At 50.2% G+C, this 69,347-nt stretch overlaps 7 protein-coding genes and 2 long non-coding RNA genes across 10 annotated transcripts in view; 4 read left to right on the forward strand and 5 right to left on the reverse strand.

The window, feature by feature from the left end:
• Positions 1–886: 886 nt before the first annotated feature.
• Positions 887–2,086, reverse strand: LOC146759151 (olfactory receptor 14C36-like). The gene has a single exon (XM_085510258.1). The coding sequence runs from the start codon at positions 2,078–2,080 to the stop codon at positions 1,115–1,117; it is 966 nt and encodes a 321-aa protein (XP_085366384.1). The 5' UTR covers positions 2,081–2,086; the 3' UTR covers positions 887–1,114.
• Positions 2,087–13,545: 11,459 nt separating this feature from the next.
• LOC146759152 (uncharacterized) lies at positions 13,546–15,838 on the forward strand. Its single transcript, XM_085510585.1, has one exon. The coding sequence runs from the start codon at positions 13,632–13,634 to the stop codon at positions 14,358–14,360; it is 729 nt and encodes a 242-aa protein (XP_085366711.1). The 5' UTR covers positions 13,546–13,631; the 3' UTR covers positions 14,361–15,838.
• A 2,820-nt stretch (positions 15,839–18,658) lies between these two features.
• Positions 18,659–21,781, forward strand: LOC146759153 (uncharacterized). 2 transcript variants are annotated; one of them, XR_014932387.1, is made up of 3 exons: positions 18,659–18,781; positions 18,887–20,368; positions 20,564–21,781. It is a non-coding gene; the product is annotated as an uncharacterized LOC146759153 (long non-coding RNA). The 2 variants fall into 2 exon arrangements; XR_014932388.1 differs by lacking the exon at positions 18,659–18,781 and having other exon boundaries at positions 19,453–19,694; positions 20,215–20,368; positions 20,564–21,465.
• Positions 21,782–29,569: 7,788 nt separating this feature from the next.
• Positions 29,570–30,532, forward strand: LOC146759154 (olfactory receptor 4M1-like). Its single transcript, XM_085509910.1, has one exon. The coding sequence runs from the start codon at positions 29,570–29,572 to the stop codon at positions 30,530–30,532; it is 963 nt and encodes a 320-aa protein (XP_085366036.1).
• A 3,981-nt stretch (positions 30,533–34,513) lies between these two features.
• Positions 34,514–38,056, reverse strand: LOC107307264 (olfactory receptor 10AG1-like). The gene has a single exon (XM_015850757.3). The coding sequence runs from the start codon at positions 36,370–36,372 to the stop codon at positions 35,443–35,445; it is 930 nt and encodes a 309-aa protein (XP_015706243.2). The 5' UTR covers positions 36,373–38,056; the 3' UTR covers positions 34,514–35,442.
• A 657-nt stretch (positions 38,057–38,713) lies between these two features.
• On the reverse strand, positions 38,714–41,254 carry LOC146759155 (uncharacterized). The gene is made up of 5 exons (XR_014932268.1): positions 40,958–41,254; positions 40,448–40,852; positions 40,044–40,137; positions 39,370–39,523; positions 38,714–39,174 (listed from the first exon to the last, which is right to left on the reverse strand). It is a non-coding gene; the product is annotated as an uncharacterized LOC146759155 (long non-coding RNA).
• Positions 41,255–44,785: 3,531 nt separating this feature from the next.
• LOC146759156 (uncharacterized) lies at positions 44,786–46,612 on the reverse strand. The gene has a single exon (XM_085510586.1). It carries the CDS (start codon positions 46,138–46,140, stop codon positions 45,412–45,414), a length of 729 nt encoding a protein of 242 aa, XP_085366712.1. The 5' UTR covers positions 46,141–46,612; the 3' UTR covers positions 44,786–45,411.
• An 11,072-nt stretch (positions 46,613–57,684) lies between these two features.
• LOC146759157 (olfactory receptor 14C36-like) lies at positions 57,685–58,697 on the forward strand. The gene has a single exon (XM_085510259.1). It carries the CDS (start codon positions 57,691–57,693, stop codon positions 58,654–58,656), a length of 966 nt encoding a protein of 321 aa, XP_085366385.1. The 5' UTR covers positions 57,685–57,690; the 3' UTR covers positions 58,657–58,697.
• Positions 58,698–59,189: 492 nt separating this feature from the next.
• The window catches only part of LOC146759158 (olfactory receptor 1f45-like), a 12,526-nt gene continuing 2,368 nt past the window's right edge, over positions 59,190–69,347 (reverse strand). Inside the window, exons 2-5 of the mRNA XM_085509911.1 lie at positions 62,766–62,895; positions 62,631–62,704; positions 60,788–60,843; positions 59,190–59,305 (exon numbers count right to left, since the gene is read on the reverse strand). Coding sequence (XP_085366037.1) covers positions 59,190–59,305; positions 60,788–60,843; positions 62,631–62,704; positions 62,766–62,895 — 376 coding nt within the window. The remainder of the gene's footprint in view (positions 59,306–60,787; positions 60,844–62,630; positions 62,705–62,765; positions 62,896–69,347) is intronic.

The raw sequence follows: 69,347 nt of genomic DNA on the forward strand, positions 1-69,347 counted from the left end.
GCTGTGAGCTGCTCCCTGAGGAGATCCTTTGCTTCTGCATGGAATGTGAACCTTCCAACCAACTTCCCATTACGTGTTGCTGCCATATGACAGATGACAGCAGAGGGGCAGTCTGACAGAATGCCTTCTGACATGGATGTGCACATGAAGCAAATGTGCGCCATTGAATTCCTCCAAGAAGAAAAAGGTTGCACTCGTTAACATTCAGCAATGTTTGCTGAATGCCTCTGGAGACCAAACTGTGTCTGTGAGCAGAGTGCATCAGTGGGAGGTGTTTTTCAGCAGTGGTAACAGTGGACCACCTTCTCTGGTGCAGATACTTACGAGCAGGGCATGTAGGCTCACTTTCCTTAGCTTCAGACTCCCATCTCTGTTCTCCAGGCTTCTCCTGACCACCTCATGTCAGTCATCTCATTATTGGCAGCTTTCTACCTACATCCCTATGCTCTGGAATTTCTCCTGTAGGACCTATCAGAGCTTTGTGCACAGTTCCTCTTCCACAGAACATCCTGGAGGCTGTGACCACCTCTGTGTACAAAATGGAAGAAGCCCTGAAGGAAGCTTGGAAACTTCTGACATGATAACAAACATTCAAGAACTTTTCCAGTGAAGGGTCTAACAGGGAATGAGGAAGAAGGGATCTGACAACCAATGTACAAACCAGCTGCTGCTGCTGGACACTCAGAGGCACCGTCAGATGTGAGCCTGAAAACACAGACCCCAGCCAGAAGCGCAGGGATGGCCCATCATTTGTTGATCTGTTGGAGGATGAAGTCATTGCACAGTCTGATGAACAGCTGTGTGCTTCCTGCTGGACTGTGGGTTTCTGAGAACATCTGACCCCAACAGCCCCAGAAATGTCTCACCTGAAGGAGGACAGTCAGAGTGACTGCATGACCTTTATTATGTTATGGTTCACAGAGAGCATGTTTCGCTATATACAGCATGTCTGGGCTACACTACAAAGGTACAAGATGAACAGGAATTGATTTCAGAAATGACTTTGTAATGAAAAGCATTACAATACAATTTTTAAAAGAATAAGAATAAATTATACATATAAAATGGCACAAAATAAACAATAAAAGAGAGCTTGATTCATTAAAAAGCTGCATTACAAGTCATGAATTTTAAAAGATGGGCAGTTCAATGCTATTGAAACACATTTGGTTATCACTTTCCTCACTGCATCCTTGACCTCCTGGCTCCTCATACTGTAGATGAGGGGGTTCACTACTGGAGGCATCACTGAGTAAAGAAATGCCACCATCAAATCCATGGATGGGGAGGAGAATGAGGGGGGCTTCAGGTAGGCAAAAAAGGCAGTGCTGAGAAATAGGGAGACCACAGCCAGGTGAGGGAGGCACGTGGAGAAGGCTTTGTGCCGTCCCTGCTCAGAGGGCATCCTCAGGACAGCAAGGAAGATCTGCACATAGGACACCACTATGAAAACAAAGCACCCAAAGCATAAACTGATAATAAAAATGAGAAACACAACTTCCCTGATGTAGGAGCCTGAGCAGGAGAGCTTGAGGATCTGGGGGATTTCACAGAAAAACTGGTTCACAACATTGCCTTGGCAGAGAGGCAGTGAAAACGTAATGGCAGTGTGCAGCAGGGAATTGAGAACCCCAGTGCCCCAGGCAGCTGCTGCCATGGTGGCACAAGCTCTGCTGTCCATTAAGGTCCCGTAGTGCAGGGGCTTGCAGATGGCAACATAGCGGTCATAGGACATGATGGTGAGAAGGGAATACTCTGCTGAGATGAAGAAGACTACGAAAAAGACCTGTGCAGCACATCCTGCATTGGAGATGGCCCTGGTGTCCCAGAGGGCATTGGCCATGGCTTTGGGGAGAGTGGTGGAGATGCTGCCCAGGTTGAGGAAGGCCAGGTTGAGGAGGAAGAAGTACATGGGGGTGTGCAGGCGGCGGTCGCAGGCTACGGCTGTGCTGATGAGGCCGTTGCCCAGGAGGGCAGCCAGGTAGATGCCCAGGAAGAGCCAGAAGTGCAGGAGCTGCAGCTGCCGCGTGTCTGCCAATGGCAGCAGGAGGAACTCACTGATGGAGCTGCTGTTGGGCATCTGCTGTTGTTGGGCTTGGAGTCCTGCTCAGAGTGCAGAAAATAATGACAAGTCCAGACCACTCTCAGACACACTCCTCCTGCTATACTATAATAATTTTCCTTTCCCTTTGGAAAATGATCATTAAACTCCAGAATTTGAAGTTATTTTCATGAATATGAACCATCCCTTAAAGAGTAGAATATTAGGGAGCTCTTCATTTCTTCTCATTTCCTAATCATATCCCATCCTCCTGGATATTTTCCTCTTTGCTGCAGCTGCTCCTTGAGACCCCAACCCCAGCATCTGTGCATGTCAAATCGTCTCAGAGAAATCAGCCTGTTTACAGGACAAGTGAACTATTAATGTCTGCAGAAATCAACTATCACTGAAACTGACTGCATCCTTTTAGGAATGAGAGGCTGAAAGCACAACTTGTGTGACTATCCACAAAATAACCAGTGCATGGGGAGTTCCCGAAACTGGGGAGTCTCAGAGCCGTGTTCAAAGTTGACAGCCCCTTTTAGATTTCTGCCCCCTAATCCTCTTCCCTTCACTCAGAGCAGGAAATGGAAAATCTCTGCCTTGGTTCTCCTCCTGCAAAGCACCCCTACAAACAACCTGTTGTGCAGTGGAGCTGTGATCCCCCCTGCCCCAGGCAGCAGCTGTGGCAGCACAAGCCCTGCCGGGGGGCTCCTTCCCCCCACACATCTCCCCGCAGCGCCCTGGGCAGCTCCCCGGGCAGGCTGAGTGCTGAGCCTGGCAGGCGGCAGAGTCCCATACCCGGCACACAGCCCCTGGGGCACAGCAGGGACCCTGCTTTGCAGGACAGCCCTGGGCACCCGCCTGCAGCCCCGGCTGCACAGCCTGCAGCTGTGCTGGGACACGCAGCACTCAGGGCTGTGCTCTGACACTGCAGCACGGAAACCCTCAGTTAAAGCAGAAGGCTTTTTCCACAGTAAAGAAACATGCAGAGCCTGCAGCCAGACCTGCTACGGGATGTCCCGGCTTTGGTTAACCCTCTATGAAAAGCAGCTGCATAGGCTGCAGTGAGACTTACCTTGTCATGGTCTGTGTGCAATGCTCCTGCAGTGAGCTCACAGCCTGTTCACACGGTTCACATCCTGTAAGCTCTCTCCCCTTTCTCTCCTCTCCTTCTGTCACCTGCAGGCTGTGCTGTGCACAAGAGCTGCTCCTAGGCACAGCTGTCTCTCTGCAGCGCTGCCCACTTTTATGAGCTCCCCGTGTCCCAAGGAGCCCGGCCCAGCTCAGCAGCAGAGAATGTCATGTTTATCTTTCCCACTTGTCTCCCCTGAGATGTCCCTGTATCTTCTTGGCCATCAGCTCCTGAAAGACAACAGCATCATGACTGTGCTTTGAAATCTGATGAATTAACCACCAGATGTCCAGTGGTCAGTGACTAATTCCAGACTTAGAGGAGACCTACCAGAGATCATTTGATGAAACAAAAAGGGCACACAGACAAGGGCAGAGAGGGGTGGACTTCCCCTGTGCAGGGCAGTGATCCAGCTGAAGCATTGCAGGCATCTCATCCCTAAAGATAAACGCTTGGGCTGAAATGAGATTCTGCTCCCCATGGACACATAGGAGCTGAGATTCTTCTGGTTCTGATCTGATGTGCACAAGGGGTTGCCTGCATGTGAGCTCCTGCTCTGAGTCCTTGGTCCTTCAGCAGGGAGGCAGTTGCTCACACACAGACACTGGGTGATGCCCAAGGTGCCTGGGCTGCTCCTGGATGTGTGCCAGTGCTTGTAAACTGTGTGGGATATCCTTGAGATAGACACCTCCTTCCTGAGCATCAGCTGCGGGCCAGAAAGGGGATAGAGGTATTCTTGGCCATTCTAAATGACAACAGAACCCAGGTGAGTTTACCACCCATCTCCACAAAGCATGCAGCGTTACACAGCTGACTAAATGGATGAGCTCACAAAAGAAGACTCATATCTTTCTCTGCTATCCATCTGCTGCATATTCTGGAGCTCAAGGCAATACAAAGCTAACACACATCTTTATTCTTTGACAGACAAAACCTCAGTTTTCTATGGGCTCTCAGCTGAATGGCATCAGAAGCAGCCTAGTGTTATGTTAGTTCTTTTCCACCACACTCACATACAGCTGCAAATGCAGCACAGGGCCTTCAGGAAAGCCATGCCCGAGGAGTGTCCTTGCTGGTATGTCAACTCCAAGACCCATAATGGGTCTAATGTCTGTGTGCCACCCTCTGCACACTGATACCATAGATGAGCTCTCCGGTCAGGCTATGTCCAATGATGCTTTCCAATTAGGATGTTTACTTCTGTGGTTTTGCACTAATGCAAACACCTACACACAATAAGCTAGAAATCTTGGTAGAGCTGCAGGCCTGAGATCTTGTTTGGACCACAGGAACACGGTCAAATGGCATCCACAACTGCTCTGTAGCACAAGGGGAATACAGAGTCTTTAGGATGGATGGGCGAGGATACAAGGAAGGGCAACTGACCTCTGTGAGAGTGCACTGAGCTCTGCCTGGGGATGGACGAGCAGCCAGGTCAGAGACAATGGAAATGGCAAACAGAGGAGACCAACAGTGCCTGTTTCTGTCTTCCTGATCAGAGAGAGCAAGTGGAAGGTGCCCTCTGCAGACAGACGGAAGCCTGATGTTGTCAGGCCCTTGCCCCATTTGGTGGCCTTTGTCACTCCATTATCTGCTGCAGGGACAGCACAGCAGGGCATGTGCCATCCAGCAGATCCCTGGAGAGCACAGATGGCAGCTTCTTGACCAAGCCACGGAGGAACCAAAGAGGAGAGGTGCTCTCCTGGATCTCATACTCTCCGGCATGGAAGGTCTGCTGGGAATAGTGAAGGTCAAAGGGGCATCAGGCCATGCGCAAGATGCAAATGGATCTCTTCTTTCTTTCTTATTTATTTATTTATTTATTTATTTTGAGGCCGTATGCTTAAAAGATATTCATTAATGTCAATAAAACGGAAACAAATAATTGTAGACAAAGATCAAAGTCAATTAAAATGTGTTAACCATACTCAACATGAGAAATTCTCATGAGTCCTGATCCATTTTAAGGTGTGAATATGTGTCTTTGATGAGATTTTGTTTCTTTCTGGTTTTTGTTTGTTTGTTTGTTTGTTTGTTTTGTTTTGTTTTTGTTTTTCTTGAAACTATGATGTTTTCCAGAACCGTGTTTGCAGAACACAGATGCCTTCATGATCAGGGACACAGACAGTGGTGCCAGTGCCAATCAATGCCCTGTGACTAAAGCTTGGCATCTACCACTGCTCTTCCCTGCTGCCTATTTGATGTCCCTCATCCTCCAGGTGTCTCCAGCTTTCCTAAATAAATGGCCATGGTTATGGGCATGTTTTCAGCAGGCCATCTGTACACATGCTCCTGCCACTGCCCTCCAGATTTCCCCATCCCTTGCTTTTTCTTCAGTCAGATACCTCCCAGTTATATGGCTGATTTCTGACTTTCAGGGGGATTACTCAAATTTGCTCCATCTCTCCAAAGTGCTGTAGACTGTGTTGTCAACTCCTTCACTGGGATTCAATCTATCCCTTCCTATCTATTCCTTTTCTTTCCCTTTTTTTTTTTTTTTTCTTTTTCTTCTTTTCCTTTTTTTTTTTCTCCTCCTTTTTCTCTTTCTCTTTGTTTTAAAGCACGAAGTCTGAAAGATGTTCATTAATGTCAATAAAAGTGAAAAAAAGAGTTGAAGACAAAGATAGAAATCAATGAGAATGTGATCATCCTTCTCAACATGTGAAATAGTCAGGAGTCCTGTTCAATTATCAATTGATACCTCCCAAATACTTGCCTGATCTATCCCAGGGAGATTACTGGAATTTGCTCCATTCCTCAAAAGTCTGATGGACTCTGTTGACAACTCCTTCACTGTGATTCAATCTATCCCATCCTATTTGTGTCTATCTCATTTCTTGTACAAATATTCCCTGTGGAAGACAAACCTCAATAGAAGCAGGTTGGATATGGCATGCAGATGATCACTGTGTTTTACTGTTCATTCAATTGCATCACATTTCCCTCCATTTGCTGGCCAAAATAAAAGAGAAAACTTTCCTTTTCCATGTGCAGCTGGTTCTCTGTGGAAAGCCAGTGGACGTTGGTGCAAAGAAGGTTTAACACTGAGGCAGGTGACGGCAGAGGAGAAGAGTGATGTGAGGAAAAGTGATGCAAGTCCCATGGGGTCACTGTGAGTTGCAATGGAGTGGGGAGGTAGACAAGGGCCTTTGTTCACACATAGGAACAGAATAGAACTCACTGGGGACATCCTGGATTGATATTAGTCGCACAGTGCTTCTTTAATGTCTTGATTAAACCCAACTATAAATAGACAATAAATGTCTGCTGGATTCTTCCTGTTTAAGTTCTCTCCACTTACCTCTCCATTTTGCTGAAAAGTTCTGAAAACCTGAAGAGGATGACAGGAGGGCACAAGACACAGGAGGGCTCTTTAAGTTGCAATCAGCCCCAGGGGGCATTTGCTGCTGAGTCCATCAACCTCCAGTGCAGAGAGAAGACTGCACAAAGTGCTCAACAAGACAAAGTCAGAAGTAACAGTGAAGTTTCTTGGAGTATTAATGGGCCCACTGAGGGCCATTAACAAGCAAGCTTCCCAAGGGACTTGTTAGAGAAGATAATTGGAAGCCATGACTACAGGCAGGCAAAGGCACTGGCATGGTGGCTCTGATGCTAAGAAACCCCTCCTTTGCCTTACGATGCCAAGTCCTGATCCCCAGACCCTTGGCAGGGAGATTCTGTCCCTCATGTTGGCTCAGGGACCTTCCTGGGGAAGTGGGATGGAGGTCTGTATGATGTTAAATGGAAGATGGGGACAGAAGATCCCAGGCTCTGCATGGGGTGCAAGGATGCTGTGAAGTTCATGTCCCATGTGTGCCCTGTGTTTCATTGCAGGATGTGGGATGTGAGAAGGGCTCAGTCTGAACAAGCAGTCAATCCCACTGAAACTCTGAACTTCTGATCTCTCAGTTACAGTGCCCTCCCGTGCACACCCTCACATAGTTTGGCGTCCTTTATGTTCTGCGGTGCCCAGAAGTGCACTCAGTGCTCCAGGTGAGGTTGCAGCAGTGCAGAGAAGAGAGGGATGGTCCTTTCCCTCACCCACCTAGTAATAACTTGTTTCCTGTGTTCCAGGGGACTGTTGGCCTTCCTGGCTGCCTGGGCACCCTGCTGACTCACATTCAATATGCTGCTGACCAGGACCCCCAATCCTTTCCAGTCGGACTTCTCTCCAGTGTCCCATATCCAGTCAGTGTGTATGTCCAGGGTTGCCCTTGCCCAGGTGCACAATCAGGCGCTTGTTCTTGTTATGCTTTATGCACCAACTGGGACTCACTTCTCTCTGCAAGTCCTCTCCACCCTCGGTGGAGGCAACAGCTCCTCCTAAACTGGTATCATCAGCAAACTTGCTCAGTATGTCTTCTAGTCCTTGTCATGGTTTTGTCATCTTTGCTATTGGTATTCCGCATCATAACATCATGTGGAGCACAGAGAAGAACTACACCTCCCAGAGGATCTCACGGTCAGAGAGGGAAGCACGTCACGAAAGTGACGCTAGCTCTCTCTCTCTCTCACTGCCTGGCAGCAAGTGTGAAACCTCTCTCTTTCTCTTTTATTTTACTTGATTTATTAGCCTCAATTTCAATTAAATTGTAATTAGTTAAATAAGTTTTCCTCCTTAGATTGTTGCTGCTTCTCTGTTTGTTTCCCTGAGCCCAGCTCCCATCTCTCTACCCCTTTCCCTTATTCCCTTCCCATTTGTCAGCGGTTTGTCCCATGGGCCTACTGCCCCCCTGTCATGGACAGAGACTGATCTAGATAACGCCGTGACACCATGCAGTGTTCTCAAAGGTGATTCAGTGTCTCAAGAACTTTCCACTTGAACATTTCCAAACCAGCTCAAATGCTGAGAGATAGAAATGCTGGTTTGGAAGTTCAAGAACTGTGACGGTCTGCTGAACTTGTCACAGGGCAGTGTGTAGGATACCCCACAGTAAGAACCATCAAGGGTAATCCCACAAACACACACATCTCTTACCAACACTCAGACAATTTCCAACAGCCACGTTTTGGATGCTGCTCCTGGACTGACGTGACACTGAACAGCGTCAGTGCAAAGGGCTTTACGAAGCGTTTCTTTTCTGAGCACACCTAACAGATATCAGGTGGGTCCCTTGGCTCATTTCCCAGTTGGCTGGCAATTTGGAAGCACCGTGGAGGAGTTCCATGCAAATCATCACCAGTTTGACCAAAGGGGTGACAGAAGGGCTCAGAAGGGATGGTGTCACTGTGCAGGGAGCACCAGAAAGACAGGATGAGCTGAAAACACCCTGAGCCCAATGGTGGAGTTGAGCAGATCCAAGGACTGATATCAAATCACAACCCACAACCACAACAAATCAAGACAAAACACTATTACAAACAGAACATGTGACACAGAGGTATATTCAGTATTCCGGCACGGTCACATCTTCAGTATTTCTGTCACGAAACACAAATGGGTAAAGGCAGCTCTCAGCCATTCTGTGTTCAATCAAGGTCCCACGGGGATCTTCTGTGAAATAAAACAAGACCCCAACTTGCCCTTTGGGGGATTTGTTCATATGGTTAAAATGAGGGAATAATCTAGCAAGTGTTAATTTTATATTCCTTTTTGGGGGTGTCCTTAACCTTCCAAGGGTATTTGTTAAGGGATTTCATTAAGGTTAGGGAAGCTGGCCTCAGGTTGGCTGGATCAATCCACACAGGCTGGCCAGGGAGAGAAGTGTTTCCCTGGCTTCTCGGCAACTGGATGGTGTCTCACAGGGGCAAATGGCAAGGGTGGTGGGTGAGGCCTTGGGACAGAAGGTGTTAAATCGAGGATCTTCTCCTTTTGTTGTATGCTTTCTGATACATCCACCTTTCACTGCCCTCCCCCCACCTTGGGCTGGAGGGGGGCGAAGGCAGCAGCTTTCCTTGAGCTTTTTGAGCTTTTGTTCTGGTCACCAATTAACTGATTTCTCTAACCTGACTGTGGGTAATCCCTCCATCAAATCTCGTGGAATGCCCTCTTGACAGCCCAGTGTCCAGAGACAATTATGTTTATATTTCACCTACCTGCTCTTAGTGCAAATGAAACCTCTCCAGCCCCACTGAGCTTTGGGCTGGGTGGCACAGGGGCAAGGCTGACTGCTGCAAACCTCACTCCCCTCGGCTCAGATTAACTGGTGGAAGAAATCACCGGCCTGTATTTTCTCCCACAGTTAATTAACTCTCGGGCAACCTCCACCCATGTCCATACTTTGTATCCTGACTGCAGATTTTTGGACATTATAGTTCCTTCTAACACTGCCCGGGTTCTTTCTCCCTGGGACACAGCCTGTATCTTCCCTGGCAGTTGTATGCCTATGGGTTTCAGTGATTCTGGAAGCCCCCTGATGAAAGGAGTCATCCTCTCAGGATCAACGGGTGATTCACTGTATGGCTGCAGCTTTCTATCATGCATCATTTGGAGGCAGGCAGCCTTTTGAACGCTCCCTACTACCTGATCAACAGCAGCATCAGGCAGTACGGCTTTGTCTGCAGATCATCACCTGCCTCATCTCTTCAACCACAGCAGTGTCTCTCAGGGGAGTCAGAAACAGACACACTGCTCTCCAGATTCTCTGATCAAATCAGGAACAAATCATTATGCTATGATGAGCGAACCATGCTGTCTGTCAAGGAGATGTCAACATCTCCCTTTCCCACCCTTCCCTTCCCTGCACACAAAGCAGCAAGCTGCTGCCCATCAGAGGGTTTGTTTTGCCAGCAGAAGGTGACTGCAGTCATCTGAAGGCTTTGTTGGTTGTTGGAGGGCTCCACTGGTTGTCAGAGATGTTCAGTGACCATCAGAAGGCTCCATTGATCAAGAGGGGATGTCACTGGTCATCAGAGGGCTTCATTGGTCATCGGGAGATTGGAGGTGTCCATGGGAGGGGATATGCAGACTTTGCTTTGGGTAATGGGGTTGGGGCACTGAGGCAAGAGGCCTAACGCAGACAAATGGCTGCAGTAAGAGAGGGGCTAAAAGGAGGGTGATGTGGTCACACTGTGTCCATGCAGAGCTGCATCAAAGGGTGAAGGGTTTGGGAGGAATTGTATGGAGAAGCTGAAAGAGAGCAGAGGAGCTCCATCCATTAGGACTTTGGAGCAGGTGATGAGAGAGGGTGGGGAAGCCCACAGGGGTGCAGGACATAGTGCGCATGGCATGGAGCTGGGGAAGCCTCCCAGCATGTTGAGGTGGCCACAGCCAAGCAGGAACAGATCCCAGCAGTCCCTGCTGAGCATGAGAACAAGGACACAGACACACAGCGTGTAGCTTTGCTGAGGGATTTATTGATCATCATGGGATGTCGCACAGCCACCAGGGAGGGGGGTGAAGGCAGAGCACGGAGGAGGGTTCTGCATCCTGAAGGAGCATCTGGTACAGAGCAGACGCATCTGAAGGATGAGCTCCAGCATGGCCGGCGCCAACAAGAAGCAACCTGGGATGAGCGAGAATGGCCCCATGGTGGGCCGTGCCTCTGGACCAACATTCAGTGATACTGAAGGTACACGTGCCCACAACCACCACGGAAGGGGTGCTGCAGCCAGTTTTGGGATGGAGATGACACTTTCCATCTGCCACCTCCCTCCTGCGCAGCAGTGGGAGGGGTGCCGGGAAGCGGCAGATGCAGAGTGTGACCTGCTTTTCCTTTCATCTCCAGAGCGAGTTGCCGTCTGGGATGCGGTGGCCGCCTTCATACGTGAGCAGCTGCTGGTGCACAAGGTACGTTTGTTGGCTGCCAGGTTCCTCCTCGCCCTGTCCGGCTCAGCCTGGACTTCCTCTGAGTCTTCCCCTGCTCGCACAGCAGGAAATTCACCCCGTGTTTCCCTGCTGAGATGCGTTTGGGAGGGAGGGCGAGGGGAAGGAGAGGGCTGTGCAGCCCCAAAGCCGTCACCACTGCCCTGGCTTCTGCCATTGAACAGCAGGAGGGGGCTCCTGAGCTCTGTCCCTGCACAGGACCAACTCCAGCTCTTCCTCCAGGCAGCCCATAACACAGCCGCCCTTTCTTCCTCCTCCACTCACAGGGGGTCTGGATTCCCACCTTCGGCTCCTTTGACATCATCTCCAAGGAGATCAAGATGGAGGACAGGACCGTGACCCTGTGCTGGCCCGTGTTTCACCTGGCCAGCAACCTCATAGCTGTGCACCACCTCAAGTCCTGCAGGGAGTCCCTGTCAGGTAGGAGGGGGGATTAAACCCTTGCTGTCTTTGTGGATGGGGCAAAGAGGGCCACCACTTCCCTTCTCTGAAGCAGACCTCCCTCTCGGAGGAGCAACGCTATCCAAATGCAGGGCCGTTCTGGATGATGTCCCTTAGAAGCAGTTCTAGGTGGAACAGCAACCGTATCATCAACACCGTCTGTGGTATTTTTTCAGCCTACAGGAAGATGGAGCCCCTGAAGTGCAGCCAGGTGGCCGCAGCTGCCTCTGTGAGCCAGCAGAGAGCACAGGCTTCTATCCGGAACACTGTGTCCCTGCTCTCCAGCTGCCTGCAGAATGGGAAGAAAGTTGCCGTTGTCCTGAAGGACGTCGGAGTGCTCCTCATTGATGGGCTGACCTTTGAAATGAAGTTCTATTACGACTTCATGGAGGAGCTGTCAGGGAAAGAGAACTTCAGGAGAGCCGTTTGCAAGGTGAGCCGTAGGTTTCTCCATAGCCCAGGCAGTACCATCAGCCTCACTCAGCCCGCACACGGCCCAACAGGACCTGGGCAGCTGCTTGAGCTGTGCAGGTGCTGCGGTGCTGGCAGCTCTCCCTGCCTCAGGCTCCTCGTGTCCCCAGTGCCTCAGCCATGACCAGGATGTCCCACAACCTCCCTGTTCCTCCCCTGCAGGCCCCCTCGCTGCTGAACATGGGGGTGTCCCGTGTGACACCGGTGGCTTCCCTGGTGTTCTCTGGCTGCCTTATCGTCTTACCCAAGTGAGTATTTTTCTGCTGCTTGATGCAGCTGCTCAGCTCTCATTCCATAGCACTTGTGCCTCGTGTCCATCAGTGTTCTGCCCAGAGGATGTGCCAGAGAATCACAGAACGACTGGAGCAGGAAGGAACCCGAAAAGGGCACCCGGTCCCATCACCCTGCGGGGAACAGGGACACCTACCTCCAGATGAGGTCGCTCTGAGCCTGGTTCAGCCAGGACTTGAATAACTGTCTGGGCACCCAGCACCTCTCTGGGCAAGACATCCCAGTGCCTCACCACCCTTCAGCCAAAACCTTCTTCCTCCCATCCAAAGCCAGTCTCCCATCTTTCTGCCTGAAACTGTTTCCCCTCCTCCTATCCCAAGTGACCCTGCTAACAGCTTTAGAAAGCCTTCATGCAGCATGAAAACGTGCCTGTGAGCAAACAAGCAGAGAGAGCAGCAAGGATTGCTGTTGCGCTGCATCACGCCGCTCACTGCCTCCTCCTCCTCACTTACAGGTTTCAAATGGAGTTGGTCCCCAAACCGCCGCCCCTGATACACCGCAAGTCCTCCGGGAACTTCTCTGGGGCAGGGAAACCAACTTTGCCAAATCTTTCCAAGGGCAAGAAAGGTAAAGTGGCTTCCAGCTCCTTTCCACGGCATGGGCAACCAACCGGAGGTGGGCAGTCCCTTGCTGACCATCAGCCCTGGGCTCTGATGCACATCAAACCTTCGTGACAGCTCAGCACGGCCTCTTCCCCTTAGGTTCTGGTTGGCCTGTCCAAAACAAAAGTGCTGGCTGTGATGTATCTCCATCCCTGGCTATGGCAGGAGGATGTGGGGATCTCAGGCCCTGCCCTCCCTCAGTGGAAGGACAGGGACCCCAAAAGTCACCATGCTACCTTATTGTCACCAGCCAGCTCCTCTTTCCCAAAGACAATGTCCATCCTGCAGCCCCAAAACAGAGCTGAACTGCAGAGAGGAGGAGTGGGGACAGAGATGGTTTAAGGGCGGGTTCTGGGAACAAGCCTGAGTGCTGCTTGTTAGCGATCTAAAGCCTTGACAGCAAATCTCCTCTTCCTTCCCAACTGCAGTGAGAATTGACAACACTCCAACCTTCATCAGACACCTGAGCACTGCAAGTCTCGATAGAGGGCAGCTGCGAAGGATAAGGAACGCACTGCAGAGGGAGAGCATTGCCAAAAGGTGAGGCTGGAGGCTGTGGGCTGGGCTGTGCATAGGGGTGACCCAACGAGAGCCCATTCCCTAATGCCAAAGGGTCGCTGCTTGTTTGTGGCCGCCTGAGTGTGCTGGGACAGGGATGCTAGGATCCCCCCAGTTCACAGGGCTGGCCCCTCTCCACATCACCAGAGAGCCCCGGGGCAGCCGGTCAGCTGTCTGTGGGGAAGGCTGCATTACAGCCCAGGGTCCTGGATTAGGCTGGTGGGATGCAGTCCCAAAGCCATCAGCCACTCAGGCAGACCCCTCCCGCTCTGTCCTTTCAGAGTTCTGCCACCCATCCGGGCAGCGCCTGAAGCCCCAGAGCAGCCGATGAGCTGCCAGCTGCAGGGCCAGGAAGGAACAGAGAGCCTAGAAGAGCTGGGCCAAACAAGACAGGTCAGGTTCCTCAGTGAAGAAGGAGGAGCAGGGGAAGCCCAGCGTGAGGGTGCGCTGCCCGAGCTGCCGGAAGCCAAGACTTCACACCACCACGGGGTCTTGAAGCGGACAACAGCTTGCAGCCAAGAGCCAACAACTTCCTCGAGGGCCGCATCCAGCCCGTCCACGGAGACCCCATGCAGACCATCCAGGCTGGGGCTTCTGGCCCACGACTCAATGACAATTAACATGGAGAGGCTTAGGAAGATCAGGGAAGAGCGGGAACAAGCCCAGGAAATGGCAGCATCATCATCTTGTGGTGAGACCTGCCTGCCCGAGGAGCCCTCCATCAACAGATATGGACTGCTGCCACCCATAAGGAAAGAAACAGGGTCTCCCACAGAGGAGATGGCATCAGCACCATCTCGTGTCAATCCCAGCCTGCCTGAGGAGCCCTCTGTTGTCAGATCTGGGTTGCTGCCACCCATAAAGGAAGGAACGGGGTCTCCCACCGAAGAGATGGCGGCAGCAGCATCTCGTGCTGAGTCCAGCCCACCCAGGGACTCTGCCACCATCAGACCCAGATTGCTGCCTCCCATAAGGAACGAAACGGGGTCTCCCAGGAGTCAGTCTCCAAAGACCAAAGCCCCACCCCGCAGGAAGGGAACACCCAACCCACGCTGATGCGGGCATGGGGTGCCCAGGATAGACAGAACTCCACTGGAGGCTGCTAAACAGCTGCTGAATCCCATTAGTGCCATTGAGACCCATTTGTGTCATTCCTGCATGCCATCTCCTTGCAGAAAATCAAAGGAACAAGGAGAGAGAGTGAGGACTCTTCCGAGACACCTTGCCTCTGGGAGATGCTTAGGAACAAAACCCTACAGCTGGAAGTGTTCCAGGCAAGGGATAAAGACTGTCATGGCTTGCTAATTTTTGCTATTGCTCATTAACATCACAACATCGTACTTAATATACGTAAAAATAACATACATATACTTAATATACGTATACTTAATATACACACAAATATACTTAACATACATATACTTAATATACACACCAATAAACAATCAAAACACATTACGCGCTTTGGTCTGTATACATATATATAGACAGAGTTACCGACTGCTCTCCCCCAGCATCAAATTCCCTTGTGGTACACACTGAACATCCCCATCTTTCTGCAGCACCCACCGAGTGCACCCAGCTCCCTGGGCAAAAGCAGTTCCACCCAGAGGTTTGCCCTTTCCAGAGGCTGGAAGGACCCAAACTGCTTTTCCCAACACGATCTTTACATGCACTGCAGGGACCTTGTCTCCCTCTACAGTATGCAGGGGGTTGGATTGGCTAGGACAGTCACGATTGACAGATCCTCTAGTATTGACCAACCAAGTGGCTTCTGCCCAATGCTTCTCCCAGTGCTTCAGTGTTCCACCACCCTTTGCTTTCAACATAGCTGTCAACAACCCATTGTATCATCCAATCTTACCAGAAGCTGGTGCATGGTAGGGGATACGATAATCCCACTCAGTGGTTTGGGTGGTAGCATGGGGTACTGCGTCTGTTTCAAGTCACCCAGTGGCTGCCTCCACCATGGTAAGCACATAACACCATTGCGAGATCGTGGCAAGGTGATATCATCGACCTGCCACACCTCCCCATATTTATCCTTTTGCCATCGTCCTTCCCCCCAGAGAGGGTTCATCCTCTTGGCTTATTTAATCATGGCACATGTTTTACAGTCACGAATCACCTGCACAATAGTGTCCATAGTTAAGCACACTCCTGGGTCTCTACCCCACTTGCATGTTGCATCTCTTCCTTGATGGCCTGAGGTCTCTCATTGGCTCATCGAGCTAGAAATAATTCACCCGTGTTCTGCCAGTCCAAGTCTATTTGAACCACCTCAAATCTTGCAGCTCCATCTACCTGATGTGAAGGATGAGAGAAGGGCCCCACAGTGAGGGAGAGAAAGAAACTGTCACAGAAACTGGGACAGGGGAGTGAAAAGATAGTCCGGTAAAAGAAGAATGGGGAGTGCAGACACTGGGTCTGGAATAACAAGGGGGATGAAGGCCATAAAGATAAGGATGCAACAGCCCGAGAACAGTGAGGTGACTGGATGCCACAGGGCAAACTGGAACCAGTCTGGGGGGTGCCCCTCCTGCAGGGTCAAGCTTTCATCCCACCACCACCCCCACGACTCACCACGCGTGCACAAGGGGGGAGGGACTGCATGCTAATGGGGTCTCAGGAATGTCATGAATATGTATCCCAATTCCTGCCAGCTACTGAAGATGTATTAGTTCAGCCTACATCTGTAGCACACTTTCTTCTAATGGGGTGCAAGTGAGGTGCAGCCATCTCCCTTGCACCAAGGTGTGTGAGCATTGCTCATTAAACATACCTGCTTTACAGCTACTTGGTGCTGATCAAGTTTGATTCCACAAGTCAGTCTGCTGGTCCTTGCATACAGACAAGCACAGGAGGAGGGTAGAGGGGAGTACCGTGCTGCCTGCCTGCTGCGTGCCGACCTTCTCACACAGCGAGGCAGTCCAGCCTTGTTGGAGGCCCTGGCTTTGTTGTTTGTGAAAACTGTCTTCTTCTGCTGGGAGTCTCCTATCCTAACAGAACAGCCTTACAATAAGCTTTTCTAGTCCGTAATACTCTTTCTGTTCTGTTTGGCACATTTAAAAATGATTGCAGTTTGGCAAGGAAGAATTGATCCCATAATTCAGCAACTGTATTTCTAAAACATGCTGCTAATTGCCCTGTTCAAACTCTAATGCAGAAAAAAACATTGCATTCCCACCACAGCCCCACAGGCCAGCACTGGCCCTGGGACATAAAAACATGTCTGGAGGGACGGGCACCAGCCCTGGGGTGGAAAACCACAACAAGAGAGGCTGACACCGGCCATGGGGCTTAAATCCACAGCCAGACAGGCCGGCACCAGCTTCAGGCCCTAAAGCCACAGCCACAGTCAGAAAGGCCAGCACCGTCCCCAGGGCACAAAGGATGTCAGCGGGTGCCATGTTTTGTGCACACAGGAGTTCAGTCCCACACCTTTAATTCAGACACGCTTCCGTGTCAGACAGCAGTTGGTCAGAGTGCCCCTCTGCTGCCATCTGTCGCATGGCAACCACGTGGAACAGAGATTTCAGAAACACACACATCTCTGTCCTGGACTTATCTGGATCAATCTGCCCATGCCAGGGGTAGGGGAGGAGGGGCAGTAGGGCCGTGGGGCCCCCGGCCCACGACAAATGGGAAGGGAAAAGGGAAAGGGGTAGGGAGATGGGAGACGGGCGCAAGGAAACAGAGAGCAGCAGCAACCATCTAAGGAGGAAAACTTATTTCACTAACTATGCTAAGGGAATGCAAGGTAACCCAGGCCCCACAGGCCGGACAACAGGCCTCTATCCTGACAAGGAGCCTCGGGATTGATGGGTTTTGGCTGGGCAGGGACCCCAGCCTGCAGGCTTTTGGCCCGCCAGTACCCCGCAGAGCAGACAGCTGGCTTTTAGCCTGGCAGGGCCCCCTAACCGCATGACCAGCTTCAGGTCTGGCAAGGTCCCCCCCAACTTTTTGGCTGGCTTTTGGCCTCAAAGGCCCAGCAGGTCAGTCAGCCATTTTGTCGCCTGGCAGCGCGCCCCGGGCAGGTTGTATGTTGGCCTGGTAGGATTCCCCAGGCAGCGCCGCCGGCTCCGATTGGCTGAGGCTCCGCGCGCGGGAGCGGCCGCCATCTTGTGTCTTGGGGCCTCCCGGCTCTCCCTTCGTTCGGCTGAAGCCGCTGCCGCAGCCCGGGTCACCTCACATGGCAGCGCCGCTGCAGCCGCTGCGCGCCGGAGCTGTCCGGGCAGCACCGAGACGGAACCGCGGCACGACGGGAGCGGGGCTGAGGACGGCGGAGCCGGAGGTGTGCGGGAGAACGGGGCCGGGCCGGGGCCGGGGAGAGGAAGCTGAGGTGGGCTGTGGGTGTAGGGAGCAGTGGGGGAGGAGTGGGGGGGATGGGGGAGTTGAGGGGGCTGTGGGGTAATGTGTGGCCGTGGGGGGGGCTGTAGGGAGCGTCCAGGGTAATGTGGGGCTGTAGGGGGCAGTGGGATGGATCTAGGGGTGAATAGTGGGGGAGATGGGGTTGTAGTGGGCTGTGTGGGGATCCCAAGGGATATGAGGAAATGGGTGGATGTGAGGGGAATGTGAGTTCTGCCGGTGGCTGTAGGGGGATCTGGGGATGTGAGTAGCTGAGGTGGGAATATAGAGATGTGTGAGGGGGCTGTTGGGAAAGATGTGGGGCTCTAGGGAGCTTTTGGGAAGCTCTAGAAGGATATAGAGCTGTGTGGGTTTTATTTGAGGATATGGGGCTGTAGGGTGCTAGGGGGACTGCAGGGGTAGATGTAGGTGTATATGGGGCTATGGGGAACTTGCTAGTGGGCATAGAAAGCTATGGGGTTCTAGAAAGTTGTCTGGGACTTTTGATGAGGTATAGGGGTATATGGGAGAGCGGGGGCTCTGGGGAGAGTATAGATGACTGTGGAGGGGATCCAGGGCTGATGCTGGGCTGTGGGGGGCTACAGGGGATCTTGGGGCTATAAAGAGCTGGGGTGCTATATAGGGCTGTGGGGAAGCTCTACGGTTCTAAACGTGGGCGTAGGGTGCTCTGGGTAGGCTATAGGAGGATTATGGGGGATATGTGTCTCTAGGGGGCTGTGGGTGGGCAGTAGGAGGATTGTAGTGGGATACAGGGCTGTTGGGGTTGTATGGGGCTATAGAGTAGATTATAGGGGCATGTGGGGCTAGAAGGCTCTCCCTTGCTTTCCCCTTCCCTTTCTCCCTCCCTTTTCCCCTTCCATGGCAGGGTGGGTGAAATGCTAGTCCTGAAATTTAAATCGGAATTAGAATTGTATTGTGCTAGAATATGACTGTTTTTAGGTCTTGGATCTGAACTGTGCTTTCTCCTGGGGCTTCAGGTCCAGGTGCTGTTTAATAATGAGTTTGGAGAAGGTTTCAGCATCCAGTCTCCTGCTCAGGAGGAAAGAAGGAGGTTTCTGGAGGACTTCCTGACGAGTGGAGCTGAAGCTCCCCTTCCAAGAAGGCAGCAGGTGAGGCCGTGGTGCATCTCAGCCTTTTCTCAGTGCAAGGTAGCAGCAATTCAGGCTGTGCTTTGCACTGATTCTCCAGCAGCACTTGTGCTTGTATCTGAGCAGCAGGGCCAGGAGGGAACAGAATACCAAGAAGAGCTGGGCCAAACAAGACGTGTCAGCTTCCTCGCTGAAGAAGGAGGAGCAGAGGAAGCCCAGCGTGAGGGTGGAGCTTGCAGCCAAGAGCCACCATCTTCCTCAAGGGCTGCACCCAACGATGCCCGACGCAGACCATCTGGCCTGCGACTTGGTGAAGCTTCTCTGGAAGAGGGTTCAGAAGATCAGGGAAGCGCGGGAACAAGCCAAGGAAATAGCAGCAGCACCATCTCGTGTCGAGCCCAGCCTGCCCGAGGAGCCCTCTGTTGTCAGATCTGCATCCAGTCTCCTGCTCAGGAGGAAAGAAGGAAGTTTCTGGAGGACTTCCTGATGAGTGGAGCTGCTGCCAAACCTCCCCTTCCAGCAAGGCAGCAGGTGAGGTCGTGGGGGTTATGGGGTAATATGGGCCTGTAGTGGGGTACAGGGTTATATAGGGTTATGCAGGTGGGGGTGAATATAGGGTAGTATGGGGCTGTAGGTTGCAGTGGGATGGGTATAGGATATAATTTAGGTATATAGGTATAATATAGGTATAGTACTCAGTCTTGGGGATATAGGGTTGTAGTGGGCTGTGGGGGGATACCAAAGGATATGAGGAAATGGGTGGCTGTGAGAGGAATATGGGACCTATCGGGGCCTGTAGGGGCATATGGGGTCTACAAATGGCGATTTTACGTTGTAAAGGACATCAGAAAAGCAATACTGTACAGGAAACAGGGAATAAGATGATGGATCATGTGGCAGAACAGGCAGTTGAAGAAGGCTTCAGTTCCAGACGGTAAGCTTAAGGTCTCTGAACCTGAGTCGAAACCTGTAAAATATTCTAGAGAGGACAGGAGTACAGTAATGATTTAGAAGGGAAGAGAGCAAGCTGACAGGTGGGTGCATGCCCAGATGGACACGTTGTTCTGCCCTGTAGTATTTTATGGAAATTGGTTGTAGGGGAAGGTAAGAGGATATATTGGGCAAACGGACCCTACAAAGCATGATCCCAGTACCAGGAACAGGGCACAAGTGGGCCTAATGGGAAAGGGAACCTTCCAGGGTAACAGTGGCAAACTGAGTTCTCAGAACTGCCAAGAAAACTCACCCCGTCTTTCCCTGCTGAGGTGCGTTTGGGACGGAGGGCGAAGGGAAGGAGAGGGCTGTGCAGCCCCAAAGCTGTCTCCGCTGCCCTGGCTTGTGCCTCTGAACAGCAGGAGGGGGCTCCTGAGCTCTGTCCCCGCACAGGACCAACTCCAGCTCTTCCTCCAGCCAGCCTGTAACGTGTCCGCCCTTTCTTCCTCCTCCACTCGCAGAGGATCTGGATTCCCACCTTCGGCTCCTTTGACATCACCTCCAAGGAGATCAAGACGGAGGAAAGGACCGTGACCCTGTGCTGGCCCGTGTTTCACCTGGCCAGCAACCTCATAGCTGTGCACCACCTCAAGTCCTGCAGGGAGTCCCTGTCAGGTAGGAGGGGGGATTAAACCCTTGCTGGCTTTGTGGATGGGGCAAAGAGGGCCACCACTTCCCTTCTCAGAAGCAGACTGTCTGAGGAGCCCGTCCAAAAACGGGGCCGTTCTAAGTGATGTCCCTTAGAAGCAGTTCTATGAAATTTGCTGTGGAACAGCAACCGTATCAGCACCGTCTGTGGTATTTTTTCAGCCCACAGGTAGGTGGAGCACCTGTAGTACAGCCAGGTATCCACAGCTACTTCTGTGAGCCGGCAGAGGGTGCAGACGTGCATCCAAAGCACTGTATTGCTGCTTCCCAGCTGCCTGCAGAATGGGGAGAACATCGCTGTGGTCCAGAAGGACGTCGGAGTGCTCCTCATTGATGGTCTGACCTTTGAAATGAAGTTGTATTACGACTTCCTCGAGAAGCTGTCTTCTGCCTGAGCAGCATCCAGCCAAAGCCATGGCTGAGGTGGAACCCAAGGCCAAGCAGGAGACCTGGGCCGAGTCAGGGCACTGAAACCCACCCCGTGGTCTTCAGCATGCTCGAAGGCCAGCCTGCCCTCAGTGTCCAAAGGGAGTAAGTGAGCACTGCAGCCACCGAGCTCCCGGTCACCAGATGACAGACGTCTAGGAGCGAGAAGCTCAGGCCAGCACAAGAAGAGCCTCAGACGCCAGCGGGCTCAGCATCTCATGGTGAGGCCAGCCTGCCCGAGGGGCCCACCGCCAGCACCTCTGGTGTGGTGCTGCTGGCACACAAGGGGCCCAGGAATGGGCAGTGGGAACCACCAAGGTGTAGGACTGGGCTCCTGCTCTGTCATGGCAGGCAGGAGGCTGCTGTGCCAGTGTAATAATGGGCAGCTGCCAGCTCTGGCCACATTGTCACCGCGTCACCGTGGTGACATCTGATACACGGCCACCCTGGAGGGGGTGAAGGCAGAGCACGGCAGTGGGTCCTGCATCCTGAAGGAGCATCTGGCACAGAGCAGGCGTATCTGAAGGGATGAGCTCTGGCATGGCCGGGGCCAACAAGTAGCAACCTGGGATGAGCCAGAATGGCCCCAGGCGGGCTGTGCCTCTGGTCTGATATGCAGTGATAACTGAAGGTGCACATGCCCACAGCCACCACGGGAGCGGTGCTGCAGCCCATCTTGGTGCTCAGCAGGAGAGGCCCTGCACGGGGACCACCTCGGGGCTGTCTGCGTGTGGGGCTGGGGATGGAGACGACACTTTCTATCTGCCACCTCCCTCCTGGGTGTTGTAGGCATTAGCAAGGATTCGGGATGTGACGTGGCAGTACCTTCCCTGTTGTGTCCTCTGCCCTGTGATGTATGTTGGGTGCATATTTCAGACGCTCTCAGGGGGTTGTAGATGAGGTGATGAAAGTATAAGACGCTAACTACCCCCAATAAACACCATTTTGCCATCTATCCTGAGTTATAGTGGCTTTGGTCCTGGTGGGGAACAGCGCTAGACTTTAGGGCAGGGGGTGGTTGAACCATGGAAGCACATGGCAACACCCGGCCCAAGGCAGTCGGGCTGCTGGGAAGTGGCAGATGCAGAGTGTGACCTGATGTTCCTCTGCCCTCCAGAGGCAGTTGCCATCTCGGATGTATTGGCCACCTACGTACGAGAGCAGCTGCTGGTGCACAAGGTGTGTTGGCTGTCGGGTTCCTCTCCCTGTCCAGCTCAGCCTACAGTTCCTCTGCGTCTTCCCCTGCACGCACAAGAGGAGACTCACCCCACATTTCCCTGCTGTGCATCCAGTGGGCTTTCCCTGCAATCTCCAACTACAACATCCCTCAGCCCTTCTCTGTCACATCCATTTCCCCTCCCTTCCCCCTTCGGACCTGGTTTAAAGCCCTTTAATCAATCAGTGCAGGAGCATTTCATATGGGGTCATAGAATAGGCAGACTGCCATTCTTGGGATGGCCGTTTTCCCAGGAGGGCGTGATGGGAGTGCTTTGTCCCATCCGGTTAAACCAACACTTGTGTCCACCCAGCAGAATGCTGTGCCCTCTGTGTCCCACTTGACCTCTGCATGGAGCTTACAATTGGCAGTGACGTGGCTGAGAAGCTCTGGGCATGGACTAAGGGATAAGGAAGTAAAGTGGGAGTCGACTATAAGCCACCCAGCCAGGAGAATGATACCAGTTAAGTATTCTTTTAGGAATAAAGGGGGTATGTCTGGAACAGCATCACTTGCCCTAGGCACTGAAGTCCATCAGTGCTGGTCACTTGTTAAGAGGCATCTCCTAAGGTTTATAGGAACTTCAAGTATGACTTGAGTTAGTAAAAACAATTAAAGGGGGTGATGAGATCACCAGTCCTGGATCCAGCACCAAGCCTGCTGATGGGGATGTTCCACATAGCATAGAGTGGAAGCAGCAACACCTAGAAGCAGGGCGAGCAGGAGAGGTAGGGCAAATCCAATCCCCCCCCAGCAACTAGTTGTAATATCAAAGGAAGCAGATCAGATACCATCAGCCTCTGGAACTGGAGTTGCCTTAATTCCTGGACACTGGGCTATATCCAAATCAAAGGAAGTCACACCAGGCCTTGTCCTGAAACCTGACCATTTCAGGGCTGTCATTCAGGACTCTTCCAGGAGTGGCTGATACATCAGTTTAATAAAGGGAAGAGACACCCAGCTTTTCCATATGAATCAACTGTCTCTCAGGGCATTGTTCCAGCTCACATGGACAGGCACTCATGTCTCATCCCATACACCAACCTATGGCTCAAATATTCTGTGGTTTCCCTCAATAATGGTGATCTGCACATAGCAGTTGGCAGACAAAAAGGAAGAAAGATGAGAAGGTCTACCATTAGAAATGGAAACCCACACCCCATATCCTAAGACTGATATTCACAAGCCATTTCCCCCACCCTCTTCATCCCAGTGATTTCAGCAGGGATGTGAAAATCAGTCCATCAAACAGTTTTCTCTGCATCACTGGAAAAAGCTCTCCAGTCTCTTAGGTGATTGCCTTTGTGTTTTGATGGGCCTCAGTTATGGTAGTGGTGGCATTGTGGATACTGATACAGCATTCTCTTTCAGCTCAGTTCAATGTCCCTCACACCCCATGTTCTTTTAACAGCAATATATCTAGAACCAGTTAGTTTTGCAAGGCCACCTTGGGTACTTGTTGAACCTGTATGTTTGACTCTCCAAAAACATGTTCTCTCCAGCTCCTTAGCACACGGACCTGCCAAGGTAGATTCTCCAGGGCAAGCTGGTGTCATCCAGGTGGGGTCTGATGATGAGTTTGGTCCCTGTCACGGGTTACCTTGATTTACCTATGCCCGTGACAGGGGACAGCCGCCCCATAGGGCCCCCCCGGCCCAGAAAGGAAGGGAAAAGGGGAATGGGAAAAAAATCAGCAGCAATCTAAGGAGGAAAACTTAGGAGGAAAAAATGATATCGGAATACAAGAGAACACAATATAATATAATATAATTGAGGCTAATAAATTGAACAAAACAGAGAGAGAGAGTCTCCGAAAACCGAGAAGCCTACTGTGACCTCTAGGCGGCACAGCTGGAATGCTTCCCACTCCCCAAGCATCTGAGAGAGAGACAACTCCAGCCTGGGAGAGAGATTATATGTGTCCTCCTCCTGTGATTTATCTCTGGCCGCGATGTCCTCTGGGATACGTAGTTCACCTCCGAGAGCTGAGTACTCAGGACGCCACCATTCCATGGAACAGGAGCATGAACCTTCCAATGATACATAGTGCACTTGATGTAGTGATGTAGAATATTGACAGCAATACCACAAAACCATGACAGTCCCCCAATCCCTATCTTGAAACCAATGCTCTTCAGCATCTTTATCAATGAGGCAGACAGCGTGATTCAGTGTTTACTGATGGTATCATGCTTAGCGGTGCAGCTAGTAGAAGGAAGGGATGCCACCCAAAAGGACCAGGCCAGGCTCCAAAATGTTGCCCACATAAACCAAATGAAGCTCAGTGAGAAGAGAGGACTGCAGTGCGATCTCACTGTAATTTTTCACTACTCAAATGACTGTATAAGCTTATAAGCCTTATCTCCCATCTCCTCTGGATCACTGGAAACAACCCCACAATGCAGGGAGGGATCATGGGCCCAGAGCTGATTAAATCACACGGAGCAGCAGCCTTGGTGTCTGTGGGCAATGCCTGTCCCTGCCCGGTGGGTCAGATTCTGGGGGAAAGAGAGAAAGGGAAAAACCAACCAACCAATCAACAGTTCACCAACAAAAACACATTGAGTTCATTTGACACGTCCTTGAAGCATGCGTCTTTGCCAGTGGACTAGTATCAGAACAAGCTTAGACCAGACATAAGAAGGAACTTTTTGTCTCAGTGTGGTCAGGCACTGGAATGGCTGCCCAGGGAGGTGGTGGAGTCATCATCCCTGGCAGTGTTCAAGAGGTGTCTGGATGAGGAGCTACAAGATATGGGTTAATGGTTTCCTCTAGCTACGGTAATGGGAGGATGGTTGGACTAGATGATCTTGTAGGTCCTTTCCAACCTTGTGATTCTATGATTCTATGAGAGGAAACAAACTGATGAGGATGATGGGTTTCCACATTTGAATGTGGAAGGTAGAGGCTGGGAGCTCATTTGCATATCAGAAGCATAAGTTATAATCCACTTAAGCAGATATTAACATGGGATCATAGAATCACAAGGTTGGAAAGGACCTAGAAGGCCATCCTGTCCAACCGTCCTTACATCACCATTAGTACCACTGAGCTACTGAACCATATCTCATAGTACCACATCCCAATGCCTTGAACACCAGCAGGGATGGTGACTCCAATGCCTCCCTGGGCAGGACATTACAGTGCCTGACCACTCCACATAAGCAAAAGATTTTCCTTATCACTGTATCACAGTCTCATGCGGGTTGGAAGGGACCTTAGAGATCATCGAGTCCAACCCCCGGGATTCGAGCCTCCTGTGTAGCAGAGCGGCACTTCTACCACTTGCGCCACAGGGGGGATTCGAACCCAGGCCTCCGGTGTTGCAAAGCGGCATTCCTACCACTGCCATCATTCCTACCACAGGCCACTTATATCTAATCTAAATCTCCCCTGGTGCAATCTGTAGCCATTTTCACTGGTCTTGTTTGTTGCCTGGTAGAAGAGGCCAAACACTTCCTCATCACAATCTCCCTAATAGAGTGCCATGGATCTTCTCTGACTCCTCCACACTGACCCATCTCAGCTCACTCAGCCACTCCTCATCAGACCCCACTGTGCTCCAGACTGGGGGTGATGTGTCCCGAGTGCAGCACCCAGTACTTGACCTGACTGAACTTCATCCCGAGGATTTCTCCTTCACTTTTACTGCAGGCAAACCTGAGTTGCAGTTGGGCTTTTGCCTTTCTAACTTCTTCCTTGCATCTCTCAGCAAATTCTTTGTAGTCTCCCCAAGCAGCCATCCTTTCTCAGAGGACATAGTCTTTTTTTTTCTCCTGGAGTCCCAACAAAAGCTCCTGGATCATCCACACCAGTGTCCTTCCCACCCGAGTTCACCTTATGGCACTCAGGAACAGCCTTTAAGATTTCCATTTTGAGGAATTGTCTGGGCTTCCCGGATCTCTTTACCCTTCAAGAATGACTCCCAAGAGACCCCTGCAAGAAGCATCCTGAACAGGTCAAAGCCCACCCTCTGGAAGTTCAAGAAAGCATTTTTCTAATCACCTTTCTGACATCTCCAAGAATAGAGATCTCTGCAATATCATGGACGCTCTGCCCAACCTTCACATCTACCAACAGTTGTTACCTGTTAGACAAGGGGTCAAGCAGGGTAACACCCCTGGTAGGCTCTCCATCTTGAAAGCATGAGTTGAATGGGACCTCAACATGGCACTTTGTATGATGAGACCATTGGAGATGGCTCCCTAACCCAAACGCTAACCCTAACCTTAATCGTAGCCCTAACCCTAACCCTAATGCAAATCCTAATCCCAACCCTAACTCTAACTTTAACTCTAACCCTAATAATTACCTCTGTGCGTAATTATTTCTCCTTACAATCTGATTCTAATGGCAAAACACAACTCCATCCCAAAGGCCACCCACCTCTCAGGGGCGGCCAGCCCTCACTGAGCCCCAGCTCTGAGTCATTAAGGCTGGAAAAGAACTCCAAACAATCCCCTCATCCAACCACCCATTGCCCACCAGCACTGCCCGCTGCCCCACATTGGTGGAACACCTCCAGGGACGGTGATTCCACCACTCCATGGGTGGGAGCCTCAACTGCAATGCAAAGGGGCTTTGATTTTCTTTCATTTTCTAACCAACTTTTCTTTACCCACAAATGCAATGCCCAGATGAGAATCATGTACGGCAAAATAAAAGATAATAATAAGTATTAATGAACAGTTGCTAACAAACAGCTGATGACTTTTATTAAGGCCCACAGGAATCAGAGCTGTCAGCACAGCTGTGTGCCATAATTATAAACCACTGCCACTGGAGCCAAACAAACACTGCAGTCTCAGTAGTCCCTTAAAGAGATAAAGAATCCCAAGAGAGCAGAATGGGAGGATATCTCCATCCTCTGCCACTCGGTGATCCGCCCCTATCAGTGGGGCAGTACCAGCTGTGGGCTGATACACACATGGAGGGAGATGTAGATGTGAGTAGGTCCATAGGTCAGCAGTCATCAACTCCATGCACAGCACTGCTGGATGCATGAGTGTGTGGGAGAGGAAGAGAGAGAAGGCTTCAGAGCAGGGTGATGGACTGCCCACAAAGGTCCTGAAAGAGAGGTATGTATTGAAGCTGATGATGTATGTCTGCATGGGGTGGGCTTCAGAAATGAAGTGAGCTCAGTGAGGAAGGAAAGTGCCTCAGGCTGTGCTGCTCTCCCAGCACAGGACAACAGTGTGAATAGATCACTTTGAGGTCCTTTCCAACCCATGTCATTCTATGATTCTATGATTCTGCAACCTATCAGTACCCTTTCAACCCAACCCAATCCAGCTGTTCCAAGGCTCTATGATCTTTAAGGACCCTTCCAACCCAACCTTTCTGTGGTTCTGTGATCCTTACGTACCCTTCCAACCCAGGCCATTCTGTGGTTCATTGATCTGTAAGGACCCTCCAACTGCAGCCCAAACATACTGCCCCAGCTCCAACACTATGGGTCTCTGTGGGTCTCTATGGGTTTCTGTGGGGTAATCAATTCCAGGAATCAACTCAGAGGCGCATGTAATGCAATTAATCCGCTTAAAGACAGAGTTGGGAGTCAGTGGGACATTCAGAGCAGAGCCCAACTGCATAAGTACAGCATTCGCTGTTGCCTAATTACCCTAATTATCCCATGATTAATTAAAGAAGGAGATGAGCTGAAGGTTGGACTCTGTGGTCTCAGTGCTATTTCCCCATCTTAATTATTCTGTGATTAAATAAAGGAGGTGATGGGCTGAAGATTGGGCTCGATGGTCTCAGTGCTCCTTCCCTACCTTAATTATCTTATGGTTAATTAAAGACTGTTTCAAGGCACAATGTGAGGTTTTTAAGGAGCGCTTTGCTCTCTCAGCTGGGCATATGGCTGATTACTGATGGATTAACTGGGTAGAGATATTTAGATAATTGTTTTTTCTTCACATCTCCAATGTTCTGATGGCCTCACTGAGGAACTGGGATGTGTTACAGGATTTCTGTGGGGAAAAGTGAAAGTCTGAATGCTATACCAGCACCCTCAGCTGCACTGAAAGATGGGGAGAATAGATTAGTGTAGAAAATACTCAAATTAATGCATTCCAGGGAAAACCCAGGATGGAATTCACCATTCCTTGGGATGGCTGCAGTGACACTATGGGCTACAATGGTGTTCCGGTGTTCCATTGCGAACTGCTTTGCAGCTGTCAGATGAGTGCACCCCACTGACTCACAACAGATGGGAGTGCTCCATAATTGGTTTCCTTTTCTAATGAGTGGATGTGATTTTAGGCCTGGAGGTCAATTTGGGTTCATTTGGGGACATTTGGGGGGCAATTTTGGAGAATTTGGAGACATTTGGGTTCAACTTGGATACAGTTTTTGGGTAATTTGGGATCAATTTTGGGGTAATTTTGGGCAATTTGGGGTCAATTTGTGAACAATTTGGGACATCAGAGGACGTTTTTGGTCAATTTGGGTCAATTTGGGGACAAGTTGTGTCCGTTTGGGAACAATTAGGTGTAATGGGCCAATTTTGGTATATTAAAGGACATCTTGAGTCAATTTGGATTTATTTATGACAACTTGGGGACATTAGAGGAAATTTTGGGTCAATATGGAGACAACTGGGGAAAAGTTTTGTCAATTTGGGGACATTTTGGTGGTAAATCAGGACAATTTGTGGACATTTGAGGACATTTGGGGGCAATTTTGGAGTAATTTTGGGCAATTTGGGGTCAACATTGATCGTTTTGGAGACATTAGAGGACATTCTGAATCAACTTAGGGACAATCTGGGGCCATTTCAGGACAATCTGGGGACAAAATGGTGGTTGTCATTGCCTGGAATGTGACACTGTCTTGGTTGTATCAGACCTCTCAGATTCCATCTCTGCCAACCTCAGCAAAGCAGACAGCTGTGTCATCAGACCTCCATGTGTTTTGCATTGTGCACAGAAAGTTAGAGCCTTCACCTTCCTCGTGTTGTCCACTGCATGGATGTTGAACTCAGTGCTGTGCTGTACAGCATTCAGGAAGAGAGATGCATTTGGTAGAGTTATCTGAAAGGGCTTCAGCTACAATGTTGTGCATCTGTTGGCTGATTCTACACATGGAGATGGAATTGCTGTAAGTCTCAGTGCTCCCATCACAAAAGCTGAGTGGATTTGTAAGGCTTGGGAGAAAAGGAATGGCATTGACCTCTGTGCAGCTGTTGGTGATGTAAGAAATTAGCTCAAACCACAAAGAGTAGCACTACAGGAGACTGCACTGATGGCCTACAACCTAGAATCAATTCTGGAGCCAGTTCCCAGAGAGAGAAAACATGGACCATCCCATCATGGGCTGACATTCAGCTCCCAATTGCAGTACAGAGCCCACCTTAGTGGGAATCTCTACTCCCAGCTTTCAAGTATTTCCCCATAAGGAGTTCCATCACCCCAAGCAATGCTTGTAGGATGTGCATAGTGTAAGTACAGCCCATGTTGCTGTAATATTGCAATATATTGCACTGGTTTATTTATTACTGTTTGTCAGTGCTCGCAAGAGTCCAAATGGAGCACGAGAACTCAACAACAGTCAGAGAGTTTGTTCTGCTGGGATTGTCCCACAGCCACGGAGTGCAGTCGGTTCTCTTCTCCTTCTTCCTGCTGTTCTACATGGCAGTTCTCCCAAGCAACGTCCTCATCATTCTCACAGTTTGGGGCGATTCCCAACTGGGATCACCCATGCACTTTTTCCTGGCCAATCTGGCATTCCTGGATATCTGCTACTGCTCTGTCACCCTACCCAAAATGCTGTCTGACTTATTCTCAAACCCAAAGACCATCTCCTACAACAGCTGCATAGCTCAGCTCTCGTTTCTTCACTTCCTGGGAGCAGTGGAAGCCTTCTTGCTCTTGGCCATGGCCTACGATCGCTACGTTGCCATTTTCAAACCCCTTTGCTACACCATGCTCATGAACAAGACTGTTTGCTGCACCCTGCTTGGAGCTTCGTGGGGCAGCGGCCTCATTCACGGCATCGTTCTATTTGCTCTCACTATCACTCTCCCGTTTTGCGGCCCCAACATCCTGGACAACTTCTTCTGTGACATCCGACAGCTGGCAAAGTTGGCCTGTGCCAACACTGACACAGTGGAACTGCTGATGTTCCTCAACAATGGCTGTATCATCATGGTGTGCTTTGTGCTCCTCCTCATCTCCTACACAGCCCTAGTATTGAAGCTCCGGGCATTCTCCTCTGAGGCCAAGAACAAAATCACCTCCACCTGCATTTCCCACATGGTTGTGGTTTTGGTCACCTTTGGCCCAGCAATTTATATCTACATCCTCCCCTTCCGGGCCGTTCCAATGGAAAAAGTCATTGCTCTTTTCCATACGGTCATCTTCCCTTTAATGAATCCCATGATCTACACGCTGTGCAACAAGGAGATCAGAAGCTCCATGGGTAGGTTTGTGCACAAATACTTGCTGTGGTGTGGACTTTTGACAAAGTATTTTGGAGTAAACAAATGAAGGTCGCAGTCATTATCCTTCAGGAAGTCTTCTATAAAATAAAGCCCTGTGGTGATACTGAAACCCATACAGAGTGATTCAGGGAAGAACCAACCCATACAAAGGAGTCGGCTGTGTGCTATGAAATTATCATTAAGGATCTATTAAACTTATTAGTAGTTATCTGGAGGATGTTGAGGGTTTATAGAGCCCTTCATGGAGTGCTGGCCCTGATTCATTGGTTCAAGACTTCAGTTTCCAGTTGGACACCCACTATTGGAGCTGCCTTCTTGTTGGGCTCCTTCATGACTCAGCCACTGCTTTCCCACTAGGCCTCACCCAATCAAGCCACCCCAATTCTGTTAGGCCCCACCCTCTCCCACAAGGCTACACCCATCCCTCAAAACCACGCCTATCTCTACAAGGCCCCACACCTCTTCCCAAAGCCCTGCCCCCTCCCATGAGTAAACACCCACCCCGATGAGGCAGGCACCCCCAATTGACCCTAACGGTCACCCCCAAATGACCCTGAAGTGTCCCTAAAGTTACCTCAATATGGCCCTAATGTGACCCCAAATTAATCCCAATGGTCCCCCAAAGTCCTCTTGAATCTGCAAGCAGCAGACAGCTGTTTAGTGAAAATGGGAGGCAATGCAAACACTACTTTACAGGACAATGCTGATATTCCTCCAACACTTCTTTCATTTTCACTTTGAGGAACAACAAAGCATAGTTACAATGTCCCCTGTGCTTGCCCTGCAGCCTGCTACTTTGTCTGCCTCTAATCACCCCAGTAATCCCATTTGTTTGGAAATATGTCTTCAGAAAGTGTGGTTTTCTTAACAGTGTCACTTCCTTGGGCAGCATCTACATGGAATGAACTCCAGATACTTCTGCCCACAAAGCCCTCCAGTAACACCCCAGATGGTGCTGCACCCAACAGCTCACAGTGCTCTCGGTTCTCATATAACACTGCATGCAGTACAGAACCAAGTACAGCTGTGATATGGGGTGTTTATATCGCACAGGCTGTGAACAATCTGTTCAAGTTTATGACCAATCTCATGGGAAATAGCTAATTAAGTATCTGTAGGATTTAGCATGTGAGCCTTCCCCTCCCACATATTGACCACTCTCCTGAGCTGGGTGTCCCCCACAAGCTCCCTGTGAGCACACACTGCATTCCAGCATTCACTCCTTAGTGAATTAAGCAGCACTGGCCTTATTGTTGATCCCTGATGGACACCACTACTTTGTTCTCACCTGCTTACCCTCACATCTCTGATAATTGCTTCTTGAAATTGGTCCAGGCAATATTCCATGCACTTTATCACTGCATTATTATTATTATTATTATTATTATTATTATTATTATTATTATTATTATTATTAGTGTTGTTGTTGTTGTTATTATTACTATTATTATTATAAATAGCCAGCCAGTTTGTTGGTAAGGCAGCTGTGGAAGGTGTTGCATCAATCATGAAATCATGGCATCACAGAATGGCCTGGGTTGGAAGAGATCACAAGGATCATGAAGCTCCAACCCCCCTGTGGCAATCAGGACCAAGAATCCACATTTAACACTAACCTGTCTGCCCAGGGCCCCATCCAACCTGGCCTTGAACACCTCCAGGTATGGATGGGGCATCCACAGCCTCTCTGGGCAGCTGTTCCAGCACCTCACCACTCTCAGAGAAAAGAACTTCCCCCTGACATGCAACCTCAGTCTTCCCTCTTCAACTTCAAACCATTTCACCTTGTGCTGCTGCTATCTACCCTTTCAAAGAGTTGAGTCCCCTCATGTTTTTAGGCTCACTTTAGGGACAGGAAGGCTGCAGGGTGGTCACCCTGCAGCCATCTTTTCTCCAGGTTGAACAAGTCAAGGCAAACGAGTCACAGTCTTTCCTTCATCCACAATCCCAGTCACCTCATAGAATCACAGAATTGCTCAGGTTGGAAAAGATCTTCAAGATCCTCAAGTCCGGCTGTAAACCAACTGTACTACCTTAACTCAAACAACCCTCTTCTAAACCATGTCGCCAAGCACCACATCCAAATGGATTCTACTGATGGATTTTCACCACAAATGACAGCATATTTTTCCAGACCAAGTCAGATAAATAAGAAAATTTCAGACTTCCTACTCAAAACTTCAGGTCCTTAGGAAGGGTGAATAGAGACAAATCAGAACTGGAGAGGAAAGGATTTGCTAAAGTCTCTTTGGATCCATTGTCCCCAGTGTAATTAGAAATAAGTATAGTGCACAGTGCCATTACATGTTTGCTTACATTGCTTCTAAATGGCAAAACTGACCAGGGTTCATTTTAAGATTTGCTTTTCAAACTAAGCACAGATGAAGCAGAAATCACTTATGTGGAAGGAGTCCTCCACTGACATAGCTCAGCAGAAGTGAACATCTGCCTTTTGGGTGTTCCCAACAAAAAAAACCACCATCCATTTACATATCTCCTGCTGCAAGCAGCTGCGGTTGTCTGAAGTACAGCTGAGAACAGCAGATCATCTCAGCTTCATTTTAAATTTCTTAAATGTGGACTGAAAGTTCTGGAGTTGTGCAAAGATGTAACTGGGAGTGAGCTGAAGAGAGCTGAACAGACTCCTTGACAGAACTTATCACTGTGAAGCCTTGGGAGTCTGCAATGCAAGACAAAGTCAAGGGATAAACAGAAGGTTCTTTTGTATGTACCGTTAATCTTTTCACAGTTGAGAAACCTTTCATCCTCTATCACTGTTGTTTGGGAGAATTTACGGGCAATTAGCTGATTAGAGGAATTTATTGTTTGTGAGTATATGAGGTGTATGTTGAACACTATGAAGGAGCTCTATTTTGATGCCACAGTAAACTGAGAGAGCTAACTGGATGGAGCACCAACAAATGCCAAAAACCTTCCCTTCCCTTCCCTTCCCTTCCCTTCCCTTCCCTTCCCTTCCCTTCCCTTCCCTTCCCTTCCCTTCCCTTCCCTTCCCTTCCCTTCCCTTCCCTTCCCTTCCCTTCCCTTCCCTTCCCTTCCCTTCATCCTTCCCTTCATCCTTCCCTTCCCTTCCCTTCCCTTCCCTTCCCTTCCCTTCCCTTCCCTTCCCTTCCCTTCCCTTCCCTTCCCTTCCCTTCCCTTCATCCTTCCCTTCATCCTTCCCTTCATCCTTCCCTTCCCTTCCCTTCCCTTCCCTTCCCTTCCCTTCCCTTCCCTTCCCTTCATCCTTCCCCTTCCCTTCCTTCCCTTCCCTTCCCTTCCCTTCCCTTCCCTTCCCTTCCCTTCCCTTCCCTTCCCTTCCCTTCCCTTCCCTTCCCTTCCCTTCCCTTCCCTTCCCTTCCCTTCCCTTCCCTTCCCTTCCCTTCCCCCTTCCCCCTTCCCCCTTCCCCCTTCCCCCTTCCCCCTTCCCCTTCCCCTTCCCCTTCCCCTTCCCTTCCCTTCCCTTCCCTTCCCTTCCCTTCCCTTCCCTTCCCTTCCCTTCCCTTCCCTTCCCTTCCCTTCCCTTCCCTTCCCTTCCCTTCCCTTCCCTTCCCTTCATCCTTCCCTTCATCCTTCTCTTCCCTTCTCTTCCCTTCATCCTTCCCTTCATCCTTCCCTTCATCCTTCCCCTTCCCCTTCCCCTTCCCCTTCCCCTTCCCCTTCCCCTTCCCCTTCCCCTTCCCCTTCCCTTCCCTTCCCTTCCCTTCCCTTCCCTTCCCTTCCCTTCCCTTCCCTTCCCTTCCCTTCCCTTCCCTTCCCTTCCCTTCCCTTCCCTTCCCTTCCCTTCATCCTTCCCTTCATCCTTCCCTTCCCTTCCCCTTCCCTTCCCCTTCCCTTCCCCTTCCCGTCCCCTTCCCTTCCCCTTCCCTTTTCCCATTCCCTTCCCTTTCTCTTCACTTTCTCTCCCCCTCCCAGAGGGATGAAGGAGGGACTAGAAAGACCACAACAAAGTAGAATTTGTGGGTTGAGGTACAAACAATTTTATTGAGGTAGAAAAAATAATTCAGGGGTGTGGGGGGGGGTTGGGGGGGGTGAGAATAATAAAATTCTGATGTTATTCTGATAATAATATTTGCATATTGACATATATACAAAAGAAGGTTTTTTTCCACATGATGTCATACAGAATGAAATACCCCTTTGGGTTGTTGAGCTCAGATCCTGGTGCCATACCCTCCCAAATCCTTCAGCCTCCGTGGCTGGAAGAACAACACATGAAGCTGAGGAACTGAAGTGGCACTGCTCAGCAGCATCAAAAACATCAAGGTGTTCCAGCACTGCTTTTCTCCTGAAGTCAAAGCATCCCAGCTGAGCCAAGGATGGTCCCCACCCCTCATTCCATATTGCTTACAGATTCAATACTTACCCATACATTCCAAATAACTGTCATCGTCTTTCCTGTTGCATTTTTTTATATACACACACAGATATCATTCCCGCAGACTACAGGCCATTCCTCTAAATTGGCAGTGGTGTTCATTGACTCCATGCCTTTGGCATCCATGTGTCATAGCCGTCATTCAGGGCAGGTAAGATGGAGTGTAGTGTTGGATTGTTGTGTGCTGGATCCAGCTGTGGTTCTGTGAGAAGTCCTTTAACCTACAGAATTCTGACTGGAATACCACTAATGAGGAATCATAGGAAGAGCAATCATAGGAAGGATAATATGCAGCATAATATGATAACTAAGAAAAAACTGAATGTAGAGACTTGAAAAAGTCAGGGAGAATGGATTCCTCATTTCCTGCCCTGTGATGATGTGACAGAGAATCCCCATGCATCCTTCTCTTATACTATATAAAATTTGATTCCTTCTGGAAGATGTGGTGGCTCGTGGGATAGTGCAGCAAATCTGGTGGTGCCTCATCTGGAGGTGTCTGAGCCAAAACTGGATGCCAACACACAAGCAGCCAAGTGCTCATTGCAACTATTGAGGCGTATTTCACCCACTCTGCATTATCACTTTCCCCACAGTAGTTTTCTCAGGGCGATCCTCACTTCCCTATTCCTCATGCCATAGATGACAGGGTTAAACATGGGGGTCAGAATCGTGTAAAACAGGGCAAGGTATTTGTCAGTGCCTGCAGAGTCCCTTGAGCTGTGTTTGAAGTACACGACCATGGCTGAGCCGTAAAAGAGAGTCAGCACTATGAGGTGTGAGGAGCAGGTGGAAAAGGCTTTGTGTCTGCTCGGAGCAGAGTGCATCTTCAGTACCGTCCTGATAATTCTAACGTAGGAAACAATGATCATGAAAAAGGGAAGGACAACAAATAGCAGGATGATAGCGTTCAGGGTCACACGGCTCCAGAAGGTATCTGCACAGGCCAGCTCCAACAGAGGGGGAACATCGCAGAAAAAATGATGGAGGTGATGGGATGCACAGAAGGGCAAGGTGAACACTTGGTAGGTCTGGCCCATTTGTATTGGTATGGCAACCATCCATGAGCCGACCACCAGTCTGACACAGAACCCACCATTCATCACCAGGCTGTAGCGCAGGGGGTCACATATGGCCACGTAGCGGTCGTAGGCCATGACAGCCAGCAGGAGGCACTCAGTGCTTCCTAGCAAAAACAGGAAGTACAGCTGGGCAGCACAGCCAAAGAAGGAGATCCAGACATCTCCTGTCAGGAAACACACCAGCATTTTGGGAAGAGTGGCTGATGTGTAGCAGATCTCCAAGAAGGACAAATTTCTCAGAAAGAAATACATGGGGCTGTGGAGACTCAAGTCCAGCGCTGTAACCAGCACAATCAGGCTGTTCCCAATGATAACTGTGACATAAACGAGCAGGAAGATGGTGAAGCACAATCCTGGCAGCCCAGGGGGATCAGAAAATCCAAGAAGAAATCCAGCAGTGTGATTCTTCAGGATATTTCTTTGGAGCATTTTCTCTGCATAAAACAACACCAACAACACTTTGTTAGAGAATGCCCATCCACAGCCATGTACAGCTCCAGCACAAAGCCTACAGACAACAGAGCAAAATGGACATCAGGATCAGGAGAACTTGACCAAAATCTGAATGCAGGTATGGAAACCTAATACAGTCCAGTGTAAATCTCCTTTTTTGGGCAGCAATCCTTGAAACCATCTGCAACACTGAGACCTCCCTAAGGAGCAGTTCAGGCCTTGAAGATGAGGGAAATGGCTCGTTAGGTCTTTCTGTACTGTAATGAGCCCCACAGCGTATGTGGTGTACATTAACTATGGGGACTGAGAGAAGACTGATGTAAGCAAATAATAGAGGTGCAGTCAAAATGCTGTCCAGAAATGTTAAGAGCTGTAACTGGTCCCTGTGAGGCCATTACCAAAGTCAGCTGTGTTAGAGCAGATTTTTGCCTACTGAAGCCCTTCTCCATTTCCTCCCCACTCCTGGATCAGACAGTGGCACTTCTGTACACAGTGGTTCCTCCAACACTGAACCCTATTATCTACAGCATGAGGAACAGGGAGATCAAGCACGCTCTCAGGAATGTGTTGCAATACGCACTATTCCAGCTTCCATAAAGTGCACATCTTCCTCATTGGATTCCCAGCGATGGTTTTTTACATTTTATGCATCTTCGATTGTTTGTGTGTGGTATAGCAATCTGCAAAAAGAATGTTATCGAACATACAAAAAAAAATTATTTCACTTCTTTCCAACATAATTTCTATATTCTCACTCCAAGAGGTCTTGTAAACATGGAACCAGATTCCCTGAATAGGTTAAGAGATAAATAAAATGCTTTCAAAGACGACTTTTCTGTAGCTCTTCTCTCTTCCTGCCTTATCTGGATCTGGGGGAGGTACAGCCACGGACAGCAGCACAAGGTGCTCTTTTCATTCCTGCTCTCGTTACACTGACACAGTGCTCTCAAGTCCTCGCATTTGTGCTGGCCTGAAGGTCTTGTGTGTCTCACAACAGTCCTGTTGCCTCTACAATAGCACTCTGGGTCAGCAGATAGTAGTTGGTCCATTGAAGCCAGCAAGGGTTTAATCTCCCTCCTACTTGGCAGGGATTCCTTGTCGGACTGGAGGTGGTGCATAGCTCTGTGGTTCCTGGCCAGCTGAAACACGGGCCAGCACAGAGTCATGGTCCCATCATCAGACCTGATGTCTTTGGAGACTGTGTCAAATGAGCCCAAGGTGGGAGTCCAGACACCCTGCGGGTGGAAGAGAAAGCACGGGCGGCAGGGTTACGGGCTGGCTGCAGGAAGAGCTGGAGTTGGTCCTGTGCAGAGACAGAGCTCAGCAGCCCCCACCTGCTCTTCAGAGGCACAAGGCAGGGCAGCGGAGAGGCTTTGGGAAGGAGCCGTGCAGCCTCCTCCCTCCCCTTGACCTCCCAAATGCAGCACAGCAGTCAGGGCAGAAGCAGCCTGATGGAACCCATAGGCTTCCTGAGGCTGGGCTCAGCCCTGAGCTGCAACCCTGCCTACCACAAGCATTCCTGCATTTGCAGGAAGCCCATGGGATGCACAGCAGGGAAATGTGGGGTGAGTCTCCTCTTGTGCGTGCAGGGGAAGACTCAGAGGAACTGTAGGCTGAGCTGGACAGGGAGAGGAACCCGACAGCCAACACACCTTGTGCACCAGCAGCTGCTCTCGTACGTAGGTGGCCACTACATCCGAGATGGCAACTGCCTCTGGAGGGCAGAGGAACATCAGGTCACACTCTGCATCTGCCACTTCCCAGCAGCCCGACTGCCTTGGGCCGGGTGTTGCCATGTGCTTCCATGCCCTAAAGTCCACCCCCTGCCCTAAAGTCTAGCGCTGTTCCCCACCAGGACCAAAGCCACTATAACTCAGAAGGATAGATGGCAAAATGGTGTTTATTGGGGGTAGTTAGCATCTTATATACTTTCATCACCTCATCTACAACCCCCTGAGAGCACGTCTGAAATATGCACCCAACATACATCACAGGGCAGAGGACACAACAGGGAAGGTACTGCCACGTCACATCCCGAATCCTTGCTAATGCCTACAACACCCAGGAGGGAGGTGGCAGATAGAAAGTCTCGTCTCCATCCCCAGCCCCACACGCAGACAGCCCCGAGGTGGTCCCCGTGCAGGGCCTCTCCTGCTGAGCACCAAGATGGGCTGCAGCACCGCTCCCGTGGTGGCTGTGGGCATGTGCACCTTCAGTTATCACTGCATATCAGACCAGAGGCACAGCCCGCCTGGGGCCGTTCTCGCTCATCCCTCGGGCAGGCTGGCCTCACCATGAGATGCTGAGCCTGCTGGCGTCTGAGGCTCTTCTTGTGCTGGCCTGAGCTTCTCGCTCCTAGACGTCTGTCATCTGGTGACCGGGAGCTCGGTGGCTGCAGTGCTCACTTACTCCCTTTGGACACTGAGGGCAGGCTGGCCTTCGAGCATGCTGAAGACCACGGGGTGGGTTTCAGTGCCCTGACTCGGCCCAGGTCTCCTGCTTGGCCTTGGGTTCCACCTCAGCCATGGCTTTGGCTGGATGCTGCTCAGGCAGAAGACAGCTTCTCGAGGAAGTCGTAATACAACTTCATTTCAAAGGTCAGACCATCAATGAGAAGCACTCCGACGTCCTTCTGGACCACAGCGATGTTCTCCCCATTCTGCAGGCAGCTGGGAAGCAGCAATACAGTGCTTTGGATGCACGTCTGCACCCTCTGCCGGCTCACAGAAGTAGCTGTGGATACCTGGCTGTACTACAGGTGCTCCACCTACCTGTGGGCTGAAAAAATACCACAGACGGTGCTGATACAGTTGCTGTTCCACAGCAAATTTCATAGAACTGCTTCTAAGGGACATCACTTAGAACGGCCCCGTTTTTGGACGGGCTCCTCAGACAGTCTGCTTCTGAGAAGGGAAGTGGTGGCCCTCTTTGCCCCATCCACAAAGCCAGCAAGGGTTTAATCCCCCCTCCTACCTGACAGGGACTCCCTGCAGGACTTGAGGTGGTGCACAGCTATGAGGTTGCTGGCCAGGTGAAACACGGGCCAGCACAGGGTCACGGTCCTTTCCTCCGTCTTGATCTCCTTGGAGGTGATGTCAAAGGAGCCGAAGGTGGGAATCCAGATCCTCTGCGAGTGGAGGAGGAAGAAAGGGCGGACACGTTACAGGCTGGCTGGAGGAAGAGCTGGAGTTGGTCCTGTGTGGGGACAGAGCTCAGGAGCCCCCTCCTGCTGTTCAGAGGCACAAGCCAGGGCAGCGGAGACAGCTTTGGGGCTGCACAGCCCTCTCCTTCCCTTCGCCCTCCTTCCCAAACGCACCTCAGCAGGGAAAGACGGGGTGAGTTTTCTTGGCAGTTCTGAGAACTCAGTTTGCCACTGTTACCCTGGAAGGTTCCCTTTCCCATTAGGCCCACCTGTGCCCTGTTCCTGGTACTGGGATCATGCTTTGTAGGGTCCGTTTGCCCAATATATCCTCTTACCTTCCCTTACAACCAATTTCCATAAAATACTAAAGGGCAGAACAACGTGTCCATCTGGGCATGCACCCACCTGTCAGCTTGCTCTCTTCCCTTCTAAATCATTATTGCACTCCTGTCCTCTCTAGAATATTTTAAAGGTTTTGACTCAGGTTCAGAGACCTTAAGCTTACCGTCTGGAACTGAAGCCTTCTTCAACTGCCTGTTCTGCCACATGATCCATCATCTTATTCCCTGTTTCCTGTACAGTATTGTCTTTCTGATGTCCTGTACAACATAAAATAGCCATTCGTAGACACCATATCCCCCTACCGCCCCCGATAGGCCCCATATTCCTCTCACAGCCACCCATTTCCTCATATCCTTTGGTATCCCCCCACAGCCCACTACATCCCTATATCCCCAAGACTGAGTACTATACCTATATTATACCTATGTACCTAAGTTATATCCTATACCCATCCCACTGCAACCTACAGCCCCATACTACCCTATATTCACCCCTCCCCTGCATAACCCCATATAACCCTGTACCCCTCTACAGCCCCATATTACCCCATAACCCCCACGACCTCACCTGCTGCCTTGCTGGAAGGGGAGGTTTGGCAGCAGCTCCACTCATCAGGAAGTCCTCCAGAAACTTCCTTCTTTCCTCCTGAGCAGGAGACTGGATGCAGATCTGACAACAGAGGGCTCCTCGGGCAGTCTGGGCTCGACACGAGATGGTGCTGCTGCTATTTCCTTGGCTTGTTCCCGCGCTTCCCTGATCTTCTGAACCCTCTTCCAGAGAAGCTTCACCAAGTCGCAGGCCAGATGGTCTGTGTCGGGTCTCCTTGGGTGCAGCCCTTGAGGAAGATGGTGGCTCTTGGCTGCAAGCTCCACCCTCACTCTGGGCTTCCTCTGCTCCTCCTTCTTCAGCGAGGAAGCTGACACGTCTTGTTTGGCCCAGCTCTTCTTGGTATTCCGTTCCCTCCTGGCCCTGCTGCTCAGATACAAGCACAAGTGCTGCTGGAGAATCAGTGCAAAGCACAGCCTGAATCGCTGCTACCTTGCACTGAGAAAAGGCTGAGATGCACCACGGCCTCACCTGCTGCCTTCTTGGAAGGGGAGCTTCAGCTCCACTCGTCAGGAAGTCCTCCAGAAACCTCCTTCTTTCCTCCTGAGCAGGAGACTGGATGCTGAAACCTTCTCCAAACTCATTATTAAACAGCACCTGGACCTGAAGCCCCAGGAGAAAGCACAGTTCAGATCCAAGACCAAAAAACAGTCATATTCTAGCACAATACAATTCTAATTCCGATTTAAATTTCAGGACTAGCATTTCACCCACCCTGCCATGGAAGGGGAAAAGGGAGGGAGAAAGGGAAGGGGAAAGCAAGGGAGAGCCTTCTAGCCCCACATGCCCCTATAATCTACTCTATAGCCCCATACAACCCCAACAGCCCTGTATCCCACTACAATCCTCCTACTGCCCACCCACAGCCCCCTAGAGACACATATCCCCCATAATCCTCCTATAGCCTACCCAGAGCACCCTACGCCCACGTTTAGAACCGTAGAGCTTCCCCACAGCCCTATATAGCACCCCAGCTCTTTATAGCCCCAAGATCCCCTGTAGCCCCCCACAGCCCAGCATCAGCCCTGGATCCCCTCCACAGTCATCTATACTCTCCCCAGAGCCCCCGCTCTCCCATATACCCCTATACCTCATCAAAAGTCCCAGACAACTTTCTAGAACCCCATAGCTTTCTATGCCCACTAGCAAGTTCCCCATAGCCCCATATACACCTACATCTACCCCTGCAGTCCCCCTAGCACCCTACAGCCCCATATCCTCAAATAAAACCCACACAGCTCTATATCCTTCTAGAGCTTCCCAAAAGCTCCCTAGAGCCCCACATCTTTCCCAACAGCCCCCTCACACATCTCTATATTCCCACCTCAGCTACTCACATCCCCAGATCCCCCTACAGCCATCGGCAGAACTCACATTCCCCTCACATCCACCCATTTCCTCATATCCCTTGGGATCCCCACACAGCCCACTACAACCCCATCTCCCCCACTATTCACCCCTAGATCCATCCCACTGCCCCCTACAGCCCCACATTACCCTGGACGCTCCCTACAGCCCCCCCACGGCCACACATTACCCCACAGCCCCCTCAACTCCCCCATCCCCCCCACTCCTCCCCCACTGCCCCCTACACCCACAGCCCACCTCAGCTTCCTCTCGCCGGCCCCGGCCCGGCCCCGTTCTCCCGCACACCTCCGGCGCCGCCGCCCTCAGCCCCGCTCCCGTCGTGCCGCGGTTCCGTCTCGGTGCTGCCCGGACAGCTCCGGCGCGCAGCGGCTGCAGCGGCGCTGCCATGTGAGGTGACCCGGGCTGCGGCAGCGGCTTCAGCCGAACGAAGGGAGAGCCGGGAGGCCCCGAGACACAAGATGGCGGCCGCTCCCGCGCGCGGAGCCTCAGCCAATCGGAGCCGGCGGCGCTGCCTGGGGAATCCTACCAGGCCAACATACAACCTGCCCGGGGCTCGCTGCCAGGCGACAAAATGGCTGACTGACCTGCTGGGCCTTTGAGGCCAAAAGCCAGCCAAAAAGTTGGGGGGGACCTTGCCAGACCTGAAGCTGGTCATGCGGTTAGGGGGCCCTGCCAGGCTAAAAGCCAGCTGTCTGCTCTGCGGGGTACTGGCAGGCCAAAAGCCTGCAGGCTGGGGTCCCTGCCCAGCCAAAACCCATCAATCCCGAGGCTCCTTGTCAGGATAGAGGCCTGTTGTCCGGCCTGTGGGGCCTGGGTTACCTTGCATTCCCTTAGCATAGTTAGTGAAATAAGTTTTCCTCCTTAGATGGTTGCTGCTGCTCTCTGTTTCCTTGCGCCCATCTCCCATCTCCCTACCCCTTTCCCTTTTCCCTTCCCATTTGTCGTGGGCCGGGGGCCCCACGGCCCTACTGCCCCTCCTCCCCTACCCCTGGCATGGGCAGATTGATCCAGATAAGTCCAGGACAGAGATGTGTGTGTTTCTGAAATCTCTGTTCCACGTGGTTGCCATGCGACAGATGGCAGCAGAGGGGCACTCTGACCAACTGCTGTCTGACACGGAAGCGTGTCTGAATTAAAGGTGTGGGACTGAACTCCTGTGTGCACAAAACATGGCACCCGCTGACATCCTTTGTGCCCTGGGGACGGTGCTGGCCTCTCTGACTGTGGCTGTGGCTTTAGGGCCTGAAGCTGGTGCCGGCCTGTCTGGCTGTGGATTTAAGCCCCATGGCCGGTGTCAGCCTCTCTTGTTGTGGTTTTCCACCCCAGGGCTGGTGCCCGTCCCTCCAGACATGTTTTTATGTCCCAGGGCCAGTGCTGGCCTGTGGGGCTGTGGTGGGAATGCAATGTTTTTTTCTGCATTAGAGTTTGAACAGGGCAATTAGCAGCATGTTTTAGAAATACAGTTGCTGAATTATGGGATCAATTCTTCCTTGCCAAACTGCAATCATTTTTAAATGTGCCAAACAGAACAGAAAGAGTATTACGGACTAGAAAAGCTTATTGTAAGGCTGTTCTGTTAGGATAGGAGACTCCCAGCAGAAGAAGACAGTTTTCACAAACAACAAAGCCAGGGCCTCCAACAAGGCTGGACTGCCTCGCTGTGTGAGAAGGTCGGCACGCAGCAGGCAGGTAGCACGGTACTCCCCTCTACCCTCCTCCTGTGCTTGTCTGTATGCAAGGACCAGCAGACTGACTTGTGGAATCAAACTTGATCAGCACCAAGTAGCTGTAAAGCAGGTATGTTTAATGAGCAATGCTCACACACCTTGGTGCAAGGGAGATGGCTGCACCTCACTTGCACCCCATTAGAAGAAAGTGTGCTACAGATGTAGGCTGAACTAATACATCTTCAGTAGCTGGCAGGAATTGGGATACATATTCATGACATTCCTGAGACCCCATTAGCATGCAGTCCCTCCCCCCTTGTGCACGCGTGGTGAGTCGTGGGGGTGGTGGTGGGATGAAGGCTTGACCCTGCAGGAGGGGCACCCCCCAGACTGGTTCCAGTTTGCCCTGTGGCATCCAGTCACCTCACTGTTCTCGGGCTGTTGCATCCTTACCTTTATGGCCTTCATCCCCCTTGTTATTCCAGACCCAGTGTCTGCACTCCCCATTCTTCTTTTACCGGACTATCTTTTCACTCCCCTGTCCCAGTTTCTGTGACAGTTTCTTTCTCTCCCTCACTGTGGGGCCCTTCTCTCATCCTTCACATCAGGTAGATGGAGCTGCAAGATTTGAGGTGGTTCAAATAGACTTGGACTGGCAAAACACGGGTGAATTATTTCTAGCTCGATGAGCCAATGAGAGACCTCAGGCCATCAAGGAAGAGATGCAACATGCAAGTGGGGTAGAGACCCAGGAGTGTGCTTAACTATGGACACTATTGTGCAGGTGATTCGTGACTGTAAAACATGTGCCATGATTAAATAAGCCAAGAGGATGAACCCTCTCTGGGGTAAGGACGATGGCAAAAGGATAAATATGGGGAGGTGTGGCAGGTCGATGATATCACCTTGCCACGATCTTGCAATGGTGTTATGTGCTTACCATGGTGGAGGCAGCCACTGGGTGACTTGAAACAGACGCAGTACCCCATGCTACCACCCAAACCACTGAGTGGGATTATCGTATCCCCTACCATGCACCAGCTTCTGGTAAGATTGGATGATACAATGGGTTGTTGACAGCTATGTTGAAAGCAAAGGGTGGTGGAACACTGAAGCACTGGGAGAAGCATTGGGCAGAAGCCACTTGGTTGGTCAATACTAGAGGATCTGTCAATCGTGACTGTCCTAGCCAATCCAACCCCCTGCATACTGTAGAGGGAGACAAGGTCCCTGCAGTGCATGTAAAATCGTGTTGGGAAAAGCAGTTTGGGTCCTTCCAGCCTCTGGAAAGGGCAAACCTCTGGGTGGAACTGCTTTTGCCCAGGGAGCTGGGTGCACTCGGTGGGTGCTGCAGAAAGATGGGGATGTTCAGTGTGTACCACAAGGGAATTTGATGCTGGGGGAGAGCAGTCGGTAACTCTGTCTATATATATGTATACAGACCAAAGCGTGTAATGTGTTTTGATTGTTTATTGGTGTGTATATTAAGTATATGTATGTTAAGTATGTTTGTGTGTATATTAAGTATATGTATGTTAAGTATATTTGTGTGTATATTAAGTATACGTATATTAAGTATATGTATGTTATTTTTACGTATATTAAGTACGATGTTGTGATGTTAATGAGCAATAGCAAAAATTAGCAAGCCATGACAGTCTTTATCCCTTGCCTGGAACACTTCCAGCTGTAGGGTTTTGTTCCTAAGCATCTCCCAGAGGCAAGGTGTCTCGGAAGAGTCCTCACTCTCTCTCATTGTTCCTTTGATTTTCTGCAAGGAGATGGCATGCAGGAATGACACAAATGGGTCTCAATGGCACTAATGGGATTCAGCAGCTGTTTAGCAGCCTCCAGTGGAGTTCTGTCTATCCTGGGCACCCCATGCCCGCATCAGCGTGGGTTGGGTGTTCCCTTCCTGCGGGGTGGGGCTTTGGTCTTTGGAGACTGACTCCTGGGAGACCCCGTTTCGTTCCTTATGGGAGGCAGCAATCTGGGTCTGATGGTGGCAGAGTCCCTGGGTGGGCTGGACTCAGCACGAGATGCTGCTGCCGCCATCTCTTCGGTGGGAGACCCCGTTCCTTCCTTTATGGGTGGCAGCAACCCAGATCTGACAACAGAGGGCTCCTCAGGCAGGCTGGGATTGACACGAGATGGTGCTGATGCCATCTCCTCTGTGGGAGACCCTGTTTCTTTCCTTATGGGTGGCAGCAGTCCATATCTGTTGATGGAGGGCTCCTCGGGCAGGCAGGTCTCACCACAAGATGATGATGCTGCCATTTCCTGGGCTTGTTCCCGCTCTTCCCTGATCTTCCTAAGCCTCTCCATGTTAATTGTCATTGAGTCGTGGGCCAGAAGCCCCAGCCTGGATGGTCTGCATGGGGTCTCCGTGGACGGGCTGGATGCGGCCCTCGAGGAAGTTGTTGGCTCTTGGCTGCAAGCTGTTGTCCGCTTCAAGACCCCGTGGTGGTGTGAAGTCTTGGCTTCCGGCAGCTCGGGCAGCGCACCCTCACGCTGGGCTTCCCCTGCTCCTCCTTCTTCACTGAGGAACCTGACCTGTCTTGTTTGGCCCAGCTCTTCTAGGCTCTCTGTTCCTTCCTGGCCCTGCAGCTGGCAGCTCATCGGCTGCTCTGGGGCTTCAGGCGCTGCCCGGATGGGTGGCAGAACTCTGAAAGGACAGAGCGGGAGGGGTCCGCCTGAGTGGCTGATGGCTTTGGGACTGCATCCCACCAGCCTGATCCAGGACCCTGGGCTGTAATGCAGCCTTCCCCACAGACAGCTGACCGGCTGCCCCGGGGCTCTCTGGTGATGTGGAGAGGGGCCAGCCCTGTGAACTGGGGGGATCCTAGCATCCCTGTCCCAGCACACTCAGGCGGCCACAAACAAGCAGCGACCCTTTGGCATTAGGGAATGGGCTCTCGTTGGGTCACCCCTATGCACAGCCCAGCCCACAGCCTCCAGCCTCACCTTTTGGCAATGCTCTCCCTCTGCAGTGCGTTCCTTATCCTTCGCAGCTGCCCTCTATCGAGACTTGCAGTGCTCAGGTGTCTGATGAAGGTTGGAGTGTTGTCAATTCTCACTGCAGTTGGGAAGGAAGAGGAGATTTGCTGTCAAGGCTTTAGGTCGCTAACAAGCAGCACTCAGGCTTGTTCCCAGAACCCGCCCTTAAACCATCTCTGTCCCCACTCCTCCTCTCTGCAGTTCAGCTCTGTTTTGGGGCTGCAGGATGGACATTGTCTTTGGGAAAGAGGAGCTGGCTGGTGACAATAAGGTAGCATGGTGACTTTTGGGGTCCCTGTCCTTCCACTGAGGGAGGGCAGGGCCTGAGATCCCCACATCCTCCTGCCATAGCCAGGGATGGAGATACATCACAGCCAGCACTTTTGTTTTGGACAGGCCAACCAGAACCTAAGGGGAAGAGGCCGTGCTGAGCTGTCACGAAGGTTTGATGTGCATCAGAGCCCAGGGCTGATGGTCAGCAAGGGACTGCCCACCTCCGGTTGGTTGCCCATGCCGTGGAAAGGAGCTGGAAGCCACTTTACCTTTCTTGCCCTTGGAAAGATTTGGCAAAGTTGGTTTCCCTGCCCCAGAGAAGTTCCCGGAGGACTTGCGGTGTATCAGGGGCGGCGGTTTGGGGACCAACTCCATTTGAAACCTGTAAGTGAGGAGGAGGCAGTGAGCGGCGTGATGCAGCGCAACAGCAATCCTTGCTGCTCTCTCTGCTTGTTTGCTCACAGGCACGTTTTCATGCTGCATGAAGGCTTTCTAAAGCTGTTAGCAGGGTCACTTGGGATAGGAGGAGGGGAAACAGTTTCAGGCAGAAAGATGGGAGACTGGCTTTGGATGGGAGGAAGAAGGTTTTGGCTGAAGGGTGGTGAGGCACTGGGATGTCTTGCCCAGAGAGGTGCTGGGTGCCCAGACAGTTATTCAAGTCCTGGCTGAACCAGGCTCAGAGCGACCTCATCTGGAGGTAGGTGTCCCTGTTCCCCGCAGGGTGATGGGACCGGGTGCCCTTTTCGGGTTCCTTCCTGCTCCAGTCGTTCTGTGATTCTCTGGCACATCCTCTGGGCAGAACACTGATGGACACGAGGCACAAGCGCTATGGAATGAGAGCTGAGCAGCTGCATCAAGCAGCAGAAAAATACTCACTTGGGTAAGACGATAAGGCAGCCAGAGAACACCAGGGAAGCCACCGGTGTCACACGGGACACCCCCATGTCCAGCAGCGAGGGGGCCTGCAGGGGAGGAACAGGGAGGTTGTGGGACATCCTGGTCATGGCTGAGGCACTGGGGACACGAGGAGCCTGAGGCAGGGAGAGCTGCCAGCACCGCAGCACCTGCACAGCTCAAGCAGCTGCCCAGGTCCTGTTGGGCCGTGTGCGGGCTGAGTGAGGCTGATGGTACTGCCTGGGCTATGGAGAAACCTACGGCTCACCTTGCGAACGGCTCTCCTGAAGTTCTCTTTCCCTGACAGCTCCTCCATGAAGTCGTAATAGAACTTCATTTCAAAGGTCAGCCCATCAATGAGGAGCACTCCGACGTCCTTCAGGACAACGGCAACTTTCTCCCCATTCTGCAGGCAGCTGGAGAGCAGGGACACAGTGTTCCGGATAGAAGCCTGTGCTCTCTGCTGGCTCACAGAGGCAGCTGCGGCCACCTGGCTGCACTTCAGGGGCTCCATCTTCCTGTAGGCTGAAAAAATACCAGGGACGGTGTTGATGATACGGTTGCTGTTCCACCTAGAACTGCTTCTAAGGGACATCATCCAGAACGGCCCTGCATTTGGATAGCATTGCTCCTCCGAGAGGGAGGTCTGCTTCAGAGAAGGGAAGTGGTGGCCCTCTTTGCCCCATCCACAAAGCCAGCAAGGGTTTAATCCCCCCTCCTACCTGACAGGGACTCCCTGCAGGACTTGAGGTGGTGCACAGCTATGAGGTTGCTGGCCAGGTGAAACACGGGCCAGCACAGGGTCACGGTCCTGTCCTCCATCTTGATCTCCTTGGAGATGATGTCAAAGGAGCCGAAGGTGGGAATCCAGACCCCCTGTGAGTGGAGGAGGAAGAAAGGGCGGCTGTGTTATGGGCTGCCTGGAGGAAGAGCTGGAGTTGGTCCTGTGCAGGGACAGAGCTCAGGAGCCCCCTCCTGCTGTTCAATGGCAGAAGCCAGGGCAGTGGTGACGGCTTTGGGGCTGCACAGCCCTCTCCTTCCCCTCGCCCTCCCTCCCAAACGCATCTCAGCAGGGAAACACGGGGTGAATTTCATGCTGTGCGAGCAGGGGAAGACTCAGAGGAAGTCCAGGCTGAGCCGGACAGGGCGAGGAGGAACCTGGCAGCCAACAAACATACCTTGTGCGCCAGCAGCTGCTCACGTATGAAGGCGGCCACCGCATCCCAGACGGCAACTCGCTCTGGAGATGAAAGGAAAAGCAGGTCACACTCTGCATCTGCCGCTTCCCGGCACCCCTCCCACTGCTGCGCAGGAGGGAGGTGGCAGATGGAAAGTGTCATCTCCATCCCAAAACTGGCTGCAGCACCCCTTCCGTGGTGGTTGTGGGCACGTGTACCTTCAGTATCACTGAATGTTGGTCCAGAGGCACGGCCCACCATGGGGCCATTCTCGCTCATCCCAGGTTGCTTCTTGTTGGCGCCGGCCATGCTGGAGCTCATCCTTCAGATGCGTCTGCTCTGTACCAGATGCTCCTTCAGGATGCAGAACCCTCCTCCGTGCTCTGCCTTCACCCCCCTCCCTGGTGGCTGTGCGACATCCCATGATGATCAATAAATCCCTCAGCAAAGCTACACGCTGTGTGTCTGTGTCCTTGTTCTCATGCTCAGCAGGGACTGCTGGGATCTGTTCCTGCTTGGCTGTGGCCACCTCAAAGTGCTGGGAGGCTTCCCCAGCTCCATGCCATGCGCACTATGTCCTGCACCCCTGTGGGCTTCCCCACCCTCTCTCATCACCTGCTCCAAAGTCCTAATGGATGGAGCTCCTCTGCTCTCTTTCAGCTTCTCCATACAATTCCTCCCAAACCCTTCACCCTTTGATGCAGCTCTGCATGGACACAGTGTGACCACATCACCCTCCTTTTAGCCCCTCTCTTACTGCAGCCATTTGTCTGCTTTAGGCCTCTTGCCTCAGTGCCCCAACCCCATTACCCAAAGCAAAGTCTGCATATCCCCTCCCATGGACACCTCCAATCTCCCGATGACCACTGAAGCCCTCTGATGACCAGTGATATCCCCTCTTGATCAATGGAACCTTCTGATGGTCACTGAACATCTCTGACAACCAGTGGAGCCCTCCAACAACCAACAAAGCCTTCAGATGACTGCAGTCACCTTCTGCTGGCAAAACAAACCCTCTGATGGGCAGCAGCTTGCTGCTTTGTGTGCAGGGAAGGGAAGGGTGGGAAAGGGAGATGTTGACATCTCCTTGACAGACAGCATGGTTCGCTCATCATAGCATAATGATTTGTTCCTGATTTGATCAGAGAATCTGGAGAGCAGTGTGTCTGTTTCTGACTCCCCTGAGAGACACTGCTGTGGTTGAAGAGATGAGGCAGGTGATGATCTGCAGACAAAGCCGTACTGCCTGATGCTGCTGTTGATCAGGTAGTAGGGAGCGTTCAAAAGGCTGCCTGCCTCCAAATGATGCATGATAGAAAGCTGCAGCCATACAGTGAATCACCCGTTGATCCTGAGAGGATGACTCCTTTCATCAGGGGGCTTCCAGAATCACTGAAACCCATAGGCATACAACTGCCAGGGAAGATACAGGCTGTGTCCCAGGGAGAAAGAACCCGGGCAGTGTTAGAAGGAACTATAATGTCCAAAAATCTGCAGTCAGGATACAAAGTATGGACATGGGTGGAGGTTGCCCGAGAGTTAATTAACTGTGGGAGAAAATACAGGCCGGTGATTTCTTCCACCAGTTAATCTGAGCCGAGGGGAGTGAGGTTTGCAGCAGTCAGCCTTGCCCCTGTGCCGCCCAGCCCAAAGCTCAGTGGGGCTGGAGAGGTTTCATTTGCACTAAGAGCAGGTAGGTGAAATATAAACATAATTGTCTCTGGACACTGGGCTGTCAAGAGGGCATTCCACGAGATTTGATGGAGGGATTACCCACAGTCAGGTTAGAGAAATCAGTTAATTGGTGGCCAGAACAAAAGCTCAAAAAGCTCAAGGAAAGCTGCTGCCTTCGCCCCCCTCCAGCCCAAGGTGGGGGGAGGGCAGTGAAAGGTGGATGTATCAGAAAGCATACAACAAAAGGAGAAGATCCTCGATTTAACACCTTCTGTCCCAAGGCCTCACCCACCACCCTTGCCATTTGCCCCTGTGAAACACCATCCAGTTGCCGAGAAGCCAGGGAAACACTTCTCTCCCTGACCAGACTGTGTGGATTGATCCAGCCAACCTGAGGCCAGCTTCCCTAACCTTAATGAAATCCCTTAACAAATACCCTTGGAAGGCTAAGGACACCCCCAAAAAGGAATATAAAATTAACACTTGCTGGATTATTCCCTCATTTTAACCATATGAACAAATCCCCCAAAGGGCAAGTTGGGGTCTTGTTTTATTTCACAGAAGATCCCCGTGGGACCTTGATTGAACACAGAATGGCTGAGAGCTGCCTTTACCCATTTGTGTTTCGTGACAGAAATACTGAAGATGTGACCGTGCCGGAATACTGAATATACCTCTGTGTCGCATGTTCTGTTTGTAATAGTGTTTTGTCTTGATTCGTTGTGGTTGTGGGTTGTGATTTGATATCAGTCCTTGGATCTGCTCAACTCCACCATTGGGCTCAGGGTGTTTTCAGCTCATCCTGTCTTTCTGGTGCTCCCTGCACAGTGACACCATCCCTTCTGAGCCCTTCTGTCACCCCTTTGGTCAAACTGGTGATGATTTGCATGGAACTCCTCCACGGTGCTTCCAAATTGCCAGCCAACTGGGAAATGAGCCAAGGGACCCACCTGATATCTGTTAGGTGTGCTCAGAAAAGAAACGCTTCGTAAAGCCCTTTGCACTGACGCTGTTCAGTGTCACGTCAGTCCAGGAGCAGCATCCAAAACGTGGCTGTTGGAAATTGTCTGAGTGTTGGTAAGAGATGTGTGTGTTTGTGAGATTACCCTTGATGGTTCTTACTGTGGGGTATCCTACACACTGCCCTGTGACAAGTTCAGCAGACCGTCACAGTTCTTGAACTTCCAAACCAGCATTTCTATCTCTCAGCATTTGAGCTGGTTTGGAAATGTTCAAGTGGAAAGTTCTTGAGACACTGAATCACCTTTGAGAACACTGCATGGTGTCACGGCGTTATCTAGATCAGTCTCTGTCCATGACAGGGGGGCAGTAGGCCCATGGGACAAACCGCTGACAAATGGGAAGGGAATAAGGGAAAGGGGTAGAGAGATGGGAGCTGGGCTCAGGGAAACAAACAGAGAAGCAGCAACAATCTAAGGAGGAAAACTTATTTAACTAATTACAATTTAATTGAAATTGAGGCTAATAAATCAAGTAAAATAAAAGAGAAAGAGAGAGGTTTCACACTTGCTGCCAGGCAGTGAGAGAGAGAGAGAGCTAGCGTCACTTTCGTGACGTGCTTCCCTCTCTGACCGTGAGATCCTCTGGGAGGTGTAGTTCTTCTTCTCTGTGCTCCTCATGATGTTATGATGCGGAATACCAATAGCAAAGATGACAAAACCATGACAAGGACTAGAAGACATACTGAGCAAGTTTGCTGATGATACCAGTTTAGGAGGAGCTGTTGCCTCCACCGAGGGTGGAGAGGACTTGCAGAGAGAAGTGAGTCCCAGTTGGTGCATAAAGCATAACAAGAACAAGCGCCTGATTGTGCACCTGGGCAAGTGCAACCCTGGACATACACACTGACTGGATATGGGACACTGGAGAGAAGTCCGACTGGAAAGGATTGGGGGTCCTGGTCAGCAGCATATTGAATGTGAGTCAGCAGGGTGCCCAGGCAGCCAGGAAGGCCAACAGTCCCCTGGAACACAGGAAACAAGTTATTACTAGGTGGGTGAGGGAAAGGACCATCCCTCTCTTCTCTGCACTGCTGCAACCTCACCTGGAGCACTGAGTGCACTTCTGGGCACCGCAGAACATAAAGGATGCCAAACTATGTGAGGGTGTACACGGGAGGGCACTGTAACTGAGAGATCAGAAGTTCAGAGTTTCAGTGGGATTGACTGCTTGTTCAGACTGAGCCCTTCTCACATCCCACATCCTGCAATGAAACACAGGGCACACATGGGACATGAACTTCACAGCATCCTTGCACCCCATGCAGAGCCTGGGATCTTCTGTCCCCATCTTCCATTTAACATCATACAGACCTCCATCCCACTTCCCCAGGAAGGTCCCTGAGCCAACATGAGGGACAGAATCTCCCTGCCAAGGGTCTGGGGATCAGGACTTGGCATCGTAAGGCAAAGGAGGGGTTTCTTAGCATCAGAGCCACCATGCCAGTGCCTTTGCCTGCCTGTAGTCATGGCTTCCAATTATCTTCTCTAACAAGTCCCTTGGGAAGCTTGCTTGTTAATGGCCCTCAGTGGGCCCATTAATACTCCAAGAAACTTCACTGTTACTTCTGACTTTGTCTTGTTGAGCACTTTGTGCAGTCTTCTCTCTGCACTGGAGGTTGATGGACTCAGCAGCAAATGCCCCCTGGGGCTGATTGCAACTTAAAGAGCCCTCCTGTGTCTTGTGCCCTCCTGTCATCCTCTTCAGGTTTTCAGAACTTTTCAGCAAAATGGAGAGGTAAGTGGAGAGAACTTAAACAGGAAGAATCCAGCAGACATTTATTGTCTATTTATAGTTGGGTTTAATCAAGACATTAAAGAAGCACTGTGCGACTAATATCAATCCAGGATGTCCCCAGTGAGTTCTATTCTGTTCCTATGTGTGAACAAAGGCCCTTGTCTACCTCCCCACTCCACTGCAACTCACAGTGACCCCATGGGACTTGCATCACTTTTCCTCACATCACTCTTCTCCTCTGCCGTCACCTGCCTCAGTGTTAAACCTTCTTTGCACCAACGTCCACTGGCTTTCCACAGAGAACCAGCTGCACATGGAAAAGGAAAGTTTTCTCTTTTATTTTGGCCACCAAATGGAGGGAAATGTGATGCAATTGAATGAACAGTAAAACACAGTGATCATCTGCATGCCATATCCAACCTGCTTCTATTGAGGTTTGTCTTCCACAGGGAATATTTGTACAAGAAATGAGATAGACACAAATAGGATGGGATAGATTGAATCACAGTGAAGGAGTTGTCAACAGAGTCCATCAGACTTTTGAGGAATGGAGCAAATTCCAGTAATCTCCCTGGGATAGATCAGGCAAGTATTTGGGAGGTATCAATTGATAATTGAACAGGACTCCTGACTATTTCACATGTTGAGAAGGATGATCACATTCTCATTGATTTCTATCTTTGTCTTCAACTCTTTTTTTCACTTTTATTGACATTAATGAACATCTTTCAGACTTCGTGCTTTAAAACAAAGAAAGAGAAAGAGAAAAAGGAGGAGAAAAAGAAAAAGGAAAAGAAGAAAAAGAAAAAAAAAGGAAAAGAAAAGGAATAGATAGGAAGGGATAGATTGAATCCCAGTGAAGGAGTTGACAACACAGTCCACAGCACTTTGGAGAGATGGAGCAAATTTGAGTAATCCCCCTGAAAGTCAGAAATCAGCCATATAACTGGGAGGTATCTGACTGAAGAAAAAGCAAGGGATGGGGAAATCTGGAGGGCAGTGGCAGGAGCATGTGTACAGATGGCCTGCTGAAAACATGCCCATAACCATGGCCATTTATTTAGGAAAGCTGGAGACACCTGGAGGATGAGGGACATCAAATAGGCAGCAGGGAAGAGCAGTGGTAGATGCCAAGCTTTAGTCACAGGGCATTGATTGGCACTGGCACCACTGTCTGTGTCCCTGATCATGAAGGCATCTGTGTTCTGCAAACACGGTTCTGGAAAACATCATAGTTTCAAGAAAAACAAAAACAAAACAAAACAAACAAACAAACAAACAAACAAAAACCAGAAAGAAACAAAATCTCATCAAAGACACATATTCACACCTTAAAATGGATCAGGACTCATGAGAATTTCTCATGTTGAGTATGGTTAACACATTTTAATTGACTTTGATCTTTGTCTACAATTATTTGTTTCCGTTTTATTGACATTAATGAATATCTTTTAAGCATACGGCCTCAAAATAAATAAATAAATAAATAAATAATTAAATAAGAAAGAAAGAAGAGATCCATTTGCATCTTGCGCATGGCCTGATGCCCCTTTGACCTTCACTATTCCCAGCAGACCTTCCATGCCGGAGAGTATGAGATCCAGGAGAGCACCTCTCCTCTTTGGTTCCTCCGTGGCTTGGTCAAAAAGCTGCCATCTGTGCTCTCCAGGGATCTGCTGGATGGCACATGCCCTGCTGTGCTGTCCCTGCAGCAGATAATGGAGTGACAAAGGCCACCAAATGGGGCAAGGGCCTGACAACATCAGGCTTCCGTCTGTCTGCAGAGGGCACCTTCCACTTGCTCTCTCTGATCAGGAAGACAGAAACAGGCACTGTTGGTCTCCTCTGTTTGCCATTTCCATTGTCTCTGACCTGGCTGCTCGTCCATCCCCAGGCAGAGCTCAGTGCACTCTCACAGAGGTCAGTTGCCCTTCCTTGTATCCTCGCCCATCCATCCTAAAGACTCTGTATTCCCCTTGTGCTACAGAGCAGTTGTGGATGCCATTTGACCGTGTTCCTGTGGTCCAAACAAGATCTCAGGCCTGCAGCTCTACCAAGATTTCTAGCTTATTGTGTGTAGGTGTTTGCATTAGTGCAAAACCACAGAAGTAAACATCCTAATTGGAAAGCATCATTGGACATAGCCTGACCGGAGAGCTCATCTATGGTATCAGTGTGCAGAAGGTGGCACACAGACATTAGACCCATTATGGGTCTTGGAGTTGACATACCAGCAAGGACACTCCTCGGGCATGGCTTTCCTGAAGGCCCTGTGCTGCATTTGAGCTGTATGTGAGTGTGGTGGAAAAGAACTAACATAACACTAGGCTGCTTCTGATGCCATTCAGCTGAGAGCCCATAGAAAACTGAGGTTTTGTCTGTCAAAGAATAAAGATGTGTGTTAGCTTTGTATTGCCTTGAGCTCCAGAATATGCAGCAGATGGATAGCAGAGAAAGATATGAGTCTTCTTTTGTGAGCTCATCCATTTAGTCAGCTGTGTAACGCTGCATGCTTTGTGGAGATGGGTGGTAAACTCACCTGGGGTCTGTTGTCATTTAGAATGGCCAAGAATACCTCTATCCCCTTTCTGGCCCGCAGCTGATGCTCAGGAAGGAGGTGTCTATCTCAAGGATATCCCACACAGTTTACAAGCACTGGCACACATCCAGGAGCAGCCCAGGCACCTTGGGCATCACCCAGTGTCTGTGTGTGAGCAACTGCCTCCCTGCTGAAGGACCAAGGACTCAGAGCAGGAGCTCACATGCAGGCAACCCCTTGTGCACATCAGATCAGAACCAGAAGAATCTCAGCTCCTATGTGTCCATGGGGAGCAGAATCTCATTTCAGCCCAAGCGTTTATCTTTAGGGATGAGATGCCTGCAATGCTTCAGCTGGATCACTGCCCTGCACAGGGGAAGTCCACCCCTCTCTGCCCTTGTCTGTGTGCCCTTTTTGTTTCATCAAATGATCTCTGGTAGGTCTCCTCTAAGTCTGGAATTAGTCACTGACCACTGGACATCTGGTGGTTAATTCATCAGATTTCAAAGCACAGTCATGATGCTGTTGTCTTTCAGGAGCTGATGGCCAAGAAGATACAGGGACATCTCAGGGGAGACAAGTGGGAAAGATAAACATGACATTCTCTGCTGCTGAGCTGGGCCGGGCTCCTTGGGACACGGGGAGCTCATAAAAGTGGGCAGCGCTGCAGAGAGACAGCTGTGCCTAGGAGCAGCTCTTGTGCACAGCACAGCCTGCAGGTGACAGAAGGAGAGGAGAGAAAGGGGAGAGAGCTTACAGGATGTGAACCATGTGAACAGGCTGTGAGCTCACTGCAGGAGCATTGCACACAGACCATGACAAGGTCTCACTGCAGCCTATGCAGCTGCTTTTCATAGAGGGTTAACCAAAGCCGGGACATCCCGTAGCAGGTCTGGCTGCAGGCTCTGCATGTTTCTTTACTGTGGAAAAAGCCTTCTGCTTTAACTGAGGGTTTCCGTGCTGCAGTGTCAGAGCACAGCCCTGAGTGCTGCGTGTCCCAGCACGGCTGCAGGCTGTGCAGCCGGGGCTGCAGGCGGGTGCCCGGGGCTGTCCAGCAGATCAGGGTCCCTGCTGTGCCCCAGGGGCTGTGTGCCGGGTATGGGACTCTGCCGCCTGCCAGGCTCAGCACTCAGCCTGCCCGGGGAGCTGCCCAGGGCGCTGCGGGGAGATGTGTGGGGGGAAGGAGCCCCCCGGCAGGGCTTGTGCTGCCACAGCTGCTGCCTGGGGCAGGGGGATCACAGCTCCACTGCACAACAGGGTGTTTGTAGGGGTGCTTTGCAGGAGGAGAACCAAGTCAGAGATTTTCCATTTCCTGCTCTGAGTGAAGGGAAGAGGATTAGGGGGCAGAAATCTAAAAGGGGCTGTCAACTTTGAACACGGCTCTGAGAGTCCGCAGTTTCGGGAACTCCCCATGCACTGGTTATTTTGTGGATAGTCACACAAGTTGTGCTTTCAGCCTCTCATTCCTAAAAGGATGCAGTCAGTTACAGTGATAGTTGATTTCTGCAGACATTAATAGTTCATTTGTCCTGTAAACAGGCTGATTTCTCTGAGACGATTTGACATGCACAGATGCTGGGGTTGGGGTCTCAAGGAGCAGCTGCAGCAAAGAGGAAAATATCCAGGAGGATGGGATATGATTAGGATATGAGAAGAAAGTAAGAGCTCCCTAATATTCTACTCTTTAAGGGATGGTTCATATTCATGAAAATAACTTCAAATTCTGGAGTTTAATGATCATTTTCCAAAGGGAAAGGAAAATTATTATAGTATAGCAGGAGGAGTGTGTCTGAGAGTGGTCTGGACTTGTCATTATTTTCTGCACTCTGAGCAGGACTCCAAGCCCAACAACAGCAGATGCCCAACAGCAGCTCCATTAGTGAGTTCCTCCTGCTGCCATTGGCAGACACGCGGCAGCTGCAGCTCCTGCACTTCTGGCTCTTCCTGGGCATCTACCTGGCTGCCCTCCTGGGCAACGGCCTCATCAGCACAGCCGTAGCCTGCGACCGCCGCCTGCACACCCCCATGTACTTCTTCCTCCTCAACCTGGCCTTCCTCAACCTGGGCAGCATCTCCACCACTCTCCCCAAAGCCATGGCCAACGCCCTCTGGGACACCAGGGCCATCTCCAATGCAGGATGTGCTGCACAGGTCTTTTTCGTAGTCTTCTTCATCTCAGCAGAGTATTCCCTTCTCACCATCATGTCCTATGACCGCTATGTTGCTATCTGCAAGCCCCTGCACTACGGGACCTTAATGGACAGCAGAGCTTGTGCCACCATGGCAGCAGCTGCCTGGGGCACTGGGGTTCTCAATTCCCTGCTGCACACTGCCATTACGTTTTCACTGCCTCTCTGCCAAGGCAATGTTGTGAACCAGTTTTTCTGTGAAATCCCCCAGATCCTCAAGCTCTCCTGCTCAGGCTCCTACATCAGGGAAGTTGTGTTTCTCATTTTTATTATCAGTTTATGCTTTGGGTGCTTTGTTTTCATAGTGGTGTCCTATGTGCAGATCTTCCTTGCTGTCCTGAGGATGCCCTCTGAGCAGGGACGGCACAAAGCCTTCTCCACGTGCCTCCCTCACCTGGCTGTGGTCTCCCTATTTCTCAGCACTGCCTTTTTTGCCTACCTGAAGCCCCCCTCATTCTCCTCCCCATCCATGGATTTGATGGTGGCATTTCTTTACTCAGTGATGCCTCCAGTAGTGAACCCCCTCATCTACAGTATGAGGAGCCAGGAGGTCAAGGATGCAGTGAGGAAAGTGATAACCAAATGTGTTTCAATAGCATTGAACTGCCCATCTTTTAAAATTCATGACTTGTAATGCAGCTTTTTAATGAATCAAGCTCTCTTTTATTGTTTATTTTGTGCCATTTTATATGTGTAATTTATTCTTATTTTTTTAAAAATTGTATTGTAATGCTTTTCATTACAAAGTCATTTCTGAAATCAATTCCTGTTCATCTTGTACCTTTGTAGTGTAGCCCAGACATGCTGTATATAGCGAAACATGCTCTCTGTGAACCATAACATAATAAAGGTCATGCAGTCACTCTGACTGTCCTCCTTCAGGTGAGACATTTCTGGGGCTGTTGGGGTCAGATGTTCTCAGAAACCCACAGTCCAGCAGGAAGCACACAGCTGTTCATCAGACTGTGCAATGACTTCATCCTCCAACAGATCAACAAATGATGGGCCATCCCTGCGCTTCTGGCTGGGGTCTGTGTTTTCAGGCTCACATCTGACGGTGCCTCTGAGTGTCCAGCAGCAGCAGCTGGTTTGTACGTTGGTTGTCAGATCCTTTCTTCCTCATTCCCTGTTAGACCCTTCACTGGAAAAGTTCTTGAATGTTTGTTATCATGTCAGAAGTTTCCAAGCTTCCTTCAGGGCTTCTTCCATTTTGTACACAGAGGTGGTCACAGCCTCCAGGATGTTCTGTGGAAGAGGAACTGTGCACAGAGCTCTGATAGGTCCTACAGGAGAAATTCCAGAGCATAGGGATGTAGGTAGAAAGCTGCCAATAATGAGATGACTGACATGAGGTGGTCAGGAGAAGCCTGGAGAACAGAGATGGGAGTCTGAAGCTAAGGAAAGTGAGCCTACATGCCCTGCTCGTAAGTATCTGCACCAGAGAAGGTGGTCCACCGTTACCACTGCTGAAAAACACCTCCCACTGATGCACTCTGCTCACAAACACAGTTTGGTCTCCAGAGGCATTCAGCAAACATTGCTGAATGTTAACGAGTGCAACCTTTTTCTTCTTGGAGGAATTCAATGGCACACATTTGCTTCATGTGCACATCCATGTCAGAAGGCATTCTGTCAGACTGCCCCTCTGCTGTCATCTGTCATATGGCAGCAACACGTAATGGGAAGTTGGTTGGAAGGTTCACATTCCATGCAGAAGCAAAGGATCTCCTCAGGGAGCAGCTCACAGCTGCCACTGCTCTCCTCGCAGCGGCGGTGCTCTGACACAGTGGTGCAGAGCCCGGAACATTGGGGCCGCAGCCCGCAGAACCAATGGCGGCCACCAGGGGGCGCAGCGACCCATTACACAGAATCACAGAATGACCGGGTTGGAAGGGACCTCAAGGATCATGTAGTTCCAACCCCCCTTCCTAGCAGGGCCACCAAACATACACATTTACTAGATCAGGTTGCCCAGGGCCCCGTCCAACCTGGTCTTGAACACCTCCAAGGACGGGGCATCCACAACCTCCCTGGGCAGCTTGTTCCAGGACCTAACCACTCTTCTAGTAAAGAACTTTCCCCTAACATCCAACCTAAATCTTCCCTCTTTCAACTTAAAACCATTCCCCCTAGTCCTGCTATTATCAGCCCTTTCGAAGAGTTTACTCCCCTCCTGGGAGTAAGTTCCCTTCAGGTACTGAAAGGCTGCAATGAGGTCACCCCGCAACCTTCTCTTCTCCAGGCTGAACAAACCCAACTCCCTCAGCCTGTCCTCATAGGGGAGGTGCTCCAGCCCCCTGATCATCTTCGTGTCCCTCCTCTGGACCCTTTCCAAAATCTCCATGTCTTTCTTGTACTGAGGGCTCCACACCTGGACACGGTACAACAGATGGGGCCTCACAAGAGCAGAGTAGAGAGGGACAATCACCTCCCTATCCCTGCTGACCACCCCTCTCCTGATGGAGCCCAGGATCCCATTTGCTTTCCAGGCTGCCAGAGAAATCTAGGAATCTAAGAAACAGAGTCCAACCATCCTACAAACCTAAGAAAAGGAAAAATAAAGAATCCTACAAAGGAAGAATCCTATGTGCTGGAATTTCTACATTCATACAGCTCTAGAATCCTAGAAATCTAGAATTGGAGAAACAACATCAAATATGAGAATCCTACTATCGTGATGGAACCTGAATGTCCTAGAATCCCAGAATCATCTTGGTACGAGAAGACCTCTGAGGTCATCAAGTGCAACCAAGAACATGCTGTACCATGGAAGTCCCTACACCCGTTCCCCAGCACCACAAGTTCAGGGCCCAGCAGGGTGCTGGATGACATGTCACAGATACGGGTTCAGCGGTGGACTTGACAGCTCTGAGTTAACAGTTAGTTGACCTGAGAGGTCATTTCTAACCTAAATAATGCCGTGATGGGTAGATCACTGCAGGGGAGGCTGTTGTCTGAGCAGCCTGAGAACTCAGACCATGTCACATTTCACTTGTTCAGTGTTTGACTGTTTCAAAAGCCTGAGTATTTCTTTTTAGATGTCATCAATCCAGCCAAGGGGTTTTCCTGAGGAGAACCTTTCACATGAAATTGCTATCAAGTTTCATCCACCTGCTTTGAATTGATCTCAAAGACAGTCTGTACCTCACCTCAGTCTCGATTCCGCACTAATGGCAGCACAGAAAATTGATTGGTTCTTTCCAAAAGAACACCAGAGTAGGGATAATGACACATTACATTTAAATGTAGTGAATGAGGCAGCACTGATCAGCTCTGACAAATACTGCGCAGAGTTGAATCAGCCCAAAGGAAACTCTTCCAGCTGGCTGCTCTCTGGGCAATTTCCAACGTAAACATTCAAGTGCTCTTCTCATAGATGACCCACAGCAGCTCTCCTGTTTATGGGAAATGCCCTGTGAAAGCTGTGACCAGCTGGCTGTTCTGTCAGATGAAGCACTTCAAATTGGCATATCATGTTTCCTTGTAGAATCTTTGAGTTGTTTGCAGTTCTAAGCCATTTATCAGCTCTCTATTATTTATTTCCTTTCATCCAGATACAGCAAGACTCACTTTCTCTGAAGCCATGACAGGAGGCTGGATCATCACAGGAACAAAACCCATAGGACACCTTTGTTCTGCTGAAGCTCAGGCACACAGCCCAGTGACTTCAGAACCTATTCAGTTGCCTTCAGCCAATTTTCACCCCCAGCCTTGGATTCCATGCCTGCATGTCCTAATGGCAAACTGTCCTCATGGACAGAGGCAGCACTACTGCGATCTCAGACATGCAATGCAGATTTCTGGATGTAACATGGGGACTTCTGTTCTTGGCTATGTAAAGACAGCAGAAAATACATGGCACATCTCCTGATGTGACTGAAGTGGTCTTGTCCCACCCCAGTGATGCTATGACTCTATAGTTCTATGGTGCTGTGATTTCGTGCTTCTGTGATTCCTCAGTGTGCTGATTCTATGAGTCTGTGACTCCATGGTTCAGGTAATCCATGATTTTGAGATTCCATGATTGTAAAAGTCATGGTCTTTGAGTTTTGCAACAATAAATGAGGAGGAAGCCCATCAACTATAGCCAAGCTATAATTCACTCCTGATCTCCAGCATGATGACAAAGGCACTGAGTGAACACTGCCAACCTCCCTGTGTCTATGTGTCCCCATCACCCAACTGTCCCCACTGCCCACACAGAATTATAGAATGGCCTGGGTTGAAAAATACCACAATGATCATCTAGTTTAAATCCCCCTGCTTAGTGCAAGTCACCAACCACCAGACCAGGCTGCCCAGAGTAACATCCAGCCTGGCTTTGATGGCCCCACCTACAAACTTCCAGGTCCCTATCACCAAGAAGTTCCCATTTGGCTGCATGTCCCCTTTTCCCCATATCTCCATTATGTCTCCATACATGCAGCCATAAGATGGCGCCATAAGATCCCATATCTTCATGTCCCCATATTCCTGTGACCCCTTGCCTTCCAAATATCTCCCTAAGTTCCTCACTGACCATGTCCCTGTTATCCTCACACCTCCCAGTGTCCCCAAATGCTGTGTCACAGTTCCGCAAAGGATCAGCCTCACACCTTGTAGTCTCACAGGACTGGACAGGACTCGGGGAAGACTCCTTGGACAAAGCCTTGATATGGGGACAGCGTCATCTCTGGGTGGTCCTGGGGGACAGAAAGGCCATGTGTGCTGAGTGCTGGGACATGGGGGATTTGGGCTCAATGCCATCAGGATCCCAGCACTCAGTGTTCTTCCTCTGATCCCTGGCTTCCTCATGTTTCCTGGGGCCATGGCAGGGGCCAGCTGCATGCAGGGCTCAGTCCATGTCAGGGGAGCCTGCCAAGCCCGGGGGCGTCTGGGGAGTGGGAGGGAATCTGGGAGGATAAATGCAGACCTTGCCTCCTGCAGCCTCACCCAGATCCCAGAGCACAGAGGAAGATGAAGGCAGCTGCGCTCAGCCTCGTGATGCTCCTCGCTGCCCTGTGCTGCACAGTGGAAGCTCAGGTGAAGCATCCGTGGGGGATGTGGGCTGGGGCTGGAGGTGATCGGCCATTGGAGATCCCCGATGCGAGCATCTCTCTCACACTCTCTCCTACTCCTCTCCCCACGGCCACTTGTGCAAGTGCCGGACTCAGAAGTTGCTGTGGTGAGTGCCTGGGCAGTCATGCTGATTGTGCCCAAGGGTGGCCCTAAAGGGGCCTCATCACAGAGGATTTTGGCTGATCCTTGGCTGTTTTTCCCCAGTTTGGTGGACTTCCATTGGTTGGGATGCAACAATGAGCAACTTTCCACCTTGGTGCACTGTAATCCAAGACAATATATGAGAAATCTGAGGAAAAAGCCCTTGTACCTGGTGCGTACAAAGATAAAAGCAGCCTATTATGACTCCAGTGTGTCTTATGAAGCAGAACTGGCGAGAAAAACAAGGCTGTTCTCACATCAAGCTATACTGAAATGGAAATTTCATAACTAGCACTCATTGACTTCTTTTGCTAAACAAAGATGTTGGTCCTTAAATTCATATACTGACCCCTATTTGCTAAGCTAAACAGTCTGTATCAGTATGAAGACAGATCCATATGTGGATTCATGTGGGAAAGGAAAAAAAACAACGCACACACACACACAAAAAGGACAGAACAAACAAAAATAACCTATCACCAAAACAAAAGAACTGGCGAGTAAAACAAGGCTGTTCTCACATCAAGATATGTTGAACATTTCAGAACTAGCACTCACTGATTCCTTTCATAAAGGACATCATCCCATAGGCATCTCAGATGCCTGTGTGGGGTCAGCTTCAGGCTAAGCACAAGAAGGACATGAACCAAAACATGCAGGTCATATTACCATACAAAGAGAGGCCAGCAGGAGCCACTGGATATACTGTAGTGTCTGTGAGCAAAAGCCATCCTGCCTCACCTGCTGTGCTGCCCATATGGGCAAACACTAAAGCACCCTTCACAATGCTGCCAAAAGTCTTTGGCACCATGTTCCATGGAAACTTCAAATTAAACAATGTGGGTTCCTGCTCCAAACACAAATAGACATTCTTAAATGCTTACGAGCAATTCAATGCTATCGCCGTCACTCTCACTGTTGCTATGTCTTTCATTATCACTATCACTATCACTATCACTATCACTATCACTATCACTATCACTATCACTATCACTATCACTATCACTGTCACTATCACAATACTCCTACGGTGCCATCAGTATGAAGCCATTGTTCCTGACACAGCATGCAGCTGCAACAAGCACCAGCTACGGGACATCTCCAATGAAAAAGAAAACCCCATGCCAACCTAATTGCTGCCATAGTATGAACACACCTGCTGCTGCAGTTCTCTGTCCCACCTGTGAATGCCTGAGGGCACAACTAGAGCCAGCAAATATATCTGCTCCAAACAGCTCTGAAAATACTTTTCTCTGTAGGGACTGAAGCAATTAGTGCTCCAAATGAGTCACTGAGAAGTTCTTCATACCTGCTATGAGAAAAGATACCCAATATTTTCATTAGCCCAAGTCATGCTTATGAATGCATATATTTATCTTGCCTTATTTGGGGTATTTTTGGGGTGTGTTTTCTTTTGGTGATAGGTTATTTTTGTTTGTTCTGTTCTTTTTGTGTGTGTGTGTGTGTGTTGATTTTTCCTTTCCTACTTATGGATCTGTCTTCATACTGATACAGACTAGTTAGCTAAGCAAATAGGGGTCAGTATATGAATTTAAGGACCAACATCTTTGTTTAGCAAAAGAAGTCAATGAGTGCTAGTTCTGAAACTTCCATTTCAGTATAGTTTGATGTGAGAACAGCCTTGTTTTTCTCACCAATTCTGCTTCACAAGACACACTGGAGTCATAATGGGCTGCTTTTATCTTTGTAACCATCAGATGCAAGGACTTCTTCCTCAGATTTCTCATATATTGTTTTGGATTAGAGTGCACCAAGGTGGAAAGTTGCTCATTGTTGCATCCCAACCAATGGAAATCCACCAAATTGGGGAAAAACAGCCCAGGGTCAGCCAAAAACTTCTGTGATGAGGCTGAGGATGGAAAAACAGAGATTAAGTGAAGGAACATATGTCATGGTTTTGTAATTTTGTAATTTTCCTATCAGTATTCCACATCATAACATCATGTAAAGCATGGATAATTTTACTGAATATGCAGTTCACAGAAGAAGACTACATATCCCAGAGAACATCATGGTCAGGGATAAGTCATGGGACCAGGACACTATATAATCTCGCTCCCAGGCTGGAGTGCTCTCTCTCTCGGACTTCTTGGAGAGTGGGAAGCGTTCCATATTATATTGTGTTATCTTGTATTCTGATATCATATTTAGTAAAGTAGGTTTTCCTCCTTAGATTGCTGCTGCTGTTCTTTATTTCCCATTCCCCTTTTCCCTTCCTTTCCAGGCCTGGGGGCCTATGGGGTGGCCCCCCCTGTCACAGGCATAGGTAAATCTAGTTAACCTGTGACAACATATGACCTCACAGATGCAATGTGTGTGCCTAGAGAACTGCAGCAGCAGGTGTGTTCATACTATGGCAGCAATTAGGTTGGCATGGGGTTTTCTTTTTCATTGGAGATGTCCCGTAGCTGGTGCTTGTTGCAGCTGCATGCTGTGTCAGGAACAATGGCTTCATACTGATGGCACCGTAGGAGTATTGTGATAGTGACAGTGATAGTGATAGTGATAGTGATAGTGATAGTGATAGTGATAGTGATAGTGATAGTGATAGTGATAGTGATAGTGATAATGAAAGACATAGCAACAGTGAGAGTGACGGCGATAGCATTGAATTGCTCGTAAGCATTTAAGAATGTCTATTTGTGTTTGGAGCAGGAACCCACATTGTTTAATTTGAAGTTTCCATGGAACATGGTGCCAAAGACTTTTGGCAGCATTGTGAAGGGTGCTTTAGTGTTTGCCCATATGGGCAGCACAGCAGGTGAGGCAGGATGGCTTTTGCTCACAGACACTACAGTATATCCAGTGGCTCCTGCTGGCCTCTCTTTGTATGGTAATATGACCTGCATGTTTTGGTTCATGTCCTTCTTGTGCTTAGCCTGAAGCTGACCCCACACAGGCATCTGAGATGCCTATGGGATGATGTCCTTTGTGAAAGGAATCAGTGAGTGCTAGTTCTGAAATGTTCAACATATCTTGATGTGAGAACAGCCTTGTTTTACTCGCCAGTTCTGCTTCACAAGACACACCAGAGTCATAAATAGGCTGCTTTTATCTTTGTACCCACCAGGTACAAGGGCTTCTTCCTCAGATTTCTTATATATTGTTTTGGATTACAGTGCACCAAGGTGGAAAGTTGCTTGTTGTTGCATCCCAAACAATGGAAATCCACCAAACTGGGGAAAAACAGCCAAGGATCAGCCAAAATCCTCTGTGATGAGGCTGAGGGTGGAAAAATGGGGATTAAGTAAATGAACATACGACCACCTTAGATGCAACTGAGCATGCCCAGAAGGACATTTGCATATATGTATGTGTTGTGGTTTTGTGCTTTCTGTTGTCAGTATTCCACATCACAACATCATGCAGAGCAGTGCCCGTCAAAGAGTTCGTGTTCTGGTTCCATATTACCTCCCTTTGGGGCAGTTTGGGTTCTTGGAGGGGCAGCATCTCCTGAGGACTTGGCTCGAGGAGGTGGTGGGCTGAGACTGTGCCCCCCTGTCACAGACTGATATCCTGTGATAACCCCATGGCTGAATGAGTTCTTGGAAAAGAACTAGAGGGAATGGTTTTAAGCTGCGCCAGGGGAGATTCAGGCTGGACATTAGGAAGTATTACTTCTCGGAAAGGGTAGTCAAGCATTGGAATGCACTGCCCAGGGAGGTGGTTGAGTCACCGACCATGGGAGTGTCCAAGAAACATTTGGATGTTGTGTTGAGGAATATGATTTAGCTGGGAAGTATCGGTAATGGTTGGACTAGATGATCTTGTAGGTCTTTCCCAACCTTGATAATTCTGTGATTCTGTGATTCTGTGATGTCCATCAACAATTAGGATCAGGTGGAGGATACAGTATAGGCCTGTCAGCCTGACCTCGTTGCCAAGAAGGTTATAGAGCAGATCATCCTGATTGTAGTAGCGCAACACATAGGGGACAACCAAGTGACTGGGACCAGTCAACATGAGGTTATGTAAGGCGAGTACTGCTTTACTAAGCTGATCTATGATCATGACAAGGTGACCAGCTTGGTGGATGAGGGGAAAGCTGTTGCTGTTGGCCTCTAAACTTTAATGAAGACACTGTTCCCCACAGTGTTCTTCTGAAGAAACTGTTTGCCTATGGCTTGGATGTGTGTGTGCTTCTCTGGTGAAAAACTGGGTGGGTAACTGTGACCAAAGACCTGTGGTGAAAGGAGTTATCCCAGGTGGAGGCCATTCAGGACTGGTATTCCCCAGGTTTCAGTGCTGGGGCCACTTCTCTTTGATGTTTTCATCAGTGTTCCTCAGGGGTTGGTATTGGAGCCTGTCTTGTTTAATCTCTTTAATCTCCCAGTTGGAGCAGTTTGGTCTGCCTGGGGGTAGGAACATCCTGCACAGGGATCTGGATTACTGGGCTGAAGCCAATGGGATGAAGTTCAATAAGACCAAATGATGAGTCCTGCACTTTGGCGACAACAGCTCCAGGCAGCGCTGCAGGCCTGGGGCAGAATGGGTAGAAGACTGCATGGAAGAAAAGGACTGGGGGTGTTAGTTGATACTCAGCTGAATGTGAGCCAGCGTTGTGGCCACAAAGACCAATGGCATTCTGGCTTGTATCAGAAATTGTGTAGTTAGCTGGGCTATACAACAACCCCAGGCAACCCTACAGGCTTGGGGAGGTGTGGCTGGAAATCTCCTAGATGGAAAGGGACCTTTGTGTGCTGATGGACAGTCGGCTGAATATGAGCCAGCAGTGTGGCCAGGTGGCCAAGAGGGCCAATGGCATCCTGGCTTGTATCAGGAATGGTGTGGTGAGCAGAACTAGGTGTCATGGTTTAATAATTTTGTAATTTTACTATCAGTATTCCACATCATAACATCATATAAAGCATGAATAATTTTACTGAATCTGAAACTTACAGAAGAAGACTACATCTCCCAGAGAACAACACGGTCAGAGATGGGCCACGGGACCTGGACACTATATTATCTCTGTCGCAGGCTAGACTGACGTCTTTCGAGTTCTGGCGTTCAGGGGAGTGTGTGGGAGCCTTCGCCGTTTCACCTAGATTTACAGTAGGCCTCTCGGTTTCGGGACTCATTCTCTCTCCTATTTTGCTTGATTCGTTAGCTCAGTTTTCAATTATATTGTATTATATTGTGTTATCCGGTATTTCGATATAGTATTTAGTAAATAAGTGTGCCTCCTTAGATCGTTGCTGCTGTTTTCTTTTCCTAATTAACTTTTTTCCTTTCGGCCTAGGGCCCCTGAGTGGCCCACAGCCCCCTGTCACAGACGCAGGTGGATTTTCGTTCAAACCGTGACACTAGGGAAGTCATCCTGCCCCTGTACTCAGCATCAGTGAGGCTTCACCTCAAGTACTGTGTTCAGTTTAGGGCACCTCAGCACAGGAAAGACATGGAGGTACTGGAGCAGGTCCAGAGAAGGGCAACGAGGCTCGTGAAGGGCTTGGAGAATCAGCCCTATGAGGAGAGGTTGAGGGAGCTGGGTCTGTTTAGTCTGGGGAAAAGGAGGCTGAGGGGAGACCTTATTGCCCTCTTCCAGTTCCTGAAAGGTTCTTACAGTGAGAGTGGGGCAGGTCTCTCCTCACTAGTGACAAGTGACAGGATGAGGGGAAATGGCCTCAAGTTGTGCCAGGGCAAGTTTAGGTTGGATATTAGGAAGAACTTCTTTACAGAAAGGGTAGTTAAGTACTAGAATAGGATCCCCAGGGAGGTGGTTGAATCGCCATCCCTGGTTGTGTTTAAGAGCTGTTTTGATGTGGTACTTAGGGATATGATTTAATGTAGGGTTTTTAGAGTTAGGGTTCTGGTTAGGCTGTGGTTGGACTTGATGATCTTCAAGGCCTTTTCCAACCTGGGTAATTCTATGATTCTATGATTCTATGGAGAAGATGATTCCCCTGTTCTTGGCACTGGTGAGGCCACACCTTGAGTACTGTGTTCAGTTTTGGGCTCTTCACTATAAGACATTGAGGCTCTGGAGCGTGTTCAGAGAAGGACAACAAAGCTGGTGAGGGGTCTGGAGCACAAGCCTTATGAAGAGCAGCTAAGGAAATGGGTTGATTTGTCTGGAAAAAGGGGTGGCTCGTGGGATGTGGGGGT

Source organism: Coturnix japonica, chromosome 10 (genome assembly GCF_054131305.1).
Source record: "Coturnix japonica strain WE chromosome 10, WE-NBRP24, whole genome shotgun sequence".
In the NCBI taxonomy this organism is placed as follows: Eukaryota; Metazoa; Chordata; class Aves; order Galliformes; family Phasianidae; genus Coturnix; species Coturnix japonica.

Excerpts from the sequence above, each read along its gene's own strand:
- LOC146759152 (XM_085510585.1), top strand. The coding sequence starts at position 13,632 with ATGAGCTGCCAGCTGCAGGGCCAGGAAGGAACAGAGAGCCTAGAAGAG.
- LOC146759157 (XM_085510259.1), top strand. The coding sequence starts at position 57,691 with ATGCCCAACAGCAGCTCCATTAGTGAGTTCCTCCTGCTGCCATTGGCA.
- LOC107307264 (XM_015850757.3), bottom strand. The coding sequence starts at position 36,372 with ATGCTCCAAAGAAATATCCTGAAGAATCACACTGCTGGATTTCTTCTT.
- LOC146759151 (XM_085510258.1), bottom strand. The coding sequence starts at position 2,080 with ATGCCCAACAGCAGCTCCATCAGTGAGTTCCTCCTGCTGCCATTGGCA.
- LOC146759154 (XM_085509910.1), top strand. The coding sequence starts at position 29,570 with ATGGAGCACGAGAACTCAACAACAGTCAGAGAGTTTGTTCTGCTGGGA.
- LOC146759156 (XM_085510586.1), bottom strand. The coding sequence starts at position 46,140 with ATGAGCTGCCAGCTGCAGGGCCAGGAAGGAACAGAGAGCCTAGAAGAG.